The sequence below is a fragment of the Lactuca serriola genome, chromosome 8 (assembly GCF_051521515.1).
Source record: "Lactuca serriola cultivar US96UC23 chromosome 8, Lser_US96UC23_V15, whole genome shotgun sequence".
NCBI lineage: Eukaryota > Viridiplantae > Streptophyta > Magnoliopsida > Asterales > Asteraceae > Lactuca > Lactuca serriola.
The window spans coordinates 299,864,716-299,936,804 of record NC_136415.1 but is presented as its reverse complement, the minus strand read 5'-3'; the positions used below and the strand labels follow the sequence as shown (position 1 = coordinate 299,936,804).

The 72,089-nt window shown below is 40.0% G+C and overlaps 1 protein-coding gene and 1 pseudogene across 2 annotated transcripts; both read right to left on the bottom strand.

Annotated features, from left to right (window-relative positions):
* Positions 1 to 29,599: 29,599 nt before the first annotated feature.
* LOC145071062 (cytochrome P450 76T24-like) lies at positions 29,600 to 32,477 on the bottom strand. Its single transcript, XM_079017992.1, has 3 exons — positions 31,969 to 32,477; positions 30,729 to 31,178; positions 29,600 to 30,398 (listed from the first exon to the last, which is right to left on the bottom strand). Exons 1-3 carry the CDS (start codon positions 32,419 to 32,421, stop codon positions 29,790 to 29,792), a joined length of 1,512 nt encoding a protein of 503 aa, XP_078874118.1. The 5' UTR covers positions 32,422 to 32,477; the 3' UTR covers positions 29,600 to 29,789.
* Positions 32,478 to 45,989: 13,512 nt separating this feature from the next.
* Positions 45,990 to 47,720, bottom strand: LOC145069878 (uncharacterized; annotated as a pseudogene). Its single transcript, XR_013689705.1, has 5 exons — positions 47,300 to 47,720; positions 47,004 to 47,215; positions 46,684 to 46,898; positions 46,504 to 46,582; positions 45,990 to 46,407 (listed from the first exon to the last, which is right to left on the bottom strand). The product of XR_013689705.1 is annotated as an uncharacterized LOC145069878 (transcript).
* Positions 47,721 to 72,089: the final 24,369 nt, after the last annotated feature.

Here is a 72,089-nt window from a genome sequence, read left to right as displayed (position 1 = left end):
GTTAAATTGGAAGTTTATTGGTCCATTAGGCCCTATAGGAGAATCCTAGTCTGTAATGATCTTGAACCAGGATTTTTAGGGTTTTCAACCCATAGTTGAACATATGAGAGGTATTGTATTAGGTTATGACCTTCATTCAAGAGTTTGGATTAAAATGGATGATTTCATGTTTAGCATATAACATGATATTCACATAGAGTACAAGTTTTACAATAGATGATGTTTACATAATAATAGAATTTCCTAGCAAAAATGCAAGTTGTGAGATTCAGGATGATTTTCTGCCTCGAGGAGGCGAAGGTCAGATATGCTTCTTGCCTATTGAAGGACAGGGCACATGATTGTTGGGAAGAGGTTGGTAGTGAGTTGGTTGATATTGATGTTGATTGTAAAATCCCGAGTTCAGGAGTGCAAGTTCAGGGTTCAAAGTGTAAATGTGGAAGGGCAACTCGGCGAGTCCATGGGTGGACTCGGCGAATAGGGTCGCGACTTGGGTCGCGTGTTAAGTGGCCACCTCGGTGAGCCGGAGGCTGGACTCGGCGAGTAGGTGCAGAATGGAGAAAACCCTAATTTCGGAGGATGAGCCCTATATAAAGGACATTATACCCTCTCCCCAGCCATTTTACCCTCTCTTGAAGTCCAGAAAACCCTAAGGCACGTTTGTGAGGGATTTGAGTGCATTTGAACCTTGGAGAAGAGATTTTGGAGGAGATCTTGGAGAATTAAGAGGCTTGGAGCAAGGGGATTTGCTAAGATTCGGATTTCTCTTCAGTTGGAGCTTCCTTTTGGGGTATTATTTCGTTGTTTGGGCTGTTATTCATCATTTTGGAGTATTTGGAAAGATTAGCTTGTGGTATCTTGAGTTTGGAGGTTAGATCTGAGGTTGCTACCTCAGATATGGAATGGAGAAGGTCTAGAGTGCATTAAAGTCCTTGTTCTTGGGTGTTTGGTGAAGCTATCTTGTCCCAAACCCTAGCCCTAGAGTGTAAAATGCCTAGATATCTTTGGATTCACGTAAAGTTTGGATTCACGTGATGGATGGGCTATAGAAGGGTAGATCCATGGTTTGGATCAACTGCATGGCCTGAAAGGCTTCTGTATGGGTTAAGATCTAGAGGCACTCAGCGAGTCACAAAGGTGTACTCGACGAGTTGCTTGAAGATGGTCAGAAACTCGGCGAGTTGGAAGAACAACTTGGCGAGTAGGTTGAAGATAGCCTTGGACTCAGCGAGTCTGGTCGTGAGGTTCTAACTTCTTTTGGTTGAGACATGAATCAGTGAGTCAAGGGAGGAATCGGTGAGTTGAGTGCGAGGGGACTCAGGGTCATGGGACTCGGCAAGTCTCGAGGTGACTCGGCGAGTTGAGTCGCGGAATGGGGAAGTTCTGAGCATGGGGACTCGACGAGTCATCGGGTTGACTCGGCGAGTAGAGTCAGTCAGGAGGTTGACTTTGACTTTGACTTTGACCAAGGGTTGACCAGTTGACTTCTAGGGGCATTTTGGTAATTGTTGGCTTTTGTTTGAGTTCAGTGTTGGTGTCGGCTAGTGGTGGAGATCGTGTCAATGGTCGGAGCATCTTGGTCTTAACTTTTTAGTCGGCAGTTGCGAGGTGATTTATCCTCACTATATCAATAGGGTCTAAGGCACCAAGGCCGGCCCTTTATCGAATTGTGATCCGGGTATCGTTATTATGTTATTGCTTTGATATGTTTGCATCCTGGTAGTTAGGATGGTATATGTTTGAGACCTGGTTTAGGTCGGTATCCTGGCATATAGGACGATGCTATACTAGTGACCGGTTAGGTCGGTATCCTGGTTAGGATGATGATATGTTATGTGATCTGCTAGATCGGCTTGATTGAATGTGAATTGTTATATGATTGAATGTTTACGTGCACATGGTTGTTGGACTGAGGTTGGGTTGAGGCGGGTCCTGCTGTGTGCTGTAAACCAACATACCCAGGGCGGACCAGTTATCCTGAAGGCCCAGGTAGCGGTCTGGATAGGTTGCAGGCCCCAAGAGGGCGGACCAGACGTGCCGAGGCTCGGAGAGTGGACCAGACCGACTGAAGGCCCGATGTGGGTGGACCAGTCATACTGTAGACTCAGAGAGTGGACCAGGTGGATTGAAGGCCCAGTGCGGGCGGACCAATTACACTGTAGACTTGATATATATGGCTAGACTCGGAGGGTGGACCAGGTGGACTCTTTGCCGGTGCGTCGGACCAATCTCACAGTAGTGTAACAGCCTGGATTCCCAGGTATTATTCATTTATTTATTTTGGTAATTTGTGAGGAGACTCGGCGAGTTGGAGCCTAGACTCGCCGAGTATGATCGCGGATTTGGACGCGGGTTTGCTTCCGGACTCGGCGAGTCCAAGAGTGGACTCGGCGAGTCCACGCTGTTTAATGAAACCCTAATTTCCTGGCCCTGAGCCCTATTTAAAGGACCTTATAACCCTTCATTGCGGCTGCCTTCGACCTTGAGAGCACCAGAGCATCTGAGAGTCCTTGTGAGTGAGATAAGAGGCCATTATTCACCATCTTTGTGTGTGTTTGCAAGAAAGGAAGAGGAAGGCCAATCTAGGAGAGTTGGGGAGCTTGGATCTACTTCCATTTCGGCAGAGGAAGCTATTGGAGGTAATATTCAGAGCTTATTCTTGTGTTTTTATTGATATGGTCAAATCTAGGGTTTCTTCATGCCTTGTTTGCCTTGTAATTGGTGTGTGAGAGGTCCCATGGGGAAATGGTACCTAGATCTGGACCTTAGTAGGTCCAGAGAGTCCCAATTGCTCTGCTTTATGCCTTTCCTTTTGAGTTGGAGACTTAGGTTACCATTTTAGATGTCATTTCACCAAAAGAAGCCTTGTAGGCGTTGCAATGTAGCCAAGATTGTAACTTTATGTGATGAATGTGCTTGGAAGGGCTGGATCTATGAGTTAATGGAACGGATCTGACCTCAGGAGTGAGTTTGAGTTCATGCATGGCTGAGACTCGCCGAGTCCGAAGAACAGACTCGGCGAGTAGCTTGAAGATTGTCCCTAACCACTCAGCGAGTGGTCTTGCGGAGTTAAGGGGTTGACTCAGTGAGTCAGGGAGAGTTAGAGAGGGTTGACAGGTGGATTGAGTCGAGCTGGAACTCTCCGAGTTATTCTTGAGACTCGGCGAGTTTAGTCGTGGTGGCCCCGCGATTCATGCCAGGTGGAACTCGTCGAGTCAGGGAAGTACTCGACGTGTTAAGAGAGGATCCTAGGGAGTCAGTGAACACGTATAGACTCGCCGAGTCGCTCTAGTGCACTCGCCGAGTCCGGTCAAAGTTGACCGTTGACCGTTGACCAGAGTTGACCAGTGTTGACTTGATAAGGGTAGTCAACCTTAGTTGAGAAAGTGTTAATTAGAGATATATTGTGTTATAGGAGGATTATAGCTCGGAGGATCGAGCGCGAGTGATTTACGGGATTTGCGAGTTATCGAGATACGCGAGGTGAGTCTTCTCACTATACTTTACCTTGAGTAGGTAATTAGAGTTATGTGACAGAGTATTTTTATGCTATATGTATGTTATGTGTTGTACTGCATTATTTCTATGTGATTTATGTTGTGCATGTTATAGAGTTGGAACCGGAAGGTTCCCAGAGTTAGAACCAGTGGGTTCACAGAGTAGGGTCTACGGACCCACAGAGTTATAGCCTCGAGTGGCTAATATGTGTTATGGGTGGTATTTTGGGGAACTCACTAAGCTTTGTGCTTATAGTGTTGGTGTTATTTGTTTCAGGTACTAGTGATGACCGTGGGAAGGCGCCGACTTGATTAGTACACACACATGGGATTTTTATGATATGTGATCTTGGGATACTTGTATGACATGGATTGGAGTTTCAAACTTTGATGTTTTATGAAAAATTAAATGAATATGTTTTTATATTAGGTGAAAAATTAATTTTAAATTCACGGTGTTACAAGTTGGTATCAGAGCCTTGGTTTGAGGGATTCGAGTACACTTCGGGCGTATTTGAACTCAAACTGAGGATTTGAGAAGTATTTTCAAAAAGAATAAAAGATTTTTGGAAGAACGCAGAGCAGAGTTGTGTGTACGATCAATCCGCGCCCGAATGGTGATTTCCTAAAATACCCTCATGTTATGTGATATTGATATTGATATGATGTATTCTCATGCTAGAGTAGGCTAGGTACTCCTATTAGGACTAGAGTGGCCTGATTTGTGATGCCTTAGCCTAGGGAGAGGTGAGCTGCTATGAGATGCTTGAGAGTGAGTAGGTAGCAGCGAGGGGCTTATGAGAGATCTGTTAAAGAGTGAATTATGCATGATAGAGTACTTGGAATTTGGGATCCGAAGAGGAGGACTTGGGGTGTATTCTGATACGGTGCGGACAATAGTATTGGGCCCGTACTACTGAAAGCACCGGAGCGGTGTACAACCCAAGTAGGAATCTTTGGAATAGCAAGGATCAAGGAGGTATGAGTTGTCGAGTGTGGGTATACTCGAATGGTGAGGACACGTCTGATGCCTGAGAGCAGTGATACCAGTGATGAGGAGATCCGCTAGATCATCCATGAGGAGGTGGTTGCGGCCATCAGGGCAGAGATACCAGAGATGTTCGGGTCTATTAAGACCACGCTGATTGAGACCTTCAATGAGCATTATGCCGCTCTTTCTGAGGCTGCTGTTGCAGCGGCCACCGCAGTTATTGCTGTTGCGAGGCCGCAGGGTGGTGATGCATTGCTGCTCCGAGAGTTCAGCAACACAAAACCACCAGAGTTTTATGGGACCCAGGACCCGGTGGCGGCTATGAGATGGATATCTGACATGGAGGGGTGTTTCTTCACTTGCTCAACTCCTGAGCATTTCAAGGTTCGGTTCGCGCTGAACCAGCTTCGCTTGGGAGCGAAGGACTGGTGGAAGTTTGTGACAGCGCACTTTACGCCTGCTAAGCTTGCGGCAGTGACCTGGGAGGGTTCACTGCCATGTTCCAAGATGAGTACGTTCCCCAGGTGGAGAGGGAGCGTTTGGCCCAGGAGTTTCTGACCCTCAAGCAGGGTACTGAGTCTATTACGGCGATTACCAGGACGTTCCATGAGATGGCGATGTTCTGCCATGAGCACGTGTCCACTGAGCAGGCACGTATGAGCCGATATTTGAGTATCTTGAGACGAGACATTCGGGAGTTCACGGCGAACTCCTCGTACCGGACATTTGCGGAGCTTCAGGCAAATGCCCGGAAGAGGGAGATTGAGCTAAAGACTCAGGCCAGGGAGGAGGCGGAGTCTCAGGGGAGGTATCGGCGACCGGCACAGTCTCAGCCGGCAGCGAAGCGGGCCAAGCCCACTGATCCCAAACCAGGGAGCCAGAAGGGACGCACTTGTGGGAAGTGCGGCAAGGGTCACGATGGAGTCTGTAGAGCGGGGTCTTGCTACAAGTGTGGCAAGGAGGGGCATATGACCAAGGACTGCCCCAAGGGGTTTGCGGTGTGTTTCCACCGCAACCAGACCGGACACCGGAAGGCAGAGTGTCCGCAATTGCGAGGATCATCTCAGGGAGCACCTCAGGGATCTACCCCTGCCGCCATTAGAGCTACCGAGAGTCGGCCAGTGAAGGCCGAGGCGCCGAGGGCACGAGGGAGAGCTTTTCAGCTGACCGTGGAGGAGGTCCGCGCAGCGCCTGATGTCGTGGCTGGTATGTATTCTTTCGTGTATTTATTTTTATGTTGAGATATTATGCTTATATTATGTTATGCGTAGGTACTTTTCTTGTGAATTCTGTACCTGCGTTGGTGTTATTTGACTCGGGTGCAAGTCGGTCTTTTGTATCTTTGGCTTTTAGTCAGCATATCAGTGTTAGTCGTGAGGCGTTGAGTCGGCCTCTGAGAGTATCCGTAGCTGACGAGAGGGTGATATATGCCATGGAGGTTCTCCGAGGGTGCGTAGTCGAGATTTTCGGTGTTGAGTTCCCGATTGATCTGGTTCCTATTGCGATGGGTGATGTCTGTGTCATTGTGGGAATGGATTGGTTGAGCAGATTCGATGTGGTTAGCGACTGCGAGTGACAGCTGGTGACCATACGAGACCCTACTGGGGGAGTTCTTTCGGTGTACGGCGATGGTACACGTTCAGGATCAGCGTTTTGTTCGGCCGCTAGGGCGAGGCAGTGTCTACAGCAGGGCTGTAAGGGTTTTGTGGCGTATGTGATGGATACGCGGGTGGATTTTGAGAGACCAAGGTCAGTTGAGGAGGTTCCGGTAGTGCGTGAGTTCCCGGATGTATTTCTCGAGGAGTTGCGGGGTGTGCCTCCTATGAGGCAAGTGGAGTTCAGTATCGATTTGGTTCCGGGGGCCGTGCCTATCGCTAAGGTGCCTTATCGCCTTGCACCTCCAGAGATGCAAGAGTTATCCTCGCAGCTTCAGGAGCTGCTGGGGAAGGGGTTTATTCGGCCGAGCAGCTCGCCGTGGGGAGCGCCTATCCTGTTCGTCAAGAAGAAGGATGGTTTACACCGGATGTGCATTGATTACCGGGAGTTGAACAAGCTGACGGTCAAGAACCGTTACCCGTTGCCGAGGATCGACGATTTGTTCGATCAGTTGCAGGGAGCGTCTTGGTTCTCCAAGATCGATTTGAGGTCTGGATATCATCAGGTGAGGGTGCGAGATGAGGACGTTCATAAGACAGCGTTCAGGACGCGTTATGAGCATTACGAGTTTGTGGTGATGCCTTTCGGGCTCACCAATGCCCCGACAGTGTTCATGGATCTCATGAACCGAGTGTGTAGGCTGATGCTGGATCGGTCGGTGATGGTATTTATCGACGACATTTTGGTATATTCGAGATCTAGAGAGCAGCATGAGGAGCATTTGAGAGAGGTTCTTGGAGTTCTGAGATCGGAGAGGCTTTATGCCAAATTTTCCAAGTGTGATTTCTGGTTGCGGGAGGTCCAGTTCTTAGGACATCTCGTTAACCAAAAAGGGATATTGGTCGACCCGGCCAAGGTTGAGGCGGTGATGAGTTGGGAGGTGCCGAGGTCACCCTCCGAGATCAGGAGTTTTCTAGGGTTGGCAGGGTATTATCGGAGATTTATCAAGGATTTCTCTAAGATCGCAGTGCCACTCACCAGGTTGACCCGGAAGGGTGTTGCTTTTTCATGGGGCCCCGAGCAGCAGGCCTCCTTTGAGACACTTCGCCAAAGGTTATGCGAAGCCCCGATGTTAGCCCTCCCGGAAGGGATGGAGGACTTTGTGGTATACTGTGACGCATCGATTCTGGGGTTGGGGGTGGTGCTGATGCAGAGGGAGCAGTGGTGTTCGCCCTCAAGATTTGGCGTCACTACCTGTATGGGGTTCGGAGTACGATATACATAGACCATAAGAGTTTGAAATATTTTATGGATCAGCCCAACTAAACATGCAACAGAGAAGGTGGTTGGATGTGGTCAAGGATTATGATTGTGAGATCCTGTACCACCCAGGCAAGGCTAATGTTGTAGCCGATGCACTGAGCCGCAGGGCGGAGAGCACCCCGCTGCGGGATGTATGTTTGAGATTAACCGTGATAGCTCCAGTTTTGGACGCCATTCGTGGGACACAGGCCGAGGCTGTGCAACCTGAGATGCAAAAGAAAGAGCGGGTTGTTGGTTTGGTTTCAGAGTTCGTTACCGATGGTCGGGGGCTTATGACATTTCAGGGGCGTATCTGGGTGCCGTTTGTGGGAGGAACACGTACCATTTTGATGGAAGAGGCTCATCGGTCGAAATTTTCGATCCATCCCGGGGTCACTAAGATGTATTTGGACCAAAGAAAGGAGTATTGGTGGCCCTGTATGAAAAGGTATGTTGCGTGGTTTGTTGAGAGGTGCTTGACCTGCCGTAGGGTTAAGGCCGAGCACCAGAGGCCGCATGGTAACTTGTAGCCACTGGAGGTTCCCGAATGGAAGTGGGAACAGATCACCATGGATTTCATCACCAAATTGTCAAGGACTTCCAGGAGAGTTGATGCAATTTGGTTGATTGTGGACGGGTTGACGAAGAGCGCTCATTTTCTTCCTATCGGCGAGAGTTCTTGTAACGCCCGGAAATTCGGGCTAGTCAAAATAGAGGCAATAGGAGTCGAAAACGCCTTTTCGACAAAAGATTATTTAGAATAAATAATCTTAACCAAGTTGTAGAGTATGTCACAAGGTTTCCGTACATATAAAGAACGCCGAAATCCGAGTTATAACGAAAAAGTTATGGCCCGTCGAAGTTTCGCGACAGAACCGACACGATACCGGAAAGCGTAAATAGTGAATTTACGATAGAGCGAGATTTAGCCTTAGCGATCTAAACGGAAGTCGTAGAATATGTTAAACTAAGAACATCGATAAAAAGAACGCCCAAATCTGACTTCGTATGAAGAAGTTATGATTTTTCGAAGTTTCGAACTAGCAGTGTACAGCCCGAAATTCGAATATTTGATCAAGCGGTTTTTAGCCAACATGACCTAAACGAGAATCATAGATCTCATTGAGAGTAGCGTAACGAGAAAAATATGGGCAAAAACGGATGTCGGATGAAGAAGTTATGAGGATTTAACGGACCAATCGTGTCCCGGCCCGTTAATAATATAAAATTTAAAATCGAGCCAAAACTAGCCGACGAAGTCTAAACGAAAGTTGTAGAGTACGTTCCCACCTTCGCGTGGATATAAAGAACGTCGAAAACGGAGGTCGTACGCGAAAGTTAGGAATTTTTAAAGTTGGAAAGTAAACTTGCGAAGCTGATGCATGAAAGGATGACGTGGCCGAACTCCCAGCCGTCGGATGAAATCGCTTCGGATGGTGACACCTGGTGCGAGGGTTACGCCCAGCGTAGCGAGGATACGCCTAGCGTCCGGAGAACGCCCCGCGTCCGAGGCCAAGTACGCCCCGCGTACTTCGGTTCTTATCCGTCCGATGGAGTGCAAGACAGCTGGTCCGAGGCTGGCAATCTTATCCGAGGAGTACGCCCAGCGTACCCTCGGTACGCCCAGCGTAATGTCCGAAGCCAGACCCTATAAATTGAGGTGCGAGGCTGCCATTTCTCTTCACCCCAAAACCTCTTCTTTCTCTTACTACTTTCTCTCTCTCTAGCACCTCTAAACATCCCTAAACCCTAGAAAAACCCCCTAGCACCCTAGGGAAGCCCCGAGGCTCCCGGAGTCCCGAGAAAAAGGAGTTTTTCGGTTTCGAAACGCTGCTCCAATTAGGTCCCGGTTTTCGATAAAATTCGTTGTAAGTGTGCTACGCTTACGCAATTTTTAATATAGCTTTCATATAATTATAGGAATGTTATTAGGTCCTTAAAATAATTATTTGGGCTATTAAAATGAGTTATATCGAGTATTATTAACACTTAATAATACTCGGACTAATGAATTTGTCGCGGTTATCGTTAAACTAAACCCTAGTGGTATCGATACTAGGTTTTATCGAAGGAATATCGTTTTGAGAGTATCGAAGTGCTGTCCGAGAGCTGAGTCACCACCTTTCAAGTGAGTGCATAGTTACTTTCAGCTTACACATAGATATGAAGTATTTTACGTGCTGTGTGTGTATATTATCTGTATACTTGCTATCTATGTTGGATGAACGTTTTATACTTGTTTTCAATGATTCAAACTGTATATGTATTTTATATCTACATAATATGCGGGGTAAAACACGGGTAGATATAATAGTTGCTGTGTGACAAAATAAAATAATGAGAGGCCTCGTTATAGCTGTTCTTGATGATCTAGTCATCTAGCGGAGTATAGATGACGACCACGGACTATTCTAGACAGTCTAGTGGAACACTAACAGGCTCGCAACCTGTAGGTGTTTATTCGAACTGTGTGTTTAACCGAACTGTGTGTTTATTCGAACTGTGTGAACTGTGTGCTCACCAGATATACTCCACCCCAATGATAGTCCTTTGACTATGTCCCTCGTGTTAGATGTTTTAGGGACGTAATGTGAGGATAACAGAAATGGGTAATTGGGTTGATTGTTTGATGTTTAAAAATAATAATTATATTATTGTGGGTTGAAAACCCTATGTGCTCACCAGGTTTCCCAACCTGACTCACTTAGTTTATTTATATCATAGGTGTTGATATGAAGTCACAATACACTGAGAGATTTAAAGAGATGTAGATCACTAGTGTAAATAATTGTAAGTTCTGTTTATGCTTATGTTTCTGTATTAACGATGACATCCCAAACGTTTTAAAATGAAATAAATGCGTTTCTTCGAAAATGTTTTAATAACGTATTTACCATGTTTTTGTGGGAACAAATTCCGCAACCTTTTTATAAAATGAAGTACTCTGAATTTTATAAAGCATAAACAAAAATCGGTCTTTTCTGGCCGTGATTTTGGGGATGTCACAGTTCTTCAGCAGAGAAATTGGCAGAGGTGTATGTGAGGGAAGTGGTATCTCGGCATGGGGTGCCGATCTCGATTGTTTCAAACTGTGATGTGCGTTTCACTTCCAGATTCTGGAAGAAATTTCATCAGGAGTTGGGTACTAGACTGCATTTTAGTACCACATATCATCCCCAGACAAACGGACAGAGTGAGCGGACGATTCAGATGCTCGAGGACATGCTCCGGGCATGTGTGTTGGATTTCGGGGGGAGTTGGGATACGTAATTTCCCTTGGCAGAGTTTTCCTACAACAACAGCCATCATTCGAGCATTGGTATGCCGCCCTTTGAGCTGTTGTATGGGAGGAGGTGTCGGACCCCCATTTGTTGGGGAGAGGTTGGACAGCGGCTGATGGGCAGTACAGAGATCGTGCTTCAGACGACAGAGCAGATCCAGTAGGTCAGACAGAGGTTATTGACCGCTCAGAGTCATCAGAAGAGTTATGCAGACAGACGCCGGTCCGAGCTTGAGTTGCAGGTCGGCGACCTTGTACTCCTGAAGGTCTCTCCTTGGAAAGGAGTGATTCGATTCAGGAAGAGGGGCAAGTTGAGGCCCCGATATATTGGTCCTTTCGGAGTGATCGCGAGGGTAGGCCGGGTAGCCTATCGTTTGGATTTGCCAGCAGAGTTGGGGCAGATTCACGACACTTTTCATGTGTTGCAGCTGAGGAAGTGTATAGCCGATGAGTCGGAAGTGGTTCCATTAGAGGATATTCAGGTGGATGCGAGCCTGAATTATGCAGAGAGGCCAGTGGCAATCAGAGATCGGAAAATCAAGGTTCTGAGGAACAAGGAGGTACCCCTGGTTTTGGTTCAGTGGCAGCATTGGAAGGGGTCCGAGATGACTTGGGAGCCGGAGCGTAAGATGCGTGAGCAGCATCCAGAGTTATTTACAGAGCGAGACTTCGAGGGCGAAGTCTAGTTCTAGTGGGGGAGAATTGTAACAGCCCGGATTCCCAGGTATTATTCATTTATTTATTTTGGTAATTTGTGAGGAGACTCGGCGAGTTGGAGCCTAGACTCGCCGAGTATGATCGCGGATTTGGACGCGGGTTCGCATCCGGACTCGGCGAGTCCACGCTGTTTAATGAAACCCTAATTTCTCGGCCCTGAGCCTTATTTAAAGGACCTTATAACCCTTCATTGTGGCTACGTTCGACGTTGAGAGCACCAGAGCATCTGAGAGTCCTTGTGAGTGAGATAAGAGGCCATTATTCACCATCTTTGTGAGTGTTTTCAAGAAAGGAAGAGGAAGGCCAAGCTAGGAGAGTTGGGGAGCTTGGATCTACTTCCATTTCGGCAGAGGAAGCTATTGGAGGTAATATTCAGAGCTTATTCTCGTGTTTTTATTGATATGGTCAAATCTAGGGTTTCTTCATGCCTTGTTTGCCTTGTAATTGGAGTGTGAGAGGTCCCATGGGGAAATGTGTTGGATTAGTGTCTAAGTCCATAACTATTTCGGTATGTACTTGACCCGATGGCGCATGGTCCTTTTGGGTTGCCTTCACCAAAGCAACTTGATAGGATGAATTATGGAGAGAAAGGATTAAATATGATTTATTAATATATTATGGGAATAATATATTAAAGGAGAAATCATATTGTTTAATTAATATTAGTCAATAATTAATTGGTAATTAGTTTTGTGACTAAAAGAGATTAATTAAACTTAAGGGACTGGAATTGTAATTATAAGATAATTGCAATTTGGGCCATGGATTGCCTTGTATTAAGGAATGGATGAATTCTATGGGGGAAGCCCATATGAAATCGTCCAAGGCCTTAAGGAAAGGGCTCCATGGGTTGCTTAGGGCTTAAGTAACCAAATTAGGGTTTCCTTGTTAGATAACCCTAACTGCCTCACTATATATAGATCCCTTAAGGACCAAAAACGTGAACAAGCATCTTGCTAGGGTTTTCACACGGTTTTGGCAGCCTCCATCCTCTCTCCTCTTCATCCTCTTGCTTATGGTGTTTGTGAACCATTAGAGGAGTGACACTTGTGACTCTAAGCCTTTCAAAGTCAATTCAAGGAGGAATTGGGATTGTTATTACTACATAACAATCAAGGTAATATCTTAAACCTAATTATATGTTAATATCGATTTCCATATGCTAGAATTAGGGTTTATAGCCTTGGATAATTTGCATGTACAATAGAGAAACCTAGATCCAAGCATTAGAGTTTGTATAAGCACATAGGATGTCTTATGACCATAACCCATCAGTGGTATCAGAGCCTAGACTGGTTTCAATTGTATTGATGCACTACATGTTCAAAAAAATTCAATTTTTGGTGTTCTGGAGGCTGGACTCTCCGAGTCCATAGCTGAACTCGCCGAGTCCATGCAGACTCGACGAGTCCAAGCTTGACTCGACGAGTCAACTCGTTAGATGGGGATATCTTCGCGATTTCTTGTTGTTTTTGCTTATGGATAGTTACCTTATCATATTAGATCAATATAAATCCGATTTTTTGATATATATGACTATATTTTTGATCTAGTTGAAGATATTTATCAATTAATAAGATAATTGTTTCCTTATGTGATAATTGTTTAATTATTTTGACTAAATTGATAAATTTTTTGCAAGAAATCATTAAATAAATCAAATATGGATAATTCTGTGATTAATTGTTAACTTAGATTATTTTTTATTTGATCCTTGTTGTTATGAAATGTTTCATATTTTCCCCTTTAGGTTTTAAAGTTTAAATTTGAACCCAAAAGTTTTGTTGTTTTGAAATTTAAATAGTTAAAACCCTAATGTTTTGAAATGTTTCAAAACTTGCCCTCAAGTTTTGGAATTTAAATTTTGATTAAATGGTTTAATTTTGATGTATGTTTAAATTCTAAACCCTAATGTGTTGAAATGTTTCAAAACTTGCCCTCAAGTTTTGGAATTTAAAAGTTGATTAAAAGTTTAATTAGGAATGTTAAATTCTAAAACTCTAGTATTGTTTTGAAAAAATTCAAATCACACCCTTATGGTTTTATTAATTAATTAAGGTGTATAATTAAAAGAGGTTTAATAAATCCATAAAAGTTTAGGTTTAAAATTTAATTGAATTAAAAGTATAATTGTTAAATTAGACCACCTAATATTTTAAAAGTATAAAATACACCCTATACTATATATAACATTAAAAGTCTAACATTATATATATATATATATATATATATATATATATATATATGTGTGTGTGAGTAAAAGCCAGTCTTACCGTTAGTAGGCCTCAATCACAAAGCTGGTCTATAAGGGGTGTTTAAGGAAATTGCCTATAAAATGGCGATTGAATGGGTATCCACTCTTACCCACCGCACTCTTGACTAGTGGAGGGTCGTTAGCCGAACGGGTAGGATAGGACGAAACCTTCAATTATAAGTATAATGAAGTATAAAAGTAACTAAATGTTTTCATAAAATTCCCAATCTTAGTTACTTAGGCAAAAGTGAATTGATGCAATTCCATGAAATTACACTTTGTGCCCTTGCGAAGATGTTAATGGAGCGTGTGTGGTTTACCGGCACACTAAATGGTTCTAAGAAAAGGTAGCAAAGGGTGACTCAATGTTTGTCATAGTTCGGTGGAGCGTATGTGGTTTACCGGCACATCGAATAGGTGACTGTAACATGTGAGGGCACCATGTAGTTTGCATGGTTATTCACACCCGCTTTGTGATCCTCGGCATCCCAGTCACAAACAAAAGGGGCATATCGAGATTTAAACATGCCATTGAAAGTTCAATGTATCTCAAAGGATCTAGGAGTTTTCATAGATTTAAAACTTAAATTTCTTTTCGTTTTTCGTGGTGGAAATTAGTGAATCGTCATTCACTTACCTTCACATATTCTGCAATTAGGGTTACGACATTCCTCTCCCGAGTTGTAGAGAATATTGTGTTGGGTCATAGCCTTAGTATCTCATTTGGGTGATTTACTAAGGACTAAATCAATCAACTAACTTGAATTCGTTTTCTCCCATTTTGTAGATGTCAAAGTTTGACAACTATAGTCTTCTCAAATCCCGTGGAACAAGCATTCCGCATGAAGATGTTATTCCACGATTCGATCGAGGAACAAGAGATCATGCTTCACTTCCTCCTCCTCCTCCAATTATTCTCCCTAACCCACAAGTTCAAAGGCTTGAAAAGTTCAAGATCACTCAAGCCCTTTTGGCAAGTAAACATAAAGAAGGAAAGCCGGTGTGTGCACACGTCCTAGGGATGAAGTCACACATTGATAGGTTAAGAATGTTGGGATCCGTTGTCTGTGAGGAAATGGCTGTTGATTGGGTTCTTCAGTCACTTCCTAACTCATATAGTGAGTTCGTAAGAGAGTACTATATGATGAACCACGACGTGACCCTTATAAATCTCACCTATTTGCTTATTGTTGCTGAATCAGAAATGGTTTGACGCAATAGAAAAGCAATGTTGATTGGTGAATCTACCTTCGAGAGCTCTATGGATGTAGACAATGGCAACGAAAGACATGCAATGATTGAAAAGTTTGATCATAAGAGAAAGGCAATGTTTGAAGTAGTTCCATGTCCTGTTCCAATAGAGTCAATTTGCTTTTATTACCAATAGAAGGGGCATTAGAGACGAAGTTGCCTTATTTACCTAAGAGATCTAAGAGATGGGAGAGTCAAAAAGTATGGCTTTGCTTTAGGTAAAATCCATTGACTAACTCTTTTAAGCTTCATTCTAGATTCCAAATACATAATGTGATAAGATTGCAATTGATGTTTTGTAGGATCGAAGAAAAGAAAGGAAGCTTAAGTGAAGAAGTGAGCAGAATCTAACCGTGAAGGAATGGATTTCGATTGCATTTCTCGAAGATTAGATTCTTGAGCTACTACTTAGAGTTAGAATTAGATTGCTAAGAAAGATGTATTAGCATAATTTTTCAATTAATTGCATTGTAAGGACAAAATTTTTCCGCAATAAAATAAATTTTGATTTTATATTATTTATTTATCCTTGCAATGGAATATATGAAAAATTGATGTTTGAATGTTTCTAATATTAGCAATAATGGATTTGATTCTTAATTATATTGTTTATGGAAATGTCGAGAATTTACCAAATACGGAGAGTTTCTCATCGCCCAAGTTTCAATTGGACAGAAACTTGGAATCATGCAACTTGGTTGCATGATGAATGAGAAATTTCATATTTGGAAATTAGACTAATTAGTTGACAAAGTGTCAAGTGAAGGACTAGGAGATCGAGTACACAAAGTTGTGTGTTGATCAAGTCCACCATAAGAGTAAAAATGATATTCGTCATGATTTACTAAAGGTTTACTAAATATGATTATACTTATAAGATTAAGTGTAATTCTGAATTGATTGAAAATGTTTAAATCAATAGCAGAACGAATAAGAAGAATCAAGTAGGCAGAAAGATAAAAGTTTCTCCATTCTAAGAAGAAGGGAGAGTAGCTTTTATGCTTTATGATAGGTCTTAATGATTAAGAACCACATCTCAATTGATCCTCTAAGTGAGTCTTGGTACAATTGTATGTCTAGGAAGAGGAATCAAGAATTGAAGAAATGGTTAAATCAAAAAAGGTCAATCATACTTCGTTCCAAAACAAGTCTTAAAGTTGAGATTGTGACATTGAGTGGATAAGTATTAAGAAGGTTTATAACATTCATCAAATGTGGAAAGTTGTGATGTCTTGGATAAGACAAAGACCAACTAGGACCAATTTATGAAGTATTTTGATATAAGCTACACTAACTCTTGAATAATTGTTTGTCAAGAAATGGTTATTGACAAGAGAATCTTATATGTCAAGGAGTCAGTGGGAGCCTTAATGGTCTTGAAAGGTTTCAAGAACAAATCAAATAAACCTTATCGATCATCACTAGCACACGAGTTGAGGTTCACAACCTATCATGTTGACATTATTTTTTTTCTGTGCCAATCCAATCGAGTTAATTATGCATGTGAGTCCTATGAGTTCTCATTTGAATGCATAAAAGGCAAGGACCTTGATTAATGGAAAGTTCATTGATAAGAAAAAGGTGAGCTGCATAACTACTTGGAAGACATGGTGGGAAGCTGTGCTACCATAAGGCAAGAAATCGAAATTAAGAAAGTTCGATCCATATGAGTTTGAATTTGTCGTAAACTTTGGCTTTGACAAATTCAAATGGATAGGAACACATACACCGTTTAAATCTAAGTTTCATAAGATTTCCTCCTTCATGAAAATGATTGTGAGGAAATGCTTTCACTAAGAAAGATTTTAAGAAGATAGTGATTGTAAAATTGCATTCTCGAATTCGATTATGGTTACGGTATCCCTTTCCATAATTTGAATTGTGAGGTTTGGCAATTAGTCTTAAGTGTTAAGACACACATATGAACTATCGAAGGCAAAGGTGTATAAGTTCAAGAAGCCTTGATAAAAGATTATCAAAGCACTAAGTATTAGAAACATGAACTTAAGAAATTCAATAAGCATTGTTCTTCTGAAAGTTAAGCTGTTTCTGAATACATGTCAAAGCTAGTGGGAGCATAAGTGTTATGTTTATAATAATCATCATGATAGTGGGAGCATAAAAGTTATGATTGTATGATTATTAAGGCACGTATTGCAAGTTGGCAATATTAATTATAGAAAACAAGAGTTATACCTTGCAAACTCGTAAGGGTTGTAAAGTTGTTTTGCTATAATTAAGGGAGAGAATATTATGCTTCATTTCAAATATAAAGGCTTAGGTTGAGAAATGTTGATAAATTTAGTCAAAGGTACATAGTGTGTTCTTAAAATTTCGATTATGATTACGACATTCCTCTTCACAATTCGAATTTTGAGAACATAGCAAATAAAACATTATGACAAAAGATTGATAAAGTATCAAATCTTTATGTAAGAAATTATGCATCGTGTCACATACGCTTCAGGTGTAGGATCGATTACAAATGCTATAATATTTGACCATTCTAAATTCTCCAAATGTCTAGCACATTTAGAGGGAAAAAGGACAAGAATTGGTTTTGACTAAAATAATTAAACAACTATCAAAGGACAATCCAAAGTTCGTCGAGGATTGGTCGCTTGTGAGTAGTTGGAACTATAGTATTGGAAAATATGGAAATGTTTCCATATTGGATGGACCATATCGACATTATTATGAATATATAAGATTCTATTAAGAATGAGTTGTCATATAGAAAATATGGAAACGTGTCCATATTGGGAATTGAATATTGAAAATCTATGACTAGATTAGAAACTTTTATGCAAAAAGGATGTTCAAAGGAATGTACTTTGAGTGAGAGACATCATATCTAAGGAATTGTCTTGTAACAATATCCGATAGAGGACTTTGTAATATCATTGGCAATAGTCTTTGTGACTTTGGTGCAGTGACATTACGAAAGAATAGTTGCATAGAATGTTAGAATCTAGCATATTCTATAAGTAGCAAGAATTTGATATTCTTTAACTTATGGAAAAAGGATTTGGAGTTGTGAAATGAGAATGATTGGAAATGTGTTCAATGTGATCTATTTCACAAAGTAAGAACCATAGGTAAACATTGAGTGCATGCTAGGAGCATGGGACAAGTGTTGTAATTCAAGTAAGAAGTTGATTACCCGAAACGACAAATAATGAGTAATCAATATGGTGATAAATAAAAGGCGTTTTACTTATACTCAAAGGTTTGAGGCCATATGGGATTAGTATTATTCTTGTGTTTCACATTTGCATGTTTTGACTTCCAGAATAATTGAGTTTATTAAGAATAATCGAATTATTCAAACGGGCCACAGTCGTTCATATGTTGGAAGTAGATATGAATGAAGATTGTCGTGAATTGGTGTGTGGATTGTCTAAAGAGCATTAGACATAAGCAAATGTTTGCTGCAACGTTCATGAGTGCTTATGAATATGAATTTGAGCATTGGATTAAACCCACGCTCACTTGGATCACTCCATGAATTGTATCACGAGTGATTGGTGAGACGATAACATCTTATATTCTTGAAACCGAGATGTGTGAGTTGTATCTTGCAAATCGGTTGCACATTGATAATATGTAAACGCACTAGTAACTTGGTTTTATAAAACATAGTGTTGTGTGTAATTCGGTGGGTGAGTGCAAGCAAGCATTGTATCAAAGTTTATCCGTTCCTTTTATCCAAAGTAGGATAAAAGCGATATCATTGGGCCCCTCGATGATTTTGTGATGACAAACGTAAATGCTCGGCCGGGCTAGGGCTAATTTGATTTGTTCAATTAGTCAGTCGTCATAAATCAGAAATCGAGATATAGTACAAAGAGAATGATTAGAAATCATGTCTTACGATATGTAGAATGGAGGAATATATGATCCCTTATCTAAGGACACGCGTATCTGATATGATCAGAGTTGACAGCGGCTTTGGAAAGCTACGATTGCAGATCAGGATATGAAGTCATACACATAATAGTTATTAAACTTATCCAAGTGGGAGACTGTTGGATTAGTGTCTAAGTCCATAACTATTTTGGTATGTACTTGACCCGATGGTGCATGGTCCTTTTGGGTTGCCTTCACCAAAGCAACTTGATAGGATGAATTATGGAGAGAAAGGATAAAATATGATTTATTAATACATTATGGGAATAGTATATTAAAGGAGAAATCATATTGTTTAATTAATATTAGTCAATAATTAATTGGTAATTAGTTTTGTGACTAAAAGAGATTAATTAAACTTAAGGGACTGGAATTATAATTATAAGACAATTACAATTTGGGCCATGGATTGCCTTGTATTAGGGAATGGATGAATTCTATGGGGGAAGCCCATATGAAATCGTCCAAGGCCTTAAGGAAAGTGCTCCATGGGTTGCTTAGGGCTTAAGTAACCAAATTAGGGTTTCCTTGTTAGATAACCCTAATTGCCTCACTATATATAGATCCCTTAAGGACCAAAAACGTGAACAAGCATCTTGCTAGGGTTTTCACATGGTTTTGGCAGCCTCCATCCTCTCTCCTCTTCATCCTCTTGCTTATGGTGTTTGTGAACCATTAGAGGAGTGACACTTGTGACTCTAAGCCTTCCAAAGTCAATTCAAGGAGGAATTGGGATTGTTATTACTACATAACAATCAAGGTAATATCTTAAACGTAATTATATGTTAATATCGATTTCCATATGCTAGAATTAGGGTTTATAGCCTTGGATAATTTGCATGTACAATAGAGAAACCTAGATCCAAGCATTAGGGTTTGTATGAGCACATAGGATACCTTATGACCATAACCCATCAAAATGGTACCTAGATTTGGACCTTAGTAGGTCCAGAGAGTCCCAAATGCTCTGATTTATGCCTTTCCTTTAGAGTTGGGGACTTAGGTTACCATTTTAGATGTCATTTCACCAAAAGAAGCCTTGTAGGCATTGCATGGTAGCCAAGATTGTAACTTTACATGATGAATGTGCTTGGAAGGGCTGGATCTATGAGTTAATGGAACAGATCTGACCTCAGGAGTGAGTTTGAGTTCATGCATGGCTTAGACTTGCCGAGTCCGAAGAACAGACTCGGCGAGTAGCATGAAGATTGTCCCTAACCACTCAGCGAGTGGTCTTGCCGAGTTAAGGGGTTGACTCAGTAAGTCAGGGAGAGTTAGAGAGGGTTGACAGGTGGACTGAGTCGAGCTGGAACTTGCCGAGTTGTTCTTGAGACTCAGCGAGTTGAGTCGTGGTGGCCTCGCGATTCATGCCAGGTGGAACTCGTCGAGTCAGGGAAGTACTCGACATGTTAAGAGAGGATCCTAGGGAGTCAGTGAACACGTATAGACTTGCCGAGTCGCTCTAGTGCACTCGCCGAGTCCGGTCAAAGTTGACCGTTGACCAGAGTTGACCAGTGTTGACTTGATAAGGGTAGTCAACCTTAGTTGAGAAAGTGTTAATTAGAGATATATTGTGTTATAGGAGGATTATAGCTCGGAGGATCGAGCGCGAGTGATTTCCAGGATTTGCGAGTTATCGAGATACGCGAGGTGAGTCTTCTCACTATACTTTACCTTGAGTAGGTAATCAGAGTTATGTGACAGAGTATTTGTATGCTATATGTATGTTATGTGTTGTACTGCATTATTTCTATGTGATTTATGATGTGCATGTTATAGAGTTGGAACCGGAAGGTTCCCAGAGTTAGAACCAGTGGGTTCACAGAGTAGGGTCTACGGACCCACAAAGTTATAGCCTCGAGTGGCTAATATGTGTTATGGGTGGTATTTTGGGGAACTCACTAAGCTTTGTGCTTACCGTGTTGGTGTTATTTGTTTCAGGTACTAGTGATGACCATGGGAAGGCGCCGGCTTGATTAGTACACACACATGGGATTTTTATGATATGTGATCTTGGGATACTTGTATGACATGGATTAGAGTTTCAAACTTTGATGTTTTATGAAAAATTAAATGAATATGTTTTTATATTAAGTGAAAAATTATTTTGAAATTCATGGTGTTACAAGTAGACCCGAAGTGCATGGCTGTTCTGTGTTCTGTTATGATATGTATGCTATTATGTTATGGGCCAGAAGGCACTATGATTTGGACCGGAAGGTCGTGGCCTGGAAGGGCGTATGTGTGGTTGAAATTCACGCTGTTACAAGTAGACCTGAAGTGCATGGCTGTTCTGTGTTCTGTACAAGTAGACCCGAAGTGCATGGCTGTTATGTGTTCTGTTATGATATGTATGCTATTATGTTATGGGCCAGAAGGCACTATGATTTGGACCGGAAGGTCGTGGCCTGGAAGGGCATATGTGTGGTTGGTATTTTGGGGGTATCTCACTAAGCTTTCGGGCTTACAGTTGTGGTTTAATGTTTTTCAGGTTCTTTAGGAGTTCGTGGCAAGGCAAAGGTGTGATCGTACCGCTCCTCATGATTATGTTTTATGTTGTGGTTCTGGGAAGACTCTGATAATGATTGTATTGAAAACCTTTTTGTGATAACTTTATGAAACCGAGTTGTTTTTGAATAGTTTAAATTGGTTGAAATTTTTAGAGCGTTACAAGTTGGTATCAGAGCCTTGGTTTGAGTGAATTGGAGGAAGATTCGTGTGAATCCGGTCTCAAATCAAGGAGAGTTTTCAAAAGAGAATTCAAAATGGTTTTTAAAATGAGTAAAGGAGGACGCGGAGGTACGATCAGCCGGAGCCAATGAGTAACCCCAAAATACCATACATGATAATTGTTTTTGTGCTTTGATAGAACAGCATGCTAGTACTAGGCTAGGGATCTTCAGGATTTCATGTTAATGTTGCCTGATTTATGATGCCTGTTAGCCTAGGGTTTCTTTTGTGGGAGATTTCCAATGTTCCTCTAGGAGTGAGGATTGAGTGCTTGTTATGTATGTTTTTCGCTAGGGTGTTGTGGTAATACTTGATACAAATATGGGTAGGTGTGGAAGGTAATATGGGCCCGTACTACTGAAAGCACAGGACCCATACGCGTATCAAAGAAACCATGACCTCTAGGGTTGGGTTGGGGGTTGGTTCCCGGGATAGTCGGAAGTATCTGTAATCTTGCGATGTTTTTCAGTATGGTGGTTTCGAGGCATGCTGGGAGCGGATCCGGGTCGGGATCAGGAGCTGGAGGGGGCGGTCAGGGTGGGTCAGTACCGCCCGAGGTTATTGGTCAGATGAGCACAGGCGAGTTGGACGCTAGGATCCGTGAGATCCTGCATGATGAGGTTGCTGCGTTGTTCCGGGCCGAGTTGCTGGAACTGTTTGGGTCGATCAAGACCGCCATGATTGAGTATTTTGATGAGCGCTATGCGGCTCTCGCAGAGACAGCTACCGCGGCGGCTACAACGGCTATAGCGGCAGGGGGAGGAGCTGGTAGAGGTTTCTAGTATCGAGACTTCGATAATACGAAACCCCTACCTTTGATGGAGTTCAGGACCCGATTGTTGCTATGAGGTGGTTGTCAGATGTGGAGGGGTGTTTCTTCACATGTTCATGCCCTATTGATCAGAGGGTGAGGTGTGCTCTGAACCTGTTGAGGCTTGGGGCGAAGGATTGGTGGAGATTGACCACAGGGTCATATTCGGATGCACAGAGGGCTGCGGTTTCATGGATCAGTTCCGGGAGATGTTCAGCACTCGTTATGTTTCGCGGGTTGAGAGGGAGAGATTGGATCAGGAGTTCCTTGAGCTGAAGCAGGATTCGGAGTCGGTGACGGAGATCACCAGGATGTTCACTGAGAGGGTGATGTTTTGCCCTGATTTCGCTTCGGAGCACGCTCAGATGTCCTGATATCTGAGTATGCTCAAGAGGGATATCAGGCAGTTTGTGTCTGCGCAGAGGTGCGAGAACTTGTTGGAGTTGCAAGAAGCCGCTAGGCGGCATGAGTTGGAGATGCGAGAGTTGAGGAAGGCTCCGGTGCAGTCACAGCCGGCACCGAAATGGTCCAAGACCGTTGATTCTAGATTGGGAGATCAGAGCAGCCACACTTGTGGGAAGTGTGGGAAGGGTCACACCGGAGTTTGTAGGTCCGGTGGTGCATGCCGCAAGTGCGGAAAGGAGGGGCACTATGCGAGGGATTGTCAACAGACAGGCCCGGTTCGGGATTTAGGATTTGTTATCATTGCCATCAGGTTGGACACTTGAGGGTCAACTGTCCACAGCTTGCTGTAGGAGCAGTGCAGGCTCCAGCACCGGCCACTTTGAGGATTACGGGTGGAGGTCAGGGTGGAGCGGAGCCCCCAAGGGCTCAGGGTCGTTCTTTTTAGCTTACAGCGGAGGAGGTCAGGGCAGTGCCGGATGCAGCTGTGGGTATGTTTCTTTCTTGATGTCTTGTTATTTGGTGATTTTTGTGGTGTATTGTTTATCTGCAGTCTGAGGAGTGGCTAGCTGAAGATCGGGTTTCTTTCTAGCTGGGTTGATCTGTGTCATTATGAATTTAGGAGGATTGCTCGTTCTGGTAGGAATCAGTTCGTGTGTAAGGGTTTGTGTTGAGTAAGGTTGTCGAGGGAGGTCGGTGATGGAGACCGGTGGTTGATAGTCAGTGCTCTAAGTGGGGGAGAATTGTAGAATTCTCCGGAAGATCGATAAGCATGAGAGGTTGTTTAGCTGTTGAGATTCAGCAGCGGTTCTGACAGCCGAGTGTAGGCTGGAATGAGCAAGTGTCAGACAGGCGGGGCGGGATGCAGATTAAGGGTGATTGTTGGTGGAAGGCCTAGGATCAGGCCGGGTTTGAGCATGTAGGGTGGAGATAGAGTTTGGAACCCTTAGAGGGCTAGAATGGTATGCAAGGGAGAGTTTTCCTGGAGGGATAATTCGGGATGTTGGATGTTAGTTGAGCGGTTCGGATAGACTGAAGGCCGGTAGGCATACCAGTCAGGCCGAAGGCTCGGAGAATGGTCCAGACAGGCTGAAGGCCCTGGAGGGCGGTCCAGACCTGTTGAAGGTTCTGAGAGTGGTCCAGATGGGCTGAAGGCCTGGTAAGGCGATCCAGTCATGCTGAACACTCTGCATGTGTTGTTAGATCTGTATGAGGATATGGAATGAGTATGTCGTGATGTGTTAGCATCAGTGGGTCTGGCCACGGGTATTAATCCTCGATTAGTGGAAGGTTGTGCATGGACTCGAGAGTCCTTGCGATTAGATTTAGAGTATGTGTGGTGCATGGGATAGCGGTTATGCTATAAGAAATGGTGTAATATTGGGTGAGCACCGTGGCACTTGTGATAGTGTCAAGGCAGCCAAGTGGATTTTCTTGGTAAGGAAAGGGAAAGGAATGTAGCTCCGAGAGGGAGTGTAAGTTCACGGAAGTGAAAGCAGTAGTGCGGAGTTATGATTGGAATGTTCCAATTATGGTCATTAAGCAACATGTTTGCAGCAGTGGTATGGAATCACATCCGGATTAGATGTCTGCTGAGGTCACGGAACGAATTCCGAGGGTATAGAGCCAAGAGGCTCGGAAGGGATGCAGGGATGGAATCTTGGATTCCCAGTTTGATTTTGATCAAGGAATTGTGTATATAGTGGAAATTCATCCTGGGTGATATTTGGAGGTGTCTTCAGTGCATCGGGTTTTCCCAACCCGAGGATGTTAGAACCAGTCCGGCATGGGTATGAGATTGCGGGGGAGAGCTCATGGGAGTTGCTCTGAGACTGAAGGATGTGTCCTTTTGTCAACCTGGAGTGAACAGAGCTGGACTCCGATCGGGATTCCGGTAGTTTAGGGTTATTTCCAGCTCGAATGAGCCAAGTGATTGGCGTGATTTGGAGAGAATGAAGTATCATGGAATGGTACTTGGCTGTAAAGTGGAGTTATCTGAGGAGTAGGCCTGTGGCCAAATTGAGGCGGTGGTCAGAATGCCGCAGGAGAAGAGTTGGGTTTCGGGGGTGTGTTTTGAGGAATCTGGTCTAGTTAATGCCAGGAGGCGCATTGCGAGAGTAATTCTAGAGTTATGTTGCCGCAGGCTTCGAGGACGAAGCCTAATTTAAGTGGGGGAAAATTGTAACATCCTGAGTTCAGGAGTGCAAGTTCAAGGTTCAAAGTGTAAATGTCGAAGGGCAACTCGGCGAGTCCAAGGGTGGACTCAGCAAGTAGGGTCGCGACTTGGGTTGCGTGTTAAGTGGCCAACTCAGCGAGTCGGAGGCTGGACTCGACGAGTAGGTGCTAAATGGAGAAAACCCTAATTTCGGAGGATGAGCCCTATATAAAGGACATTATACCCTCTCCCCAGCCTCTTTACCCTCTCTTGAAGTCCAGAAAACCCTAAGGCGCGTTTGTGAGGGATTTGAGTGCATTTGAACCTTGGAGAAGAGATTTTGGTGGAGATCTTGGAGAATTAAGAGGCATGGAGCAAGGGGCTTTGCTAAGATTCGGATTTCTCTTCAGTTGGAGCTTCCTTTTGAGGTATTATTTCGTTGTTTGGGCTGTTATTCATCATTTTGGAGTATTTGGAAAGATTAGCTTGTGGTATCTTGAGTTTGGAGGTTAGATCTGAGGTTGCTACCTCAGATCTGGAATGGAGAAGGTCTAGAGTGCATTAAATTCCCTGTTCTTGGGTGTTTGGTGAAGCCATCTTGTTCCAAACCCTAGCCCTATAGTGTAAAATGCCTAGATCTCTTTGGATTCACGTAAAGTTTTCCACTTTACGTGATGGACGGGCTGTAGAAGGGTAGATCCATGGTTTGGATCAACTGCATGGCCTGAAAGGCTTGTGTATGGGTTAAGATCTAGAGGCACTCGGCGAGTCACAAAGGTGTACTCGGCGAGTTGCTTGAAGATGGTCAGGTTCTCGGAGAGTTGGAAGAACAACTAGGCGAGTAGGTTGAAGATAGCCTTGGACTCGGCGAGTCTGTTCTTGGACTCGGCGAGTCTGGTCGTGAGGTTCTAACATCTTCTGGTTGAGCCATGAATCAGTGAGTCAAGAGACGACTCGGTGAGTTAAGTGCGAGGGGACTTAGAGTCGTGGGACTCGGTGAGTCTCAGGGTGACTCGGCGAGTTGAGTCGCGGAATGGGGAAGTTCTGACCATGGGGACTCGGCGAGTCATCGGGTTGACTCGGCGAGTAGAGTCAGTCAGGAGGTTGACTTTGACTTTGACTTTGACCAAGGGTTGACCAGTTGACTTCTAGGGGCAAATTTTGGTAATTGTTGGCTTTTGTTTGAGTTCAGTGTTGGTGTCGGCTAGTGGTGGAGATCGTGTCAGTGGTCGGAGCATCTTGGTCTTATCTTTTCAGTTGGCAGTTGTGAGGTGAGTTATCCTCACTATATCAACAGGGTCTAAGGCACCAAGGCCGGCCCTTTATCGGATTATGATCCGGGTATTGTTGTTATGTTATTGCTTTGATATGTTTGCATCCTGGTAGTTAGGATGGTATATGTTAGAGACCTGGTTTAGGTCGGTATCCTGGCATATAGGACGATGCTATGCTAGTGACCGGTTAGGTCGATATCTAGGTTAGGATGATGATATGTTATGTGATCATCTAGATAGGCTTGATTGAATGTGAATTGGTATATGATTGAATGTATATGTGCACATGGTTGGTGGATTGAGGTTGGGTTGAGGCGGGTCCTGCTTTGTGCTGTAGGCCAACATACCCAGGGTGGACCGATTATCCCGAAGGCCCAGCGAGCGGTCCGGATAGGCTGCAGACCCCAAGAGGGTGGACCAGACATGCCGAGGCTCGGAGAGTGGAACAGACCGACTGAAGGCCCGGTGCGGGCGAACCAGTCATACTGTAGACTCAGAGAGTGGACCAGGTGGATTGAAGGCCCGGTGCAGGTGGACCAATCACACTGTAGACTCGATATATATGGCTAGACTCGGAGGGTGGACCAGGTGGACTATTGGCCGGTGCGGCGGACCAGTCTCACAGTAGACCCGAAGTGCATGGCTGTTCTGTGTTCTGTTATGATATGTATGCTATTATGTTATGGGCCGGAAGGCACTATGATTTGGACCGAAAGGTCGTGGCCTGGAAGGGCGTATGTGTGGTTGGTATTTTGGGGGTATCTCACTAAGCTTTCGGGCTTATCGTTGAGGTTTAATGTTTTTTAGGTTCTTCAGGAGACCGTGGCAAGGCAAAGGCGTGATCGTACCGCTCCTCATGATTATGTTTTATGTTGTGGTTCTGGGAAGACTCTGATAACGATTGTATTGAAAATCTTTTTGTAATAACTTTATGAAACCGAGTTGTTTTTGAAAAGTTTAAATTGGTTGAAATTTTTAGAGCGTTACATTGATGCTATGTCATGGGAAGACTTCTCTACCAGGTTCCGAGCTGAGTTTGCACCGACGACTGAGGTGCAACAGTTGGCGTGAGAGTTTCTAGATCTCCTCCAAAGTACTGGGATCACTGCCAAGTTTTTTTTTTTTTTTTTTGGGGGGGGGGGGGATTTATTGGTACCACAGTATGCAACATATGAGGAAATGAAGAAAGTGAGGTATCATGATATGCTTTGAGACGATATCTTGGAGTTTATGAGTATTTCAGGGTGCGAGACCCTGAATGATATGATTTCTAGAGCCTGAGAGCGGGAGTTCGATTTGGAGCACCTCGGGAAGAGGGGACCAGATCAGGTGCATATAGTGGAGGGTCCCGAGAAGAGACCTAAGACTTTTGATCGTCATTTAGGAGGCCAGCAAGGTCGGGGTCAGTGCAGCACATATGGGAAACTACACGATGGAGGATGTCATTCCAGGGTTTGGGCTACTATAATTATGGCAGGGTTGGTCATCTCTGAAGGGATTGTCCTCTGGGGGCAAGCCCGTTATGTTTTCACTGTGATCAAGTGGGCCACAAGAGGGCCTACTACCCGATGTTGAGGGGAGGAGCAATGAGTGCGCCTGCTCTGACTACTTTGAGGATCAACAATGGAGGAGTGGGTAAGGTAGGATCCCTAACGAAGAGGATTCGGGCTTTGCAGTGTCAGACATGGGAGGTTAGGACTGCAAGAGGTGATGTTGTAGGTATGTATCTTTTGCTTTCTTTTCGGTTTTATCTATATGTTGTTGTTTGGAATCTTGCATGTCTTTGGGTAAGCATATCTATGGTTTATTTCTCTGCTTAAGTTTGGGTTATATCTTAAAGAAATGTTATATTTCATTTGCATGCCAGGAATCATTAGTGTTTTAGTGAAGGGTTGTTTCTCTTATAGCAAGTTTGAAGTGTTCGGTGTTATATTGGTTTGTAGTCGAGATCCGTTCAGGGGCATTGTTTGGAAGGTTTCTGGTCAGGATTCAATGGGTTAGTTATCCAGTATCGCCAGGATTCAATGGTTTTAGCAGTTATGCTTGGATTGGATTTTGGGGGTGCCGAGGGCAGTGGTTTGTTGCTGAGGTTTTGGTTGGAACATCTGTCCTTTGGACTTTAAGATTTGAGTGTGATATCATTTTAAGCATCTGGGGTAATCAGTGTTGTTGGGATTCTGGAAGTGTTCAACCGGTCCTCATGTGAAGAAACAACTTCTAATATCAACACGGGTGCTATATGATCACCACATTCATACTCCCCTCTCCACCCATGTGGCCAGTTTCCCTAATCTCAATACATGCAGTCGGTGCTTCCGAACATGTTGGAAAAACCATATATGTGTTCATGTGTCGCATATACTTATTAAACATCAGTCAACGAAGGTTTCCACAAATAAATATCACTAAATAATTCAACAACACATTTTTCCAATCTATACAAACATTTCCTTGCATCAACCAAATTGATGCAGTACATTTCTGTAATGGAGTGAATCCCAGCCTACCTTTGACATCATATTTTAATTGAAAGAAACAATGCCTAAATATATATTTAATAGGTATATATATATATATATATATATATATATATATATATATATATATATATATATATATATATATATTTAATATATATATATATATATATATATATATATATATATATATATATATATAGAGAGAGAGAGAGAGAGACAAAATAAATACATATTTATACCTATTAAAGACACACACACACACACACACATATATATATATATATATATATATATATATATATATATATATATATATATATATATATAATAGGTATAAATATGAAAGAAATGATACATGTTCTCCAAGGCATTACTATCGTTAGAAACAAGTTCCTACTCAAATGAAATATTCGTTTGAAAGCATATGAGTTGTATACATTTTCAATTACAAAGTAATCATGATATACATGCTTATGTACAACCGCATGATTTTTGTTTTTATCTGCACAGTTCATGTTCATAGAGCGGTTTTATTTTCTTCTTGTAATTCATTAATATAATACTCGTACATCATGCATATCATCATCTTCGCAGGATGATTCAAAAATAATCATAGGTTAATAAAAATATGTTGCAAATTTGTTTAATATATACCTAATTGTATAAAGATAGAAAAATGATAGTAGTGTGTAAAAAATGAATAGAGTTTTAGTTATAAAGAGGATCCTTTTTTTTTTTTTTTTTTTTTTTTTAAATATAAGCATTCAACAGTCATCTCCACTGTTTCCTTCTCTCCCTTCGGCATTGCTCAGCGTTCCAATCTCGACGAATACAACAAGCCATGGCTCTATGACGATGTTCCTGTGAGGAGCACGGCGTGGAGGGAGGCCACCTCAGCCTCCTCCATGTCGTTTAAATATTGGATGATCAACTAAAAATATTGGATCGCCTTTTGTTGTTGCAAGTAGTCATAGATGAAGTCATCTTCTATCATACGCAGTTTTTGGATTATTGCAATTTGCAAGCCCAGTAGTTTAAAACTTTATTTAAGAATACAAGTACCAAAGTTTTCAAATAAAATACCATATTGCATTTGAAACTTTTATTCAAGAATACAAGTATAATGACTTAAAAATGCTCTCACCATTTCATAGGGATGGCCATGAGTGGTATAGTTTTTTGCAAAGTGATCCCAAACTTTTCCCCCATATCAATATCTTGTGGTCTTGTGTACCCTACAACCTTCCAATCAAACTTGTGAATCAAAGATGACAACATTACATGTAACATTCTATTCGCAAGATTTAATCCCGGACAAATCCTCCTCCCCGCACCAAATGGAATGAGCTCGAAATTATGGCCTTTATAGTCGATCTCGACGTCCAAAAACCTCTCTGGCCTGAACACTTGTGGGTCTAACCAGATGTTTGGGTCTTGACCCATTGCCCAAATGTTACACAAGATTTGTGCATTTTTAGGCACGATATAACCTTTGACTTCAATATCGTTTATGGCTTGGTGAGGGATAAGAAAGGGCCCCGGTGGATGCAATCTAAGAGTTTCTTTTATCACAGCTTGTAGGTAAGTGAGTTGAGAGATGTCAGATTCTTGTATGCTTCTTTTGTTGTTTTGCATGAGTTTCATGACCTCAAATCGTGCTATTTCCATTTTCTCTGGGTTACGAATGAGCTCGGACATTACCCATTCCAGTGTGATGGATGTCGTGTCAGTTCCCGCGATAAACAATGCCTATAATATAATTTATGAAACAGTTATTTATAAGAGATAATTTCCGGGAGTTTTTAGTATGCATGAGGGAATCAGGACAATCTTTAGGGACAACTTTTCGAAGACCTATATGGACGAATTTTGTCCTCTCTAAAAATACATTTTCTTGTAGTAATGATGGAATCATGGAATGGATTTTCATTCTAGTGAAAAAAAATAAAATTCTTATATCTAATAGATGGAGTGTATCATTCTTTTTCATTCCACCACGGAATTAATGACTCATTACCTTCCTTATTCCATCACATGGTCCATTTCATTGATTCATCGATCATTTAAGGAATTACTCACTAGAAATAGATGTCTAATTTCATTTAGACTAAATTCTGATTCATCGTTCTGGTTCAGGTTGAGGAGCAAGTCTAAAACATCGTTCTTTGTGGTTGAATCGCCATTATGTGAAGATGAAGTCCGTCTACTTTGCAACCTTTCATTGATGACCTTATCAAAAATACTCAGTAACTTGTTAGCATAAACAGTTCCCTCTCGTCTTAACCCTTGTAGATCCAATGATTTAAGTATCGGAAAAAAGTCAGGTAGATTCGGCTTTCCCCCAAGTTCCATCAAACCGCATACCGCGTCCTTGAATTCTTGTGATGACATGGAATCGTATTGAGCAAAATCCCTAGAAAACATGAAGTTGGAGAGAATGTTAAGAGTCGTGGTAAATGCAGCTGCACCTATATTCACAGCCTCTTCATTTGTACAACATCGATTGACATGGTTGAGAAATTCCTGAACCTAGAATATATAAGCCGAGGTTAAATGGAGATGATACATTTATTCCGGATATGCATCACATTAGTTTCTCTTCTTAATAATAATAAGCAACTTCCATAACAAATTGTCAGCAATAATATAAATACGTAAACCTAAATATACTCTAGAAATTATCAATATAGAGTTAAGCACTTCAAATAAAGTCGACCTAGCTAGGTTTAAATCTTAAATGCTTCAACATATCGGTGTCCTATTGTTCCTTGAAAAATATATGTACTGATATTACTACTTCTATTCTATAACACTGAAAAAATGAATTTATATTATAATCTAACTGATTTCTTGTTACAAAATAAAAAATTATCTCTATCTCTGTAAAGAATTCTTGAGAATGAGACATCTTTGTCTCTTTCACAACTGCTAATCACATAGGGGAAGGCTCTTTGGCAGTTTGAAACAATTACTTTGGATAAGTAATACACAATCACATCATTCGAGATATGACTGTAGCTCTTATATCATTTGTTAGGATCACTACTAGCCTAAACCATGCTCAAAGTAGAAGAACAATAAAGTTTCATTTTTTAAAACGAATTGGCAATAAAAGCGATTACCCGTTGTCTTATATGCTAGCATTTTTTTTTGTCGATTTGGGATTGAGTTTGCACCCCAGTACTTAATAAAGTCTTCATATATACTATGATTATATGTGCATTTGAATATGTTATAAACCATGAATAGTATTAATTTGAAGTTTTAACCAAACGAGAATACTACATACATTCAAAAGACATCATGCATGCTCTCATACCTTCTCCTGCCTGAGGAGTTCACTTGCATCTAGCTGTTGCACAGAGAACATATATTCCTTAGTTATTTTTCTTAACTTTCTCCATTGATCTCCGGCTGGCAGCCACACCATTGAAAATTTATGGTGGTCAGCTGCTCGAACAGTGTCTGGAACCGATCGGCTAGAGAATGAGATATCATGTGTGTGAAAGAATTCTTTGGCGATATCAGGTGATGAAAGGACTATGGTTGTCTTGCTTCCAAGCTTAAGTGACATCAAAGGACCATATTGTTTAGAGAGTATGGCCAGGGAGCGGTGGGGGTTGTTGCCGACTTTTAAGAGGTTTCCAATGATTGGAAAAGGATATGGTCCCGGTGGAAGCCGTGAGTGGCGTCGGTGGGAAATGGTGAAGGTATATATGAATGCGAAAAGACAAGATAGCAAGAGAAAGAGAAAGAAGGTTTGATCCTCCATTGGTTTGTGTGCGAGTCTGGTTGTGTTTGCTTTTGTCGAATTCAGTTAATCTTAACTTTTTTTAGATTCGTGTAGCTTAGTAGCTACCTCGTTGATGTATCTATATAACAAATACAATATTACCTAGTCAAGAGGTGCCATGCATGATCTGTTCATTAGCTATTAAAAAAATAAGAAAATTCAAAAAGAATTAAGTTTCTTTTAGTGACTATTTGCACGATGCCTAAGCCGTGTCGAAGTATTTGTACCTGTCACATCCTACATGAGATTTTGTTTGCGGCAAATACCGCCCTGTATTGGCGGCAAAGGTGGGGGGCAAAAATGGCGAAATCTTGTTGGCAAAGGTTTAAAAGAGCGGAAGAATGGCTAGACTACTAGGTGTCGGCAACATGTTATTACATGTTACCACATCAAAAAGGTGTCATGTCATCATCCTACTCATATATGGCTATTATAACACCCAATGTGGAAATGAGCAACATCTAATAACATGTGATAACAACAATAAAACTTGATTTTTTTTAATGTTAATGTTTAAAACAAATGGTTGAAATTATGGCGGTTGAATAAAAACACAGCCAAAATCGCGCCGTTACCTCCCGTGTTCACCATAACGCGTCATAACATAACACCTAATAACGGCTAGGGGGCGGTGTTCCTCCCGTTATGGCGCCGTTATTAGGTGCCATGTCACCTATAACGGGGCTTCCCGTTGCCCACACCCGTCTCTCTTAAAGAAATAAAATTTAAAAAATCTTTGATTTTAAAAAGCTAACGGTTTTTAACAATTATATTTGTTGGAACTATAAATTTGACAGAATTTGGAAAATTTTGCATTCATTATATATACATGTAATACGTATCACATGTAAGTATGTCAAAAAAAAAGTGTCTCCTCAAACGTGCTATAGAACACCGTACACTCCAATGCCATAAGAAAGGTGTTACATAAAAATAACATACTATCACCGCTTTTGCAAAGATTTGAGAGAACAAATATGGAGAATTAATCATATCCATATCAACACGACTCCGGTAGGCAGGCGATACTCAAGTTTTTTCAGATTGAAGATCTTGTTTTAGTAATTTTTAATTTATTGTATTTTGATAATTTTAATTTCATGTTTTGGTTTTTAATTTAATTTATGTTTTTTAACTTTAATGATATGATCTTTATAATATAGATGATATATTTTTAATTTTTAGTGTAATGAATTTTTGGTTTAAAAAAAAAATTGCAACTGTTGGAGCTAGGCACCAAACCACTATGTGTTTGCGGTATATATGACACCAATTAAAGGCCAATTAAGACATCTCACACTTTAGTCTTTGCTAATAGTTTCTTCTCGCCATAAAGGCAAATTAAGGCAAATTCAAGCTTCAATTGGTACAGATTATACCTAACAAACACTATTGATACAGATGATACCTAACAACAACTAATCATATATCCTCGACATGGGCTAACAACCCCTTTTATAAGTCTAGCTGTTTAAAAAAAATCATATATCCTCGACAACAATTTAAAATAAGGAAAAAAGATCAATATAATTTCCAACTACAAATTGAAAATCAACTTGAAAATTTTATTACGTCTCCAACTACAAATAGAAAATCAAGATATTTTTCAAAATAAAATAAATTTATTACATCTCCGACAAAAAGTTGAAAATTTTATTACATCTCCAACTAAAAATAGAAAATCCAGATTTTCCAAAACAAGAGAAAATCGAAAATCATATAACGTTATAATTATTCAACTTATGCCATGGTGTAGTTGGTTCATAGGGTTTTCCGCATTTCTTTTGTTTAAAAACCACATAATTAATATTCGCAATTTTTGGTTACACTTTTGTATTGTTTCATGCCAAAGTCTGCAGTGAACATCTTCAAAAAAAATCTAATTTGGTCAAAAAAATTTAAATGATCAGCCAAATATCAAAAAATAATACTCTAATTATAAAGATACTATCATATACAAATAAATAAATGTATTTGCAGACACAACGAACCCCTTAAAGACATATCCTATCAGCGGCGATTCCAACATTTTTTTGTTAGGGGCGCTTTTTGAAATTTTTTCAAAAACATAAAAGGTTTTAAAATAAAATTTAAAACAATTACAGTATTTATATTCATAAAAATTTAACCATTGGGGGCATGTAGCCCTACTCCTAAAGCTTTGCGTCCGTCACTTGACTGTATCTTAGGATAAACATAAAAATGTTGAGTGAATGTCCGTTATTAATCTGATAACTCAAAATTTTTGAGAAGTTGTCATTAACTGTGAGACTGACATTATCGGATCATTACATAATATGAATGAATATGCTGAGTCTAGGGGAGATATCTTTGCTGGTAGACAACTTAGAATCATAAGATTAATAACTTGACTGATCTAATCAATTTAGGAATCCGTGAACAACAAAACAATATCCATTGCAAATGATATAAATCATCAATTCAACTATGATGGATTGAATACAAGTACGATTACCTTCATATTATGATATCTATCCAGTAGATAGCCATAGTTGTTATTTGATTCTTTGTTTTCTAGTTTATTTGAGTTACATTTATAATAAATCTCTTTACATGCTTTCTTTTAAGATTGATTAATAGCATGATATTGATATGTTAGTACACTTCAGTTCTGCATGTGTTCAATATCATTACTTACCTAAGTTGTGTTGTCATTGATCAAGTTCATTGGTTACTGTAAATAGTCAATTTGGCTTGTTAGGAATTATAAATGTAAACTAGATTTCTATTTTCAAACCTATATTTTTAATGTTATACGTTTTTAGCGCCATTATCAGATGGAATGGTTTTCAAGTTATCTCAAGTTTATAGATTATCTTTTACACATCAATTTTGGCGTCGTCATCAGGTAATAGATTTCAACTAATATTGCTGTATTTAATTGTCAATCAATCGATCATTTTTAAAAAGCAAAGTTATTTTTTTATTTGATTTTTAAATGTTAATTTTCTTTGATAACGGTTTCCATTTTTGACAAAGTGTTTTGTTGTGCTAGAACAAAAAAGACTAAGTGGAGGTTTATAACCGAAGGAATTTGGTTAAAGATTACATGAAACTTTTAGGCATATATTCACGTCGTGATTATTATGATCGCGACACGATTAAACCGTTTAATCATTTATAGCAATGTGAATTTTATATCGCACCACAATTTTAATATAAATTATACTCTTTTCTTGATTTTACTTTTTGTGTGGAGTTGAAAATTGAAAACTACTATGGATTTCTTGACTCACTTAGTCTACCAATTTGGTGAATTGTCCAACTCGATCCACGAAGCAAAGTACAATGAGGCGTTTTTGGTTTAGCAGAAGATTGGATACCTACCATATAGAAACATATAAAACCTACATTATTACAGATAATTTCAATAGACACATTAGCACTCCCCCTCTATTTAAGTTGGGGGTTCCTTCATGCGTAAGTTCTCCTAAAAATCTAAAAATAGTTATGTATGTAGTCCTTTGGTGAAGATATCGATGAACTGATGGGCTAAAGGAACATGCAACACGTGAAATTGACCAATGGCAACGTGTTCCCTGACAAAATGCAAATATATTTCCACATGTTTGGTTCTTTAGTAATAAATTGGGTTAGAAGCGAAGTACATGTAACTCACCTTATCATAAAACACAACCGTAGAGTGGGTCAAAGGACAAGAAAGTTCAACAAGGAAATTTCGGAGCGAAGCAGTTTCAGCGACTACATTGTGACAACCCGAAATTTCTATCTTGTATAATGATTCAAATCAATCAAGTTCAGCCTCGTTTTGCCATCTTCTAGCACTGTTTTGAATCAACTAGAGTGTCCTAAGTCTAGTACCTTCAAGTTAGGGTGTTGAAATGGGTCCCACAAGTTCAAACACTTCACAAAATGGCCATACACTCCATCATGAGGAGTGTACGGCCGTACAATTGGGTGTGCGGCCGTACACCCCCCTTTGGCCGTACACTCTGGGCTATATATTGAGGTCATAGCCTTCATTCAACCCTTTTCACCTCCCTTAGCCAAGAACTCGTTTATTCCTATCATCCGATTCTTCACCTAGATCTTCAAGATTGTAAGTATTTCTTCCTTTGATCTATTGATTCTTCCTCTATCTCGTATGAATCACTGATTTCATCCATGAAATCACTTCATTTTGGTAGATCTTCAAGTGTTCTTCAGTTTCACCAAGAACACTTACTAAGTTTTTGGACCTTAAACACCCCTAAAGGCCTCTATATCGTAAGTACTCCTTCCCATGCTTGTTACTTACTAGATATGCCATTATAAATCATCCAAAATCATGAACATCAAGGAGTGTACGGCCGTATACACCCATGTGGCCGTACACCCCTTTGTTTGGTGTATATTAGCCTCAAAACTCACATTCTATGCTAAAGCATGTTCAAGAACACATAGAGAATGCATGATATGGCCTTGAAACATAATTTTGACCATCTTTAGATAATCAAGGGTGTACGGCCAAACACACCCTTTGTGTGGCCGTACACACCCATTTAGGGCCCAAAATGGAAACAATGGTAACAAACACCCCTTTAAGTTAAGCTACGACTAAGACACACTTCCTAGATGATTCCCAAGGCCTTAAGACACGCTTTAGCATGTTCCATAGGGAGTGTGCGGCCGCACACACACCCTAGCCACACACACACAAAACTGATGCATTCTGGCCTTACACTCAATTTGTGAGGCTATATACCCCTTATATGCAATCATATGTGATTGTAACACTTCAAAATAAGTGTTTCCTAGTCCCTAAAGTGATTCCCTATCATGATTAGTTGTATAAACACTAATTATATACATATATGTACCATTATATGCTTGTTAGGATCTGCTTGTGCCCGTGATATCACTTAGCACTCAACATCCTTTCTCGAATCTTTCAATCAACCAACTCACCACAGGTGAGTTCATACCCCTACAATTAACCTTTTAAACTATTTTTAAATGCTTTTAAGGGGGGAATACAAGTACACACAATTGAAATTGTGTTAGTATAAACATTTATATACTTGATAAAACATCTTGTTTCAAACCATTTTGAAACTGTTTTTAAACACATGTCAAACTCTTTTACTTTCAAAACCATATTCATTTACGTATTAGTGTATAAGTATGCTCTAATGGGCTTAAGACTATTGTGGATAACCTTAATTCATGTTCCTTGTTTGGTTGTGGGCTTAGGGTAGGATACACTAGTTCGACTGCTGATTAACTCATAGTTATACATGCTAAATACGTAATAGAATATAAAATTTTATTTTTAAAAGATTTACTTAACTCAATTGTTCAAGCCGAGCAATCGAGCTTTGTTTACACGTCGAGATCAAACAAACATCTAATAAACTATAATATGTATAGTTTAGCGAACATATACATATACATATACATATATATATATATATATATATATATATATATATATATATACATATAAAGACCAGAAGTGAACATATACATATACATTTACATATACAAAGAATGGAAGTGAACATATACATATACATTTACGTATACAAAGAACATAAGTGAACATATACATATACATACAATTAAAGTAAGAACACAATAACTAGAATGTGAAATACTACTTCAGGATACAACAATAAATTGTTGTATCACATTTGTAACCAGAGTCTCTTGGAGGGAGAGCGGGCATCGTGTGTATATATCTATATGGGATAGACACTCCAACACCCCGACTGCTATCTACAGTCCCAGCCGGTAAGGCCAATGGGTGACAAAATGTCACCTCACTATTTTATCACGCCAGAAGGTCGTCAGGTATTCAGCCGTCAATCAATATGGTTACAACTAATTCACATCAACCCTTTAATTAACCAAATAGGAATTAAAGGCAATAAGACTCTCCAATAAGTATAGTACATTTGATACGACTATGAGTCTTCATTCTATCATTCCATATTCAATAGTATTACTGCTGAGATAAAACATTCTATTTTCCTAATAAATGATAGTAATACATGGGAGAAAACATACTCTTACACAAATATAAAGTACTACTACATTCTTGATACTATTCCAAGCACATATGCAAACATTACATTTTTATACGTGAACAAACATGTAAAACAGTCGGGCCTCGGGTTGAAGGCTACTTTAATTATAAGCAGGAAATATAGGATTTTCTGGGAAAACTTTACAAACGTTTCAAGGTTTTAATACAAACATTTCGAGGTTTTTAAATTACTAAACAACATTATACACTTTTGAACTCACCAACATTTATGTTGATACTCTCTTTCAAAATAACTTGTATTCTCAGGTAACCAGTAAGACAGGTATACCCATGCAACTTTTAAAGGACGGAGCGAATTCAAGACTCGTCATTATTTTGATTATACATTTTTTGTGTCGTTTAAACCTTACAAAAGAACACACATGTATTTAACTATTCTATTAATGCAATGGATGTTGTTGCTTGTCTTACTATTATACTTTGTTATGATACTGTACATGACGTCCTCCACCCACGAATGTTTCCGCCAATTCATTTTGGGGGTGTGACAGATTGGTATCAGAGCATTGTTTATAGTGAACTGAGTATATCAACCCATAAAAGATATACAAACTATAAATGCATTGGGGTTAAAAATACTCTGACCCAGAGTTTATACTTTTAAATAATAAAATATTTAACTAAGTATACATACATGCATTCATACCAAGGTCAATATCATACTAGAACAGAACAAAAGAACTACGATTGTTGAACAGCACAAGTAGGCTTGGGGATGTATGGTCAGTTCTGGGAATGGCATAGCCTGATCAACTATGTCAGTCCGAGAAGTGACTAGCATATGCCCAAGAATGGGTGTGGTGTTGCAACAAGTCTAAAAATTTATCAACACTACTACAATGAAAACTTTAAAACAGAACATAATCTTAAAATGTCATAGGAGTATTTTGTGTTACCATAATTACTTATTTGAGAACTAAAGGTCTTTATTAGTAGGTCAATAGTTTCATAGTGGATGCACTAAGGTTTTATGTGACTCGGATATCTTATACTTAGAATCTACGATCTTTTGCTTTACTTTATGTTCCTTGTTTAGTTGTGGATTTAGAGTTAGGATTGCTTATTTGAAGGTCTATCATGTTTTGATTACATGTAACTAGTATGCACTAAGCAGGTATTGAAGTAACTAATAAAGATCATCCTATAATTATCTTAATTAGTACGTCTAATAATTTTTCTCTTTCCCTTATTCTCGCATAGGTAACATGGCTGGCTTCCATCTCCCCGGCGATACGTACTTTCCCAACCAAGGCAATGGTGGATGGCTCGATGATGAGCCAGAAGAAGAACCTGCAATCCCCTTAGATGATTACTCCACCGAGAACTATTCGGAGGGTTCCGACTCCGATCCTGAAGTTGATAACCTACCCCTGTGGCTCCTGCCCCAAATCCTAACCCTCGTCCAGCTTTTCAAAGCCTAATGCCTCCATGGGTGGAAAGGTTGGAAACATGGAGTCAAGAGTAGGATCAACCTATGCCATTCAATGGAGATAAGAGGCTCATCAGACAGAGTCCTACCAATCCTAGTCCGCAAGATTGCTCGAAACGAAATCCAGGGTAGGACAGCCCTCAACAGAATCATGGAAGTGGATGCCAATGCGAGAATGCATACAATCCGCACCATCCGTCTTGAAGATGCTTGTGAGAGGTCTACGAGAGACAATGAGGCCCTGCAACGAGAGCTTGTTGCAACTTATTCTGAAGTTCTAGAACTCCGGGTGAGCCAGAGAGTTTATGAATGACACCTTCTCAACACAGCTGGCAAACTTGAGGGTTCAACCGAGGGGTACCCGTCGCCGATACAAAATGCTTCGCTTGTCCTCTCTTTTGGTTTAAGGAATAGTCTTCGTACCTATAATCCAGGTAGCACCTTTCCTGTAAAATATTCCTGTCTTTCGAAGTACTGTAACTAAAACTTCTATGTTGTCAAAATTTTCTCTTTGTTGGTATGATGTAAGACCTACTCCATGGTCGAATTTTCTGAACTCTATGTAACTCGATACCAACTATAATAACAGAAGTAGTTTCCACTATATGATCATCTCTTTTAAATTCTATTCTGACGCTATATTCCTCTTAGCAACCCTAAATGAAGTCTTGTTACCATTTTATCTTTTATAGATAAAAGATGTCGCCTCGCAAGCGTCCAATGAGAGGCACGCCGGTAAATCAAACTCCACCACCACAACCCCCTCCGCAGTTCGATGCGATGATGTTCCAGGCTGTTGTGGCCGCGGATGTGACCGCAGCCATGACTCAAGTAAATTATGGTGGCGCCAGTGGAGCTGGAACCGGTACCAACTCTAACCACGGGGAAATCAAAACGCGTGCACGGGAGTGCACCTATAAAGACTTCGTCAACTGCAAACCGGTGTTCTTTAACGGAACCGGCAGGATCATTGCACTGTCTCAGTGGATAGAAAGCACAGAAGCGATCTTTGAGATTTTCTCCTACCCCGAAGGAAGCAAAGTAAAATTTATTGCCAACACCTTCTCTGAAAGAGCCCTGACATGGTGGAATGGCCATGTCAAGTCACTCACGCTGGTAGTGGATAACGCGATGGGCTGGGAGACACTGAAATACCTAATGACAAAGGAGTACTGCCCGAGGGGCGAGGTGCAGAAACTCAAAGAGAAACTGTGGAGCCTTAAGATGAAGGGTTCCGACATAGTGGCCTATATAGCTAGATTCAGCGATCTGGTGACCCTATGTCCAAACATGGTCCCCACCGAGAGCAGGAAGATCGAGAGATACATCTGGGGTTTGGTACCCCCGTATCAAGGAAACGTTCTAACGTCGAACCCTGTGACCTTTGATAGTGCCAAGCAGTTGGCCCAAAGGCTTATCGATCATGGGGGTTCCTCCTCAAACAACAACAACTACATCTGTTGTCTCAGCACCAGCCAAAGTAGTCGACAACAAGACGAAGCGTTGGGACCGAAAGAAGGGCAAATCAGCTCAACCTTGTTCCAAGAACCAACAGGGTGTGGTTTTCCGTGCTGCCACTACTCCTGTTTCCCGTGTGCTAGCAAAGCAATATGCAGGGAGTCTACCCAAGTGCACCAAATTCAATTTCCATCACAACGGCCCCTACCAGGAAATACACTGCACCAACTGCAACCGGAAGCGTCATACTATCCGGTTTTGCAAAGCACCACCAAGACCCATCACCCAGGTCACTGGTATAGGAGTAAGCCAGGCCTGCTACTGGTGTGGCGAGACAGGGCACTTCAAAAGAAACTGCCATAAAAGCTGGGAATGCGGGTGGAGCAGGAAGACTACTTGCTATTGGTCAGAATGAAGCTGTGGCAGACCCTACAGTGGTCACCGGTACGTTTCTCCTCAATAACTCATATGCATGTATCCTATTTGATAGCGGGGCAGAGAGGGGCTTCGTGAACCAAAAATTTAAACACTTACTTAATCAAGCACCATAAGCACTACAACAAACCTTCGTCGTAGAAATGGCTAACAGAAAGACAGAGAGTTCTAACGAGATCTATATAGGTTGTACCCTCATGCTAGATAACAATTCATTTCCAATCGACCTCATATTTGTGTCAATCAAGAGTTTCGACGTCATTGTAGGCATGGACTGGTTGAGTCTCCATCATGCCGATATTCTGTGTTTCAAGAAAGCAGTCTGTCTAAATCTACCGAGTAAGGAAACCTTATTGATCTACGGCGACAAAGCAAGTACGAATCTTCGTATCATCTCGAGCATGCAATCCCAGAAGTACCTACGAAAGGAATATCATGCCTTCCTCGCTCATATAGTCGATGTGAACCAAGAAACAAAAGACCTAAAAGACCTCCCCGTAGTGTGCGACTTCCCCGACGTCTTTCCAGAAGAACTACCAGGGTTACCACCCGAACGGCAAGTCGAATTCAGGATCGACTTAGTTCCAGGAGCTACCCCCGTAGCCAAATCACCCTATCGTCTAGCACCAGTTGAGATGCAATAACTATCTGGTCAACTTAACAAACTGCTCTGCAAGGGCTTTATAAGACCAATCCTCTCACCTTGGAGAGTGTCGGTCTTGTTCGTGAAGAAGAAAGACGGATCATTCAGAATGTGTATCAATTACAGAGAACTGAACAAACTGACCGTCAAGAATCGTTACCCCTACCCCATATAGATGATTTATTCGACCAACTACAAGGGGGAAACTACTTTTGAAAAATTGATCTGAGATCCGAGTATCACCAATTACGAGTGTTAGAGGAGGATGTTCCAAAGAGAGCCTTACGAACTCGATATGGGCACTATGAGTTTGTAGTGATGCCATTCAGATTAACTAATGCGCCCGCAATATTCATGGACTTAATGAATAGGGTGTGTCGTCCGTACTTGGATCAGTTCTTCATTATGTTCATTTATGACATACTTATCTACTCTCGTAGTAAGGAAGAGCACAGTAAACATCTGCAGCTGATCTTAGAAACACTATGGTTAGAGAAACTTTACGTGAAGTTTTCAAAGTGCGAATTTTGGATCCGAAGAGTCAAATTCTTAGGTCACGTGGTTAGCGAAGAGGGAATCCACATGGACCCTTCCAAAATCAAAGCCATTGAGAACTGGTCAGCACTGAAGACGCCTACGAAAATTCGTTAATTTCTAGTCCTCGCTGGCTACTATTGTAGATTCATTTAGAACTGCTTGCGGATTGCGAAGTCCCTTACTACATTGACCCAGAAAGGTGTGCCCTTTAACTGGGAAGAAGAACAAGCACTACTAGAAAAATATTCTTTTACGACGCTCATTGCGCGTCGTAAAAGGCTTAGGCAACGCGCAAATGCGCGTCAAGGAAGGCCCTGTCATAAAGAGAGACGACGCGCTTTTGCGTGTCGTCTATAGACGATGCACATTTACGACGCTCATTTACGACGCGCAGTTACAACGCGCGTTTACGACACACAATTTGTATCAAGGAAGGCCATGTCATAAAGGAAGATGACACGCATTCGCATGTCGTAACCTTACGACGCGCATGTTAATGACACACAATGTGTATCAAGAAAGCCCCTGTCAAGAAAGGCCATGTCATAAATGAAAATGACACACATTTTTGCGTATCATAATTTTAAATGTCTAAATTTTTTTTTTTATAGATTTACTAATTTTCAAATTAAATTTGCATTTAATGCCTCATAATAGAAAATAAAATATCATATACAAAAAATATAATCCATTTCATAAAATTTAATGTCATACAAAATATCATATACAAAAAATAGAATCCATTGGATAATATTTTATTACAAATTTGACATTTTTTTGTTTCCGTACTTTGACAATTTGTGCTGCTGCTGATTCCGGAGCCAATCCGCGACTCCATCACTTGAAATTACAAGCTGCCCACCAGTAGAAGATAGCTGAAGATCATGGATAAATAAAAGTTGTTAATAAAAAGAGGAATAAATTGAGTTTAATTACTAAACTAACCTTCACTTGTTTGATATGAGGATCAGGAATAATGAACTCCCCAGCATCTCTATCTCCAATAGATCTTGAAAGGCATGACAATTTATACAACTCCTGTCCTTTGGTTTCCAACCTCCTCATGCAAACCATTATATAAAATTCCAGAATTGAGCAATCTGCACCTAAAAAAACAGCTTTCTTAAATCTACAGATGAACAAAGAAAGAGAAGTGATATGATATAAGATTTCAAATCCATCAAACTTACAGCTGAAAACCTAAATTTAAAAAAACTAGAGATAATTCCAAGTTTTCGTAGAAAATCATATAGCTTCCATGAATATTGTTTATCAATTTTGTAATCGTTAGTTCGTTACAAAATTCTAAGAAACTAAGTGGAACTATGTTATTAATTTGTAGATTCTTTTGATAAAAACCGACCAAACCAACCTGCTGCTTATTAGTTCTTCTTTTTAAAATGCTACTAAAAGTACCAAAATTCTCACTAATTGTATTTTAAAAAAATGATTATAAGACTGCATTTTTATTTTCAGAAGGCAAAAAAAGAAGGAGATACCTATCTTGGCGAAGCTTCTCTATTTGTTCTGAATTCAGGTCCACATTGTCGAGTAGATCATTTGATATTGAAATGAGCATGTCCATCATTATTTTCAAATGATTCGAAGCTTCAAGACAAAGTCCTTGTTGAACCAATTATTAAAGTTAGGCATAAAATTAGAGTCCACCATAGAACTAGCAAAGATCAAAAGTTTAATGATTTGAGTTACTTACCTTAAAACTTATGTCATCATGTCCTGAAATGCTAGCTGGATTGACAGGTGGAAACATCAAGGTTGATGATGGTAGTGTGCAAGATGACTGGTAGTTTTCAGAGACTATTTGATCCAAATCAAGATTCTGAAAATTGAAGTTGATTAATGATGCAATTAAACAACTTTAAGTTACATTGCTTATAAAGGCCTTGATTTCAAGAATTTATCTTAGTTTAAAAAATTATCATGTGCTTTGGCATGTTGAGACCAATTGTCCCTTGTAGGCTTGTCCACATGATTAGAACCTCCACCAAAGTTGTTTCTACTGAGATTAAACCACAGAAAACAAAACAAATAAGAAAAGAAAAAGAAAAAGAAAAAGAAAAAGACAATTGTCTACCAGGTAACGATTTAACTAGGTAACGATTCAACAGAATAAGCAGCCTTGCCTCTGGGAAAAGAGATTTAACTAGGTAACGATTCTTTTTCAATACAAGCTTTACTTTTCCATAATTGGATGTTGAAGCATGAATGAAATCGATCATCTCTTTAGGGAGCTTGGGCTTTGAAAGCTTGTTCAACACAGCTATTATGGTTTCAGTTTCTAGACCCACTAACACAGCTGCATAGTGAAACAGTAAGACACTTCCAAAATACCAATTTAAAATAGAATAATCAAATGGTGACAGTGATGAACAAAAATAACTTCTTTGTAGGATTTACAGTTCATCAAAGAGACCGCACTGTTCTAATACTATCCCAAGAAACCGCACCTTCTGGCCACTTTAATTTAAATCTTCTGAAGTATTTTTCTGTACCCTGGCTGAAACAACCATGGTGAAGTGAAGTCACCTCATGTGGGTAGGTCATTAATGAGGCAAGAACTTTAGACATTGAAAAGGTGATTGCGAGTTTCACAGGGATAAGATCGTTAGTAGTTGTATGATCTGACAACTTGAAAAAACACAAGATCAGAATTACTTAAAGAACATGTAGAACTTTTAATGCATGATGTACACAACTTAATATAGAAGTAACAGAACTGCAATTTTTTTACTGATAATAACAATGTACTTTATTTTTTATTTATAATAAAAGTATGATGTTATTAATTTAAGATTGTTTATTCAAAAAACAAAAATAAAAATAAAAAAAGTAACATACTTGGAGTCGTGTCTTTATGACCCATAATGGATTTGTGGTGATTGCAGTGGCGACTCCTGGACCAGAAGCCGCTATTATGTTTTCCCCGAAAGTAAGGTGACCCATGCCGTCTCCTTAAAAAAGATGACTTAAAAATTAAACATAAAATAAAGAAGAATAAAATAAATGATTTTTTATTTATTTATTGAAACATATAAGATATTTTATATAGTAATTAGTAACCAGCCATGTGAATCAAGAAGCTCTTTGAGTTGCCCATAATCGGTGAAATATACCTATACGAAAAAAAAATGTTTATGTCAAAGATATAATGAAAAATAAACAAGTTACATATTTACAAAATAACTAGGAAATAGGCCCGTGCGTGGCACGGTTCTGATGGTTTTTGTTGATTCGTTGTTGTCCTTTTGTTTGATGGATCAGGTATACTATGCCCTTTGACACAAAACCATATCAGAACCATATCAGTTACTTTGTAATGATAGTTTGCTTATGAAGGGTACATGTTATATATAATAGCACCAAGAGACCACCTGAAAAATAATAACAATCAAATAATCATATTTTATATTTTAAATGAAAATGTAATTAAATTTAATTTAAAAAAAAGACTTCTACTAAGTACTAATCAATCACATTCCAATGAATGGTCATTCTTCGGTACAACCTCGCAAGCAATATAATCAAGACTCCCAACAGTCGAATAAGCCTGCAATCCCCCAACAATTTACAATTTTATATTTATTAATAATATAAGTCGTATGGTATTAAAGAAAATATCTATGTGACAAAACATCTAAAAATTCTTACAAGAGTCCTATTTTTCTGACAATGCTGCAATTATTCTTGTTGTGTGCGTTTAGGAACAGCAGAATGGCCCTCACCTGTTGAATTGGAGACATGATCCCCTGTGGTGAAATCCGTCTCTTCCAGTGTACTACAATCTAACGGTTTACATAGTCCAAAATATGATAATCTACAAATGTCCCTATATATGAAGAAACAAATTATCCAGCTTGATGTCTCTGTGTTGTTAAAATCATGTATATAACAAGAAAAGGTAATAAAAATATTATTATTTAATAACAAAACAAAACAAGAATCAAGCTTATAAAACATATAACATATACCTATGTACATAATTATGTTTATAGATGGATTCGATTGCTAAAACTGTTTCTGCAACATAAAATCTTACTTCATCTTCGGTTAAGGTATCTTTTCTGATGAGCAATGTTATCAGATACAGATACTCATTGTCCTTAAAAGAACAATATAGTTTCGCTATGCAATTGTTGTCCACCTCAGCAAGGAGATTGCTTTCGGCTTTTACATGTTCAACCTAAAAATGGGTTTAATGAATTTAAAGAATGTTGAAAAGTATTAATGAAGAGATATCAGCTTTTATGAATGGAAAATTACATACTTGACCTCTTCGTAACATTTCTTATTTCTTAAGCTTTTTCATGGCGTATACAGTGGCTGTTGTCTTCTCCCTGCAGATTCTAACCTCACCAAATGCACCATTTCCAATCATTGTGAGTAGTTCAAAATCTTCAACTCCCATTTTGTGCCTTTGTAAATGCATGTATTCATTTACTTTTTTTTCTAGAAATCTGTTATACTTGAGGCGTCTTAATCCATGGTTGGGTTATTTGAATATTCACCATCACTTAGTGAATCCCTCCTTCTAGTATTTGATCTCAACCTTTCTCTAGGTTGAAAGTTATGTAGCCAACTTCTTGCTGAATCCATCGAGTTCCCTCAGTCAACCCAAGGGTTTCATTGCCATAGAAACCCACCCAAATAGATATTTCAATTCCCACCCACCAAAATAGATATTTCGTTTTAACACAGCTCTCTGCAATAAGATTTAGATTAAAGTCGAATTCATGATTAAGATTAAATAAGATTAGGATTAAAGTCAAATAAGATTAAGATTGAAGTAACCATAGTCAAATTCATTGCCCTAGAAACCCACCCAAGAGAAGGGACGAACTAACAGGTGCAACATCTGATTAAAAAAACTTTCAAAATACAGAGTTAGAAATGATTTTACAAATTCACAAATTATATAAATCATAAAGCCTATAAAAAACCAATCAAATAGGATATCAAACCTGTAAACGCCATTGGTATACACAACTTCGGTCATTAATTTTGATGATAATCCATGACTTTATTAACTTGTTCCATTCATCATAATAAGCTTCTAGGTTTTCGTTCACTATTTCTAACTACAATTGAAATTTTAGAAAATAAATGATTCGAAGAAGCAATAACATAAACACATGAATATCTGGATGTGTGTTGACCTGTGGATCGACAACTTTGACCACTTGAGCAGGAAGAGGCTTGAAACCAAGCATCCAACCCTCAAACAAAACTACCTAAATATCGACAAAATAGGGCGAAAGGAACATTAAAGATTATGAGGGTAAAATGGTAATTTAGTATCATTCAGATTCAGATGGTTGATTTGGTCTAGAAAAGAAAAAAAAAGGAAAAACTTATGTTTACAGACAACACTTTATCCAGGAAGACAACATTTACCCATTCAGCTACCTTATCCATATACAGGAGTGGACTTGATGAGGAAATCAAAAAAGAAACATCCCCTTGGTAGTTGGTATTGTATGATAAGTAATATATCGGTGTCTATGTTTCAATTTTACTTGATACAGAAAGAACAAGAACGAGTCACAAAACTTAGTTTATTTTTCTCAGCAGTTCCCTAAGTGTGTTGTTATTCTTTAAGCATCATTTTAATTTACCTGAAGGTGGATAGAAAAAAAAACATATAATACTTACTAGGTGGAGGTGGAGGTGGTGGTGTAGTAGGATTTGGACTGAAAGTGACATAAGATTGCTTTGGTAAAACGAAATTTATACCAGAAAGTCAACTGTACCTGCTTGTTGAGCTTTTTCTGTAGCCAAGTTGATGTCATTCGAGGGTAAAACTATAACCTTTTACATATACCTACAATGAGCAGAAAACAAACAATATTGTCATTAAACAAAAATACTGATCATTTGTTAGTGTAAGACATAGGTGATTCTTGTTTGAACATCAAACTGTTGGCATAACATTTACCAATCCCAAAATGTTCAAATCAATTGCCATCAGTTAACATATGTACAGTTGAAGACATTGAGAGAGACAAAACATAGTACCTGAACATTAATAATGAACTGGAACAATGGTAAGCTTTAGTTTACTCTTTACTTTACCAGTAACATGTAGAGAAGATTGGGTATGTAATGGATTCCAAGATTTAACTAGCTTATTGATTATGAAAATATATATTTTGGTTCAGACATTTAGTCAAACACCTGGTGTGCATAAAAAATCGGGTACTTATATCATAAAATATTAATAACTCCATGAAAAGATATGAGAGAGGTTAGAAGGGCACAAGAAATCGTCCAAAAAGAAGGACCAGTGGTACATGAAACAGGTAACTATGGTTGAAAAAAGGAAGAATTACCTTTGAAATATGCCTACTACACAAATTATAAATATGAAATACATCAGAAAATTTGGACATACATCAGAAAATTTGGAGAAAAGAATGTACATAAATTCTTACCAGCACAATTATAAATATGAAATATAAATTAAAGAAATCTCCAATATGTTGAAGCGATAGAACATCATGACCAGATTGGAAAATGAAAACTGAAGGTGGGATTGGTTATCTAGTCCAAATTTGAAAGCATGATCAACAGTTTCACATAATTGATTACAAAGCAGAAGATAGAATACCACCTTTAAAATTGTTTAAGTCAAATTTGCCCCTATAGAAAAGAAGGTATAAAGAACATGAAATTGGGTCTCGTTGGGAATTTCAAGATTAGTTTAGCTGGATTTCTTCTCAATTGATCAAGAAGTGAAAATACGAACAGAGAAGAAACATAAAGAATGTACCTTTTGGGGCTGAACCAAGAAAGAGCAAGATCAGATGGGTATCGTTGACGGGCGGCGCGTGGGTCGGCAACGGTGGTGGAGAGGAGAGGTGAGTGATATGGTAATCCCTAAAAATCGGACCCAAAAATCTCTATATCAGGTTTACAAATATGAAATATCGACATGTGAGTAATGGAGTAGTAGTGGTGGACATCATCTCCATTGTCATTCGCAGACATTAAGGGAGGGGGATAACGAACCAGAAGGGTGAAGTGGTGCATCGATGGCTATTGTTTTAGCAATCCTGTGGGGGACTGTGGTGGTCTGATAGGAGCAGAGGCAAGAGCGAATAACCCGGTTCAGAAAACCAGAAAGGGTGATTACTGATTAGGGTTTTCTATATATATATATATATATATATATATATATATATATATATATATATATATATATATATATATATATATATATATATATATAGAGAGAGAGAGAGAGAGAGAGAGAGAATGCAGAGGTAGAGGAAGAGGGCTACTTCAAAAGGATTATTAGGGTTTTTTGTTTGAGGATTTTAGAAGGAGAAGAAGGAGATGAATTAGGCGAAGAAGGATTATTAGGGTTTTTTGTTAGAGGATTTTAGAAGGAGAAGGCGGCTGTTTAATTTTTTGGGATTTCAGTTCCTACCATAGATTATTAAAACAACGGAGGAGAACGCGCCTTCCTAAAAAATATAAAACGACACATTTACACGACACGCTTTTTATGATAGGTGCCCTCCGTGTTTTTTTGGTTGGACACTAATTTTAGGGCGCGCAAATATGTGTTTCCTCTATCCTTCAAATTTTTCGAAACTGACATTCATTTTTAGGGCACGTCCAAATGCGCGTCCTCTATCAGTGTGTGTCATTAATTGCGCGTCGTAAAAGACTGTTTTTCTAGTAGTGAAGAAAATGCATTCCAAATGCTAAAACGGGCCTTATGCACCGCACCGATACTATCCCTCCCAGAAGGGATAGCAGACTTCGTGGCCGTGATCCTCCCTCATATATAGATGATACCCTTCATTTCCTTCATTTCATCCATTTTCAAGTCAAGAAACCAGTTTCTCTCTCAACTATCATCAAGCTTTTCATCTTGATCTTCAAAAGTGGTAAGTGATTCTTCCATCTTTCTTGATATCCTTCCTAGTCTTGTAATCATCTCATGATTCATTAATAAAAACATCTCTTTTATGATAGATCTTCAAATATTTATCCATTTCACCAAGAACACAAACTTGTTCTTGGTGGCCGTGAACCCTTGTCACACCCCCAAACCAGAACGGCGGAAATGTTCGGGGGTGGAGGACATCATATTCAGTATCATAACAGTTCATAGTAAGGAAAGTACACACCACCATATATATAAAGGTTTCAAAATAGTTACATAATTGTCTTTGTTACATGTTCAAAAGATAAATATATAAACATCTTTCAAAAGAAGTAATTAACGCCAGAGCGTTAATCCCCAAAAGTTGGTTTCCAAACCTGCTTAGCGGTTCCCTGAGAATACAACTTATTTCAAAGAAAAAATGTCAACAGTAAAGTTGGAGAGTTCATAAGCGGTTTTGATAAAATGTATGTCATTCCAAAGTTCGTGTGTTTTCCAAGAAAATCCCTTATTTTCTTATAAAAGTATGAAATGCATGTGAATGTTTGTGTTGTGAATTGTATATAGTTGTACCAGGAAAATCCCTTATTTTCCTATTAGTTGATTGTTTTGGATACTGGAAAATTCCTTATTTTCCTAGAGTAATAGATAGTCTCTAATGTCCAAGACCGAAAATCGCAAGCAACTGACATGCTTAAAAGGTTGAGGCATAGTTTTATATAATAAAGCTATAAGAAGACCGCACTTGTTAGACGAAGAATAGTTTTAATAGCTACTCATTCATAAAATAAGAATACCATAGTAATTGTCTATCCGGTGAGTTTTATAAACATACTAAACATAATATGCCTGTGGGGACGGTCTTCAGGCATCGAAACGTTATGACAAACTGTCACCCAAAGGACTGTAGCTAACAGTTAGGGCGCGTGATCATGACTTCCCGTATAGATATATACACATTTGACTCGCTCTCCAAATGGGAGACTCTGGTTATAATAGACTGGACTTTAGGTAGTACCTTTAAACAAAAAGGTAGCATTGAAGATGTAATCGTCTCACGGATTCCCAACTAAGTTTGTATTAAAATAATAGTTTTGTATGCAATGTTTATCCTCTTTCACAATGTTTGACAAGGCATAAATCATAACTTCTTTGAATGCATAAAAATGGTTTAACAAGGATGGCTACCCTAGATACTATGCACTTTTTATAAATCTAATGCATGCAAAGTATAACAAGAGTTTTCACATTTTCACTCGGGATCAATCGTGTGTTTACTTGTATTCTCCCCAAAAATGTATTAAAAGTACATTATAAAGTATTTGAAAGTGTATAAAAGGGGGGTATGAACTCACTTGACTGAAGTGGTTTTCTTGAAGTAGTCGAGAGAAGAATCGAGCAGAACTTCGACTAGTGAGAGTTGAATTCTCAGGAGTCTCAGGAGTGTAGAACTTCCTTCTGATCTTGAGTATGAAAATCGGGGTGTCGTGATGGCTTCGAGTGGAAAAACGCAGAGCAAAAGCACGGGAAAAGAGAAGAATTGAACAAGACTCTTGAAACCCTAGCCTCCCTTTTATAGGAGGCTGAACCGCCTCCGTACGCTGGGGGTACGCTCTTACACGGGGCATTACATACGTCAACGCTTACGTCAGCCTCCTGACGGACAATGGGATGTCTGTTGTCGAAAGGACTATGCCCTTATCACCTGGTACACTGAGCGTACCCCTTTACGCGGGGCGTAAATCAATTTCCAGAACTTGTAAATTTTGTAACTCTCGCGTACGAGCTCCATTTCTGGCATAACAATATATCCACGCGTAGGTGAGACTGTACTCTACAACTCTCATTTAGACTCCATCGGCTACTTTTGACTTTATATTTAATAATGCCTTTTTAGCAGGCCGAGACTGGAAAAGTCCGTTAAAAATCCATAACTTCTTCATCTAGCGTTCGATTTTATATGTCTTTTTACCGTTGTATTCCTATAGTCAGGGTGTTTGTGACATCCCCAAAATCACGGCCAGACAAGACCGGTTTCATTTATGCTTTTAAAATAATTTCAGAATAAATCCTTTTGATCTAAAAGAGTTGCGGAATTTGTTCCCAAAAACAAAACATGATAAAATAGATATTTATGAAAACATTTCTGAAAGAAATATAATTTCATTTCATAATAAAAAATCGAGATGTCATGTTCCGACACAGACCATAAAACATAAACAATAACATTACAAGTCATTCAACAAATATATACATATACAGACATGTAAACAAAACAACTTGATGATTCATCAATCTTATGCCCTTGCGCCACTTCCTGTAATACAAATAAACTGAGTGGGTCAGGCTTGGGAGCCTGGTGAGCATATAGGGTTTTCAACCCACAATAAATAATTATATTTAATTCACCAACCAATAATAACCCAATTACCCATTTCCGTTATCCTCACTTTACGTCCCTAAAACAACATCTATTACAAGGGACCTAATCTAGGATTTTCATCGGGACGGACATTACTGCAAAAGGGCTTCCTTAGCAATAAATGTCCTAAAGGCAACCATGAGGGTGATAGAGTACACCGGTGAACACATCATTTACAACATCTACAGGTTATGAGCCTGCTAGCGTTCCACAGTCTGTCTAGAAAGAGTCTGTGGTCGTTATCCATAATCAGCTGCATAACTAGATCAACAACAACAACAACAACGAGGCCTCTCATCTGTTTATCACACATCCACTATCTACTCATGTTCTACCCAACGTATTAATAGATAAAAATATATATTTTATTCATAGTTTAAAACCTGTATAGCATGTTCAATCAATACATATTCCACATAACAGATGAGGCACACACACATAACACGTGTTTCAAAGAGAATAAACCATACCTATGAGTTAGAAGAAAGTGAATATACATTCACACATATAATCAACAAAATATACACATAACAAGTATTTCATACCAAATACTTCATAATTATGCGTTAGAAGAAAGTAACTACGCACTCACTTGATCAGAAGATGATCGGACAACACTACGACTTTAAAATTAGTATTCTTTAGTGAAACGGGGATCACTTCGCACGCCGGGCTTCTCGCGGGCAGAGCTTCGGCTGGGAAACTCTTTTCTTCTTTGGATCTTCGGGCTTCGGGACTCGCTTCGGGTCTCGGGATGATATCGGGGCTTCGGGGGTACTTATTTGCACGTAAATCGAGGTAATATGGGAGAGGGAAGGGTGAATTAACAACGTTGGCTGGTGCCCCTTCAAATCTATTTATAAGGCAAGTTTCTCATTTTCCACGTCATGGGCACTTCTTCCACGTCGTAGGATTGGTCGTTACTCCATGTGTCATCTTCCACTTGCTCTGTCAAGCTCCAGAATGCGTCAGAAGTCATGCCACGTCGTGGGCACTGTTTCCACGTCGTGGCCACTGACACAGCTTTGGGGTTCGCGCCCCGAACTTCAGAAATTCATAACTTTCGCATACGAACTCCGTTTTCGACGTTCTTTATATCGACGCGTAGGTCAAAAAAAGATCTAAAACTTTCAATTAGACCACGTCGGCTAATTTTGAATTTATCTTTTTTATATTATTTTTAGTAGGCCGGGACAGGAAAACTCCGTTCGAAATTCATAACTCCTTCATCTGAACTCCGTTTTCGTCTGTCTTTTTATTCTTGCACCACTATCAAAGAGATCTTCGATTCTCGTTTAGATTATCTCGGCTAAAAATTGCTCAGTCTCAAATCGAGTATTCGAGTTGCATACTGTTAAGTCGAAACTTAGAAAAATCATAATTTCCTCATACGAAGTCAGATTTGGGCGTTCTTTTTATGCACGCTCTCGGTTTAACAAAATATACGAATTTTGTTTATATTACTAAGGCTAAATATCGCTCTAACGTAAATTTCACTTTTTACATAATTTAGCGTTGCTGGTTCTGTCGCGAAACATCGACAGGTCATAACTTCTTCGTTATAACTCGGATTTCGGCATTCTATATATATATTTGGAAACCTCGTTTCAACTACTACAACATTATCCAAAGATATCGACCTTATCTAATATTTCATTTTGACGCTTATCTATATTCTTAATTCATTTAAGCCACACAACTAACCACAAAACATATAATACTCAAATAATACATTCTTATTATTTCAAAATAGGTTACAAAGGTTAACCTAGACTATTACATTGCTATTAATGACAAGCCCAGAAACACATGCGCTACAATTCTCACCACTTTAGAATGATTCCGTCCTCGGAATCACACATCAACAAACAACTGCGGGTAGCGACTCATCATGACTCTCTCCGTTTCCCAGGTGAGATTCGGCCCATTCGTGTGTTTCCATTGGACAAACACTAACTCAACCATCTTGCGTCGCAACTTCTTAGTCTTTCGGTCAACGATTGCCTCTAGTTCTTCAATGAACCTTTTGTTCTCATCGATTCTAAACTCCGAAAGTGGAATCATGTCGGGAACTTCTCCCGTGAACTTCCTCAATACATACACATGGAAAGTGTTATGAATTCCATTCAGTTCTTCTTGTAGTTCGAGCTTGTAAGCTTGGTTGCCAACCCTCTGAAGAACTTTAAACGGTCCAATAAACTATGGACTTAATTTTCCCCTTTTACCAAATCCTATAAGTCCCTTCCACGGCGAGACTTTAAGCAAAACCGAATCTCCAACTTCAAAATTCATCGGTCTTCGCTTTTTGTCAGCATAGCTCTTTTGACGATCCTGAGCGGCTAACATGCTTTCCCTAATTGTTTTCAACTTTTTAGCGGTTTGATGAACCATCTCGGGTCCCATAAACTGCTTTTCCCCAGCCTGAAGCCAACAAGACGGCGTACGACACTTCTGTTCGTACAAAGCTTGATAAGGTGCCACTTTATGCTCGAGTGGAAACTATTATCGTTGGAAAATTCTACCAAAGGTAAATGTTCATCCTAGTTACCAAGGAATTCCAGGGTATATGCTCTCCACATATCTTCAAGTGTTTGTATCGTTCTTTTGCTCTGACCATCAGTCTGCGGATGGTAAGTTGTACTTAAACACAACTTGGTACCCATTTCCTCTTGTAGACTTTTCCAAAACCTCGAGGTGAAACGACTGTCACGATCCGATACAATCGTTAATGGAACACCGAGAAGTCTCACAATTTCCTTCACATAAGAATTCACATGCTTTTCCATAGACCATTTCTCATTGGCTGCTATGAAATGCGCACTCTTAGTGAATCAATCAACGACCACCCAAATCATGTCGTGACCACTTTTTGTTCTAGGCAGTTTAGTGACAAAATCCATAGCAATGTCTTACCACTTGCCCATAGGAATAGGAAAAGGTTCTAAACTCCCATACGGTTTCTGATGTTGTGTTTTGACTCTAGCACAAGTCACACACTCGGCCACATACTTTGCAACATCAAGCTTCATCGTCGGCCACCAGTAATAGGGTTTCAGGTCCCTATACATTTTAGTGCTACCATGATGAATCAAGTACATGGTCTTGTGAGCTTCTTCCATCAGAAGATCTCTGACTCCTCCTGTCTCAGGTATCCAAACACGATCTTGGAGCACCTTCAGTCCATGACTTTTTATACTGAATACTAACGTTTTACCCAAACGTTCTTCCTTTCGGTCATTCTTCTCTGAAGCTTCCTCTTGAGCTTTCTTTATACTTTCCATGATTATCGAGACAACTTCAATTCTCAACGCTCTTGTCCTTTTCCTTTCAAGATTGACTTTCCGACTGAGAGCATCAGCTACAACATTTGCTTTACCCAGGTGGTAAAGTATCTCACAGTCATAGTCTTTAAGTAATTCTAGCCAGCGTCGTTGTCTCATATTCAATTCTTTCTGACTAAAGAGATATTGGAGACTCTTATGATCAGTGAAAAGTTTGCACTTCGTGTCATAGAGGTAAGGCCTCCATACTTTTAGAGTGAAAACTGTTGCTGCCAACTCCAAATCACGAGTCTGGTAGTTCTTTTCATGCTCTTTCAGCTGTCGAGATGCATACGCGATCACCTTATCTCTTTGGGTCAAAACACCCAATCCAACCCTAGATGCGTCGCTATAAACAGCGAAGTCTTCCACTCCATCGGGTAGAGAAAGTATTGGTGCCTCGCATAGCTTTTTCTTTAGCCTCTCGAATGCTTCTTTATTCTTATCACTCCCAGCATAATTAGCTCCTTTGTGGGTCAAAGTTGTCAATGGACTAGAGATCAAAGAAAAGCCTTGGATAAACCTTCGGTAATATCCAGCTAATCCCAAAAAGCTTCGGATCTTCGTGGGACTTCTTGGTTGTTCCCATTTCATCATAGCTTCAATCTTTGTTGGATCAACCATTATCCCTTCTTGGTTGACCACGTGAACCAAGAATTGGACTTCTCGAATCCAAAAATCACATTTGGAGAACTTCGCATACAGCCTCTCCTTCTTCAAGACTTCCAACACTTCTCGCAAGTGTCTGCCATGCTCCTCTCGGCTTTTTGAGTAAATCAGAATGTCATCTATGAACACTATTACATATTTATCAATGAACGGATTACAAACCCTGTTCATTAAATCCATGAATGTTGTTGGAGCATTGGTTAGTCCAAATGACATAACCAAAAATTCATAGTGTCCATATCGTGTTCTGAATGCAGTCTTCTCTAAATCCTGCTCTTTCACCTTCAGCTGATGATATCCTGACCTTAGGTCGATCTTTGAAAATTAACTTGAGCCTTGAAGTTGATCGAACAGGTCATCAATCCTCGGTAACAGATATCTATTATTTATTGTTGCCTTGTTCAGCTCTCTGTAATCGATGTACATTCTCATACTTCCATCTTTCTTCTTCACGAATAATGTCGGAGCTCCCCAGGGTGATGAACTAGGTCTAATGAAACCTTTGTCCAATAACTCCTGAAGTTGCATCATCAACTCCTTCATCTTCGTCGGTGCTAATCGATATGGTGCTTTCGCTATTGGCGTGGTTCCTGATAACATGTCTATTCTGAACTCCACTTATCTATCGGGCGGTAATCCAGGGAGATCTTCGGGAAATACTTCCAGATAATCACATACCACAGGAATGCTCCGCATCTCCTTTTTCTCCTTCTTAGCATCGATCACGAATGCTAGATACGATTTACATCCTTTGGCCAAACACTTTTTGGCTTTCATTAGAGAAATGATTCCAGAATATACTCTGCGTTCATCTCCATACACCATAAACGATTCCTTCCTAGGCGGGTTCACTTTCACTATTTTCTTCTTGCATAAAATCTTGGCATCATTGGCGTTAAGCCAATCCATTCCCAAAATGATGTCGAAACCATTAATTTCAATAGGCAATAATTCCTCATGGAACTTATTCCCATTCAAATCAATTAAGATGTTTTTCATGCGATAGCTAACAGGTACAAACTTGCCACTAGCAACTTCGACTAATAAAGCATTATCTAGTCTATCAACAAGCAAAACTAGTTTTCTACCAAATTCATGTGAAATAAAGGAGTAGTTGGCTCCAGAATCAAATAAAATTTGGGCAGGAAATTCGTTTACGTGAAAGGTACCTGAAGCGACATCAGCTTCATCTTTTGCAGCTTCCAGTGTCATCTGGAATTCTCTAGCTTTTGGCTTTGGTGGAATGTTGGGTCTTGCTGCTTCCTTCTTCTTAGGGCAGTTTCTCGACATGTGACCCTCCTCACCGCAACCATAGCAAACTTTCTTGGTAAGTGTGCATTCGTTGGCATAATGCCCTGGCTTTCCACATTTGAAGCATGTGGCTTCCCCGCCACATTTCCCATGATGCTTCTTCTAACATTTATCGCACCATTTCGCTTCGCCTCTTGCACCTCCTCTCGAACTAGACTTCAAGAATTTGCCCTTTTTGCTGGACCCCGAGGGTCCATCGATTTTCCTCTTTTCACCAACCTCTAACCTCTCCGGACCTTTTCTCCCTGATCTAGGTCTCAACATTTCTAGCAGCCTAAATAGTGGCTTTCAATGTGGTTGCTTGCTTAACCATTGCACCATAGTCCGCTGGTAGTCCGAGGGCAAACTTGTTGACTTTAGAGAGTTCTGTTGGTACTAAATATGGGATAAGATTCATCTTTTCTGTGAAATTAGCAGCGTGTTCAGTAACGCTCAATTTCCCTTTCTTCAAATTCTGAAACTCATTATTGATTTCCAGAAGGTCCTTCTCGGAGCAGTATTGCAGTTTCGGTTGTTCCATAAAGTCTCCCCAAGACATTTTGCTCGCTTCTCCCTTGGGCATAGATTTAGTTAACAGCTTCCACCAACTCAACACACCAGATTTTAGCAGAGGGATCGCAAGAGTGGTCTTCTGCATGTTGCTGCATTCACAACTTTCAAACATTGTCTCCATTTCGGAGATCCAGTCCATTACTTGCACAATCGTCGGGCTTCCGGATAGACATGATGGTTTGGATGCCATGAAATCCTTGTACTTACACCTACGCCCATCATTTCCTCCATCCTGGTTGTTTCTCCTTTCAGGATCATTCCTTCGTTCTTCTTGAGTCCCAACATGACTCACAATGTGACTATTGTTCCCTTCCTCTGATTGTTTGGGAATCAGTTCGGGTTCCACAATGGGTACGATAGGTTCGTCCCTATTTTCATGCAACACTTGTCACATTTCTTCCCTTTGTTCGGCTAACATAGCCTGAATCATGGCTTGCACTCTTGCCATGGTGATCTGTTCTGGTGCAACAGCTTGAACAGCTACTTGTTCAATTACAGGCGGTTGATTCCTGTTCTCGTTTGCGTTTCCAACATCACTTCTTGTTATTGCCATTCTTGATCTATACACCGAATAAGGTGAAATTTAGATCTTCATTTGTGATAGATATTACGATCTTCCATATCACTCCGAAACGTTTACATGCTAGTTCTAATACCGTCGTCAAACGCTTAGAATCCTAAACACATAAGGTTTCCAGATCCGGTCGGCAACAAACCATAGATCCGAACAAATAATATCATATATGGCAACATATAACATTTAGCACATAAAAGCTTTTTTGGCAACTCTCCTAAAATAAACTAGTGCTCGTGTCTAAAACATAACAGACACAAACCCCAAAATCTTCACTTAGCATTTTAAATTTAAGTCTAGAAATCCTACAAATTCCTAGTTCGCTTAAACTAATGCTCTGATACCAACTGTGACATCCCCAAAATCACGGCCAGAAAAGACCGGTTTCATTTATGCTTTTAAAATAATTTTAGAATAAATCCTTTTGATCTAAAAGAGTTGCTGAATTTGTTCCCAAAAACAAAACATGATAAAATAGATATTTATGAAAACATTTCTGAAAGAAATATAATTTCATTTCATAATCAAAAATCGGGATGTCATGTTCCGATACAGACCATAAATCATAAACAATAACATTACAAGTCATTCAACAAATATATACATATACAGACATGTAAACAAAACAACTTGATGATTCATCAATCTTATGCCCTTGCGCCACTTCCTGTAATACAAATAAACTGAGTGGGTCAGGCTTGGGAGCCTGGTGAGCATATAGGGTTTTCAACCCACAATAAATAATTATATTTAATTCACCAACCAATAATAACCTAATTACCCATTTCCGTTATCCTCACTTTACGTCCCTAAAACAACATCTATTACAAGGGACCTAATCTAGGATTTTCATCGGGACGGACATTACTGCAAAAGGGCTTCCTTAGCAATAAATGTCCTAAAGGCAACCATGAGGGTGATAGAGTACACCGGTGAACACATCATTCACAACACCTATAGGTTATGAGCCTGCTAGGTTCCACAGTCTGTCTAGAAAGAGTCTGTGGTCGTTATCCATACTCCGCTGAATAACTAGATCATCAACAACAACAACAACGAGGCCTCTCATCTGTTTATCACACATCAACTATCTACCCATGTTCTACCCAACATATTAATAGATAAAAATATATATTTTTATACATAGTTTAAAACTTGTACGCACTCACTTGATCAGAATATGATCGGACAACACTACGGCTTTAAAAGTAGTATTCTTCGGTGAAATTGAGATCACTTCGCACACCGGGCTTCTCGCGGGTAGAGCTTCGGCTCGGAAACTCTTTTCTTCTCGGGATCTTTAGGATTCGGGACACGCTTCGGGTCTCGGGATGATACCGGGGTTTCTAGGGTACTTCTTTGCACATAAATCGAGGTAATATGGGAGAGGGAAGGGTGAATCAGCAACCTTGGCCGGCTGCCCCTTCAAATCTATTTATAGGGAAAATTTCTCATTTTCCACGTCGTGGGTACTTCTTCCATGTTGTGGGATTGGTCGTCACTTCATGCGTCATCTTCCACTTGCTCTGTCAGGCTCCAGAATGCGTCAGAAGTCATGCCACGTCGTGGGCACTATTTCCACGTCGTGGCCACTGACACAGCTTTCGGGTTCGCGCCCCGAACTTCAGAAATTCATAACTTTGTCATACGAACTCCGTTTTTGACGTTCTTTATATCGACACATTGGTAAAAACAGGATCTACAACTTTCATTTAGACCCTGTCGACTGATTTTGAATTTATTTTTATTATATTACTTTTATATTATTTTTAGTAGGCCGGGACCGGAATACCCCGTTCGAAATTCATAACTCCTTCATCTGAACTCCGTTTTCGTCTGTGTTTTAATTGTTGCACTACTATCAACGAGATCTTTGATTCTCATTTAGATTGTTTTGGCTAAAAATCGCTCGGTCTCAAATCGAGTATACGGGCTGCACACTGCTAAGTCGAAACTTAGAAAAATCATAACTTCCTCATACGAAGTCAGATTTGGGCATTCTTTTTATGCACGCTCTCGGTTTAACAAAATCTATGACTTTCGTTTATATTACTAAGGCTAAATATCACTCTAATGTAAATTTTACTTTTTACGTCATTTAGCATTGTCGGTTCTGTCACGAAACTTCGACAGGTCATAACTTCTTCGTTATAACTCGGATTTCGGCATTCTATATATATTCAGAAACCTCGTTTCAACTACTGCAACATAATCTAAAGATATCGGCCTTATCTAATATTTCATTTTGATGCTTATCTTTATTCTTAATTCATTTATGCTACATAACTAAGCACAAAACATATAATACTCAAATAATACATTCTTATTATTTCAAAATGGGTTACAAAGGTTAACCTAGACTATTACATTGCTATTAATGACAAGCCTAGAAACACAGGTGTTACAGTGCTCAACTTTCGTTTAGGTTGTGTTAGCTAAAGGTCGCTCGATCTCTAATTCGAGGTTTTAGCTGTGTACTGCTTGGTTAGAAACTTCGTAAAATCATAACTTCCTCATAGTAAGTCAGATTTGGGCGTTCGTTTTTTGTATGTTCATGTTTTAAGGATATCTATGACTTTCATTTAGATACCTAATGCTAAAAAGTATTTTATTGAAATTTCTTATTTTATGCTTAACAACGCTTTACCGGCAGTGTTACGAATCTTTGATTGGTCATAAATCCTTCGTTATAACTCGGATTTTAGTGTTCTTTATATTTTTAGAAACCTTATCATGATATCTACCACATAGTGTACTCAAATGGAGCTTTTTGAACATTTCATTTTCGATGATATTCTTATTACTTCACAAAGAGGTTACAAGGCTCAACTTTTAGACATTACATTGACCTGAAATAACGGGTTGTTACATCATCCCCCCGGTAGAGGGAATTTGTCCCGAAATTAATTACAAAATAAGTGCCAATGGACTAGGGAAGAGATGCGGGTACTTTTGTTGCATCTGATCTTCTCACTCCCAAGTGAATTCAGGTCCTCGCTTAGCGTTCCAACGAACCTTGACTATTGGTATGCGACTCTGTTTAGTTCGTTTGATTTCCCTATCCATGATCTTGACGGGTTCTTCCACAAAGTTAAGATTTTCGTGAATTTCGATTTCGTTGAGTGGAATCACAAGAGTTTCGACGGACAAACACTTTTCCAGGTTTGATACGTGGAACACTAGATGTACTTTGTTAAGCTCGATTGGACGTTGAAGTCTGTAAGCCACTGGATCAATCCTTGAAGTAATTTCGAAGGGTACAATGTACCTTGGATTTAGTTTTCCACGCTTCCCAAAGCGTATCATGCCCTTCCATGGTGAGACCTTCAGTAGAACGTGGTCACCAACCTGAAATTCCAAGGGTTTCCGTCTTTTGTCGGCATAGCTCTTTTGCCTGTCTCTAGAGGTTTTCAGCCGATCTTAAATTTGAACGATCTTTTCAGTTGTTTCCCTAATGATCTCCGGACCAGTGAGAGTGCTATCAGGGAGTAGACCTTTTGCCAACTGCGTGTTGCCCACTTCCGCCCAACACAGAGGTGATCTGCACTTACGGCCGTGAATAGCTTCAAATGGAGCAGTTTTGATACTAGTATGATAACTGTTGTTGTAAGAGAACTCGACTAATGGTAAGTGAACATCCCATTCTTTACCAAATTTGATCACACATGCTCACAACATGTCTTCTAGAGTTTGGATCGTTCTAACACTCTGTCCGTCAGTTTGTGGGTGATAGGTTGTACTCATATCTAACCTTGTTCCCATGGATTTTTTTCAACGATTGCCAGAATCTGGAAGTGAATCTATTGTCTCTGTCTGAGATGATAGACATCGTCACTCCATGAAGTCGCACGATCTCTCGGATGTAGGTTCTCGTTAGCTTTTCCATCTTATCAGATTCCTTGATCGATAAGAAATGAACAGACTTGGTTAGTTTGTCAACGATCACCTATAATGGTATCCTGACCACCCTGAGTCTTAGGTAGTTTTGTTATGAAGTCCATGGAAATTTGTTCCCATTTCCACTCAGGTATTTCGGGTTGATGGAGTAGACCTGAGGGTTTTTGGTGTTCTACTTTTATCTTGGCGCAAGTCAAGCACTTGCTCACATAGGTAGCAATTCCTGCTTTCATGTTTGGCCACGAGTAGAGTTATTTGAGATCCAGATACATCTTATCTGAACCTGGGTGTACGGAGTATGGAGTCTTGTGTGCTACATTCATAACTATCTCTCTGAGCCCACCAAACTTTGGTGTCCAGATTTGGTTCATGAGGTAGCGTACTCCGTCACTCTTGATCTCTAGATTCTGGTCCATCCCTCTTAGGGTTTCACTTGTCATGTTTTCAGGTTTCAAGGCTTCTATTTGAGCTTCCTTGATTTGTGTTGACAGATACGAATGGATTGACATGGTTAATGACTCCACTCTTCGACCAGAGTACTCCTTATGACTAAGGGCATCAGCCACCACATTCGCCTTTCTTGGATGGTAACGAATCTCATATTCGTAGTCATTAAGCAATTCGACCCAACCTCTTTGTCTCATGTTTAACTCCTTCTGGTCGAATATGTGTTGAAGGCTCTTATGGTCTGTGAAGATGGTGCACTTGGTACCGTATAGGTAGTGCCTCCGGATTTTCAGAGCGAAGACCACATCTCCAAGTTCTAAGTCATGAGTGGTGTAGTTAACTTCATGTGTTTTCAGTTGTCGTGAGGCATACAAAATAACCTTTCCTCGCTGCATTAGCACACAACCCAACCCTTGATTCAAAGCATCGTAGTACACCACAAAAACTTCGATCCCCTCTGGAAAGAGAAAGAATGGGTGCACTACATAGGGCCTGTTTCAGAGTCTGAAACGCAGCATCTTGCTTTTCTCCCCAGTTGAAGGTCACACCTTTCTGAGTTAGGGAGGTAAGAGGCTTTGCGATGCTGGAGAAGTTTTGAATGAACCTTCGATAATAACCAGCAAGGCCAAGAAATTGGTGAATCTCCGTTGGTGTAGTTGGTGCAGACCAATTTTCAATAGCCTTGATTTTAGATGGGTCCACGTGGATTCCTTCTTCACTGACCACGTGACCTAGGAAGTCTGCCTTCCTAATCCAAAACTTGCATTTTGAGAACTTTGCATAAAGTTTCGCAGCTCGTAATGTCTCTAAGACTTGTGTCAGATATTGACCATGCTCTTCTTTACTCTTTGAATAAATGAGTATGTCATCTATGAATACTACCACAAATTTATCCAAGAATGGACGACATACCTGATTCATTATGTCCATGAACACGGCAGGGGCATTAATTAGTCCGAACGACATCACTACAAACTCGTAAGGCCCCTATCTCGTTCGGAAGGCCGTCTTGGGAATATCACACCCTAGGACTTGCAGGTGGTGATATCCCGATCATAAATCGATCTTGGAGAAGTAGTTGGCTCCTTGGAGTTGGTAGAATAAGTCGTCGATTCGTGGTAGGGGATATCGGTTCTTGATGGTAAGTTTGTTGAGCTCTCGGTAGTCGATGCACATCCTAAATAATCCATCCTTCTTTTTCACAAACAACACTGGTGCTCCCCAAGGCAAGAAGCTCGGCTTGATGAATCCTTTGTAGAGTTACTCATTCAGTTGGCTGGATAGCTCCTACATCTCCGATGGGGCTAATCGATAGGGCGCTTTGGCTACCGGGGTAGCTCCGAGAATCTGATCGATTCTGAATTCAACTTGTCTCGCGGGTGGTATTCCTGGAAGATCCTCGGGAAAAACATCGGGAAAATTACATACGTCAAGCATGCTCTTGATGTCCTGGACTTCGCGTTTCACATCCACAACATGTGCTAAAAACACGTGGCATTCCTTGTGTAGGCACTTCTGAGCTTGGATACACGAGATGATACGAAGAGTGGTACTGGGTTTGTCGCCATAGATAATGAGGGTTTCGCCGATTGGCAGATTAAGGAAAACAACCTTATCGTAACATAAAATGTCCGCACGATGAGAACTTAGCCAGTCCATGCCTATAATGACATCGAAACTCTTAATCGAGACTGGCATGAGGTTGATTGGAAAAGGATTATCATTTAGAGTTAGGGTACAGTTTAAGTATATCTCCTTAGTGCCTTCTATTTTACTGTTAGCCATTTGTACAATAAATTGTTCACTTAATGATTGGGGTGTTTGTTTCAGCAGGCCTTTAAAACTATGACTCACAAAACTCCTCTCCGCTCCACTATCAAATAAAATGCATGCATACGAGTTACTAAGAAGAAACGTACACGTAACAAAAGTGGGGTCTGCAATGGATTCATCTTGTCCCATTGCGAACACTCGGTCCCTTCCGCCGGTATTCCTGTTGTTTGCCTTCGGGCAGTCCCTGCGGTAGTGCCCCGTGGCTCCGCAATCAAAGCAGCGCGTCTTACTCCGACATTAGCAGTGGGGGCAGCTTGTTGGGTTGGCTCCTTGCAGAAGCGGACCGTATGCCCCTTCTTATTGCGCCTGGTGCATTGGAAGTCACTGCAAGGACCGTGGTGGTGGAAGTTGCATTGGTTGCACTTCAGAAATCTCCCACTGTATGAACTTGTGGGTGTAGTGGTGGTAGGAACAGTAACAACATGAGCCGCTACCACTTGTTGTTTCTTGGGGTTCCCTTGTAGGGTTTGTCCCCTTCTCTTGTTCCAAGGCCTTCCCTGGCCCTGTACCTCCTTTGATGGATTGGCAGTAGCTGCAACAATACCCTGTTTGACCCCGTGGTCGATGAGTCGCTGAGCCAGGTGCTTAGCGCTCTTGAAAGTGATAGGGTTGGAAGCCAAAACATGACCTTGAATTTGGGGTGACAACCCCCAAATCTACCTCTCAACCTTTTTTGGTTATGGGTTGACCATGGCAGGGCACAAGGCAGCAAGGTCACTGAACCTGGCCGTGTAGGCGACTAGGTCAGACCCAGTCATCTTCAGATTCCAGAGCTCCTGCTCTAACTTTTGTATCTCACCCCTTGGGCAGTATTCCTCCAGTAATAGGACCGTCAAGTCCTCCCAACTTACGGCATTGGCGACGGTGAGAGTCACAAACTTCATATGGCTTTTCCACCAGGTGAGGGCTCAATCAGTGAGGGTGTAAGTGGTGAACTTGACTTTGCTCGCTTCTTGGCAAGAGCAGATCTCAAAGACCATTTCGGTCTTTTCGAACCATTGCATCAGTGCAATGACTCCCCCGGTGCCATTAAAAGTTTTTGGCTTTGCGTTGGAGAACTCCTTGTAAGTACATTCCCTTACGTGACCATGACTAGTGCCATGGTTGGAATGATTCGTGCTGCTTCTTGCCCCTCCATTTCAGTTGGAGTTTATTTGTGAGAGGGCGGTGGTTACTCCTGCTATGATAGTAGCCTGGACCATGGCCGAATCATAAGTTGGTGGTGGAGGTGGTGTTGGTATCGTGCCCGGTCTAGGTCATAGGTTTGGACGAGGAGGCATCGCGCTGCCAAGAAATAAAAATGAAAGATTATAAGTTTTGGTGGTTGAGGGTTGAATGATAATGAGTTAACTATCTTTAATAGTTCAAGAATTTGGTTTGACCTACATAGGGCTTTGAATTTGATTCACTAATGGAGTTTGAATAGCAATAGATAAACTCATGAACTCGAATGAAATGCACAGAATTAACACAAGAAAGAGATATTTCCTATATATATTAAACATATGGTTGCATTACATCTGAAGTTAGAAAAAAATTGACTTTTCTAAAGGTCTCCGATTACATAAAGTTAAAGAAAGTAAGACTTTTAGACGATGGTCCTATTCTATATCAAAATTTGGGAGTTAGGCGAGCACTACTTGCGGCGCGGATTGTGCTAGGAGCTTGACTCTGCATCCGATTGCTTGGCTCCCATGAGACGCCTGTCAAAGGCAGCTTGTTGCTCCCTCAAATCCCCAATTTCGGAGAGAGCTGCAGTCATTAGCTCCTGGAGGGAGTTGGTGTGGAGTTGAGCATTCCCTTGTAGCATGTCTAGGCGGTGGATATCGGCTGCGTTACCTTCCATCCTTATGTCAACCTTGCGAATCCAGTTTGCTTGGACTCCGGATTGATAAGAATGATTGGCAAGTTTGCCTAGCACAACTGGGAGTGCTCGATCAGCTGAACTTCCTCCGCCGACATCGTAGAAGTCCCGACATATACCGTAAGGAGGACGCAGTCCTTGCTGCTGGCTCCAATGGTGGATGTGGCTTCCCTAGACGAGAGTTGGTCCTCGAAATCCCATCCTGAAAGGTGGTCGGACGGCTGGTGGATTGATTACCTCAGGCTCTAAGGTTGAGCTATCTGAACCTTCCTCCTCCTCGTCTTCCATGGGTTCCTCCTCGGGGTCATCTTCAATCCATCCCCCATTACCTTGTTTAGGGTAGTAGGGGTCGTCGAGGTGATGGAATCCAGCCATTGAGTCTATATGAGAATAGGGTTAAGAATTGACTATAAGCTAAAGCACGTAAAATTTACCCATAAGTTTGACGGTTGAAGATACCCAAATACTCCCATTGTATTCTTAATGATATGCTCTTGGTAAGTTTTAAATTTGTTGTCCACTACAAACACTCCCTGGCATACGTTAGTCGGCTCTCGGACAAATATAGTTGATCAGGCTATATTCATCCCAGTTCTGATTACATGTCCCAAGGCACACCTGCACTACACAATTTATTTATAATACTTTTATATTGATCTATTTATGACACTGTTATTAATATGAAATGAATGCATGCCTACTTTACAAAAATTAAATAAATTTAATTTTAAAAGTATGACTCTTACTCAGAGTGTTTTTGCCCATTTGTGTTTATAGTTGTATACCGAAAATGGTTTTGATATACTTAATTCACTGTAAACAATGCTCTAATACCAATCTTTCACACCCCCAAACCAAAACAGCGGAAACGTTCGGGGGCGGAGGAAGCCATATTCAGTATCATAAGAATTCATAGGAAGGAAAGTACACACCACCATATATATAAAGTTGGTTTCCAAACCTGCTTATCGGTTCCCTGAGAATAAAAATTATTTCAAAGAAAAAGTGTCAACAATTAAGTTGGTGAGTTCATAAGCAATTTTGAGAACATGTATGCCATTCCAAAGTTCGTGCGTTTTCCAAGAAAATCCCTTATTTTCTTATAAAAGTATGAAATGCATGTGAATGTTTGTGTTGTGAATAGTAAATAGTTGTACCAGGAAAATCCCTTATTTTCCTATTAGTTGATTGTTTTGGATACAGGAAAATCCCTTATTTTCCTAGAGTAACAGGCAGTCTCTAATGTCCAAGACTGAAAATCGCAAGCAACTGACATGCTTAAAAGGTTGAGGCATAGTTTTATATAATAAAGCTATAAGAAGATCGCACTTGTTAGATGAAGAATAGTTTTAATAGCTACTCATTCATAAAATCAGAATACCATAATAATTGTGTATCCGGTGAGTTTTATAACCATACTAAACATAATATGCATGTGGCGACGGTCTTCAGGCGTCGAAACGTTATGAAAAACTGTCACCCAAAGGAAAGTAGCTAACAGTCATGGTGCGAGATCATGACTTCTCGTATAGATCTATACACATTTGACACGCTCTCGAAATGGGAGACTCTGAATAGACAGGACATTTAGGTAGTACCTTTTAACAAAAAGGTGGCATTGAAGATGTAATCGTCTCACGGATTCTCAACTAAGTCTGTATTAAAATAATAGTTTTGTATGCAATGTTTATCCTCTTTCACAATGTTTGACAAAGCATAAGTCATAAGTTCTTTGAATGCATAAAAATGGTTTAACAAGGATGGCTACCCTGGATACTATGCATTTTGTATAAATCTAATGCATGCAAAGTATAGCAAGAGTTTTCACGTTTTCACTCGGGATCAACCATGTGTTTACTTGTATTCTCCCCCGAAATGTATTAAAAGTACATTATAAAGTATTTGAAAGTGTATAAAAGGGGGTATGAACTCACTTGATTGAAGTGGTTTTTTTGAAGTAGTCGAGAGAAGAATCGAGCAGAACTTCGACTAGTGAGAGTTGAATTCTCGGGAATCTCGGGAGTGTAGAACTTCCTTCTGATCTTGAGTATGAAAACTGGGGTGTCGGGATGGCTTCGAGTGGAAAAATGCAGAGCAAAAGCGTGGGAAAAGAGAAGAATTGAACAAGAAACTCGGAACCCTAGCCTCCCTTTTATAGGAGGCTGAACCGCCTCCGTACGCTGGGCGTAAACTCTTGCGCGGGGCGTAGCGTACGTCAGCGCTTACGTCAGCCTCCTGACGGACGATGGGATGTCTGCTGCCGAAGGGACTACGCCCTTATCACCTGGTATGCTGGGCGTAAATCGATTTCCATAACTTCTAAATTCCGTAACTCTCGCGTACGAGCTCCGTTTCTGGCATTCTTTATATCAACGTGTAGGTGAGACTGTACTCTACAAATATCATTTAGACTCCGTCGGCTAGTTTTGACTTTATATTAAATAATACCTTTTTAGCAGACCGAGACTAAAAAAGTCCGTTAAAAATCCATAACTTCTTCATACGATGTCCGATTTTATCTGTCTTTTTACCGTTGTATTCCTATGGTCAGGGTCTTAAACTTTTGTTTAGGTTGTGTTAGCTAAAGATCGCTCGATCTCTAATTTGAGTTTTTAGCTATCTATTGCTAGGTTAGAAACTTCGTAAAATCATAACTTCCTCATACGAAGTCAGATTTGAGCGTTCTTTTTATGTATGTTCGCGGTTTAATGATATCTTCGACTTTCATTTAGATACCTAAGGCTAAAAAGTATTTTATTGAAATTTCTCGTTTTATGCTTAACAACGCTTTACCCGTAGTGTTACAAATCTTTGATTGGTCATAACTCCTTCGTTATAACTCGGATTTTAGTGTTCTTTATATTTTTGGAAACCTTATCACGATATCTACCACATAGTGTACTCAAACGGAGCTTTTTGAACATTTCATTTTCGATGATATTCTTATTACTACATTAAGAGGTTACAAGTCTCAACTTGTATACATTACATTGACCTGAAATAACGGGTTGTTACAACCCTCTTCAAGCCTCCAAACCGTAAGTATCATTTCCATATGCTTAGTATACATTAGGGACTCTTGTTTAACACCCTAGAAACGACCATTTTACAAGAACAAAAAGGAGTCTACATCCGTAGACCCTTGCATGGACGTATACACCTCAAAACACTCCAAATGGCCTTCCAAAATGAGAACTTAGTTCATATTCTTGTTGAGCAATAGACCTACTAGCTTCCCCATGGTTCAAACACCCTCTTATGCATGTTTTACCATGAGTGTACGACCGTACACTCCATGGCCGTACACCCCTTGGCTGTACACTCCATGGTATGGTTGTATACTCCATTTAGTGAATCACATGTGATTCTAACACTTAGTCCAAGTGTTTCCTAGTCCCTAAGGGTGCTTCCTTGCATGTTAGTTGCTTTTAAACACTAAATTCATGCCAATATTAGTCATTATATGTCATTTAGGACTCGTTTGTGTCTCGGGACTTCATTCGTGGAACTTCTCATCCTTACAAGAATCTTCAATTGAATCACCCACATAAGTTGATTTCATACCCCTATAATCATTCTTTTAACTATTTTAAATGCTTTTAGGGGGGGGGGGAATACAAGTTGAACACAATGTTAATTGTGTAAATGTTATTTGTGATAACCATCACGTTAAAAGATTTCTTATGTTTTTATAAGTTATCAAATCATTTTGAAAACTATTTTAAGGTTATGTTACCTTGTTGTTTATAAAACTCTGTTTTTGAAATACAATCATAACTCAGTAGATAAATGAGTCTTTTCATTAAATCGGTAACAGTTCAAGTAAATCTACTAGTAAACTATAATAGGTATAGTTTAGGAGTTCAATTCAGTTCATACTATAACTAGTACAGAGAATAACATACTATAGCCAGTACAGGGAGGATCATACTATAGCTAGTATAGGGAGAAATATACTATAACTAGTTCAGGGAGGAACATGCTATAACAATAACAGAAGAACAAATCATGAATTACACACTTATACGATATCCCTAGTTTTCTAGGAAGACATCGTATCCTTAACTCATTGTTTGTAACAAATTAAAGTTTTAATATATCTTACCAAGTTTGCACTAACAAAGGTACAAATACAACGTACCAGGGTTAGCAAGCACGAGGTGATAAAAATAATAACATATCTTACCGGGTTTGCACTAACAAAGGTACAAATACAACGTACCAGGGTTAGCAAGCACGAGGTGATATCACATAATAACATTATCTTACCGGGT

Excerpts from the sequence above, each read along its gene's own strand:
- LOC145071062 (XM_079017992.1), bottom strand. The coding sequence starts at position 32,421 with ATGGAGGATCAAACCTTCTTTCTCTTTCTCTTGCTATCTTGTCTTTTC. Across the intron at positions 31,179-31,968 it reads AACTCCTCAGGCAGGAGAAG|GTTCAGGAATTTCTCAACCA; the intron begins GTATGAGAGCAT and ends TATATATTCTAG. Across the intron at positions 30,399-30,728 it reads AAATTAGACATCTATTTCTA|GCATTGTTTATCGCGGGAAC; the intron begins GTGAGTAATTCC and ends ATTATATTATAG.